The sequence below is a fragment of the Panicum virgatum genome, chromosome 4N, assembly GCF_016808335.1.
Source record: "Panicum virgatum strain AP13 chromosome 4N, P.virgatum_v5, whole genome shotgun sequence".
NCBI lineage: Eukaryota > Viridiplantae > Streptophyta > Magnoliopsida > Poales > Poaceae > Panicum > Panicum virgatum.
In genome coordinates, this window is record NC_053148.1 from 3,416,336 (window position 1) to 3,484,704 (window position 68,369).

General features: G+C 47.4%; 10 protein-coding genes and 2 pseudogenes across 14 annotated transcripts; 3 read left to right on the forward strand and 9 right to left on the reverse strand.

Annotated features, from left to right (window-relative positions):
* Positions 1 to 8,147: 8,147 nt before the first annotated feature.
* Positions 8,148 to 10,494, reverse strand: LOC120669846. The gene is made up of 2 exons (XM_039949708.1): positions 10,156 to 10,494; positions 8,148 to 9,526 (listed from the first exon to the last, which is right to left on the reverse strand). The coding sequence occupies exon 2, from the start codon at positions 9,229 to 9,231 to the stop codon at positions 8,359 to 8,361; it is 873 nt and encodes a 290-aa protein (XP_039805642.1). The 5' UTR covers positions 9,232 to 9,526; positions 10,156 to 10,494; the 3' UTR covers positions 8,148 to 8,358.
* A 523-nt stretch (positions 10,495 to 11,017) lies between these two features.
* LOC120669844 lies at positions 11,018 to 13,397 on the reverse strand. Its single transcript, XM_039949707.1, has 2 exons — positions 13,119 to 13,397; positions 11,018 to 12,405 (listed from the first exon to the last, which is right to left on the reverse strand). Exon 2 carries the CDS (start codon positions 12,390 to 12,392, stop codon positions 11,238 to 11,240), a length of 1,155 nt encoding a protein of 384 aa, XP_039805641.1. The 5' UTR covers positions 12,393 to 12,405; positions 13,119 to 13,397; the 3' UTR covers positions 11,018 to 11,237.
* Positions 13,398 to 14,628: 1,231 nt separating this feature from the next.
* On the reverse strand, positions 14,629 to 16,224 carry LOC120668875. Its single transcript, XM_039948672.1, has 3 exons — positions 16,091 to 16,224; positions 15,765 to 15,993; positions 14,629 to 14,923 (listed from the first exon to the last, which is right to left on the reverse strand). Exons 1-3 carry the CDS (start codon positions 16,178 to 16,180, stop codon positions 14,763 to 14,765), a joined length of 480 nt encoding a protein of 159 aa, XP_039804606.1. The 5' UTR covers positions 16,181 to 16,224; the 3' UTR covers positions 14,629 to 14,762.
* Positions 16,225 to 24,612: 8,388 nt separating this feature from the next.
* On the reverse strand, positions 24,613 to 31,994 carry LOC120670452 (carboxypeptidase SOL1-like). Its single transcript, XM_039950550.1, has 13 exons — positions 31,788 to 31,994; positions 31,133 to 31,190; positions 30,917 to 31,012; positions 30,351 to 30,381; positions 30,213 to 30,269; positions 29,498 to 29,593; positions 29,037 to 29,159; positions 28,824 to 28,928; positions 28,695 to 28,741; positions 27,813 to 27,870; positions 25,550 to 25,633; positions 25,396 to 25,459; positions 24,613 to 25,044 (listed from the first exon to the last, which is right to left on the reverse strand). The coding sequence occupies exons 1-13, from the start codon at positions 31,888 to 31,890 to the stop codon at positions 24,749 to 24,751; spliced, it is 1,218 nt and encodes a 405-aa protein (XP_039806484.1). The 5' UTR covers positions 31,891 to 31,994; the 3' UTR covers positions 24,613 to 24,748.
* A 167-nt stretch (positions 31,995 to 32,161) lies between these two features.
* Positions 32,162 to 37,767, reverse strand: LOC120669900 (translation factor GUF1 homolog, mitochondrial-like). Of its 5 annotated transcripts, none has more exons than XM_039949791.1 (13): positions 37,384 to 37,767; positions 36,474 to 36,852; positions 36,114 to 36,311; positions 35,783 to 35,939; positions 35,621 to 35,675; positions 35,123 to 35,190; positions 34,948 to 35,052; positions 34,775 to 34,846; positions 34,559 to 34,672; positions 33,983 to 34,123; positions 33,630 to 33,689; positions 32,708 to 32,963; positions 32,162 to 32,617 (listed from the first exon to the last, which is right to left on the reverse strand). In XM_039949791.1, exons 1-12 carry the CDS (start codon positions 37,693 to 37,695, stop codon positions 32,789 to 32,791), a joined length of 1,836 nt encoding a protein of 611 aa, XP_039805725.1. In that variant the 5' UTR covers positions 37,696 to 37,767; the 3' UTR covers positions 32,162 to 32,617; positions 32,708 to 32,788. The 5 variants fall into 5 exon arrangements, with proteins under 5 accessions (XP_039805725.1, XP_039805724.1, XP_039805722.1 ...); XM_039949790.1 differs by having other exon boundaries at positions 36,114 to 36,715; positions 36,797 to 36,852; positions 37,384 to 37,732; XM_039949788.1 differs by having other exon boundaries at positions 36,114 to 36,852.
* Positions 37,768 to 40,513: 2,746 nt separating this feature from the next.
* LOC120670517 (pectate lyase-like) lies at positions 40,514 to 42,100 on the reverse strand. The gene has a single exon (XM_039950636.1). It carries the CDS (start codon positions 41,972 to 41,974, stop codon positions 40,661 to 40,663), a length of 1,314 nt encoding a protein of 437 aa, XP_039806570.1. The 5' UTR covers positions 41,975 to 42,100; the 3' UTR covers positions 40,514 to 40,660.
* A 1,117-nt stretch (positions 42,101 to 43,217) lies between these two features.
* On the reverse strand, positions 43,218 to 44,438 carry LOC120670154 (BTB/POZ and MATH domain-containing protein 1-like). The gene has a single exon (XM_039950213.1). It carries the CDS (start codon positions 44,377 to 44,379, stop codon positions 43,429 to 43,431), a length of 951 nt encoding a protein of 316 aa, XP_039806147.1. The 5' UTR covers positions 44,380 to 44,438; the 3' UTR covers positions 43,218 to 43,428.
* Positions 44,439 to 44,954: 516 nt separating this feature from the next.
* On the forward strand, positions 44,955 to 45,440 carry LOC120670454 (E3 ubiquitin-protein ligase Os06g0535400-like). The gene is made up of 2 exons (XM_039950552.1): positions 44,955 to 45,179; positions 45,279 to 45,440. The coding sequence occupies exons 1-2, from the start codon at positions 44,955 to 44,957 to the stop codon at positions 45,438 to 45,440; spliced, it is 387 nt and encodes a 128-aa protein (XP_039806486.1).
* Positions 45,441 to 46,140: 700 nt separating this feature from the next.
* Positions 46,141 to 48,342, forward strand: LOC120671037 (anthocyanin 5-aromatic acyltransferase-like). The gene is made up of 2 exons (XM_039951264.1): positions 46,141 to 46,983; positions 47,341 to 48,342. Exons 1-2 carry the CDS (start codon positions 46,249 to 46,251, stop codon positions 48,046 to 48,048), a joined length of 1,443 nt encoding a protein of 480 aa, XP_039807198.1. The 5' UTR covers positions 46,141 to 46,248; the 3' UTR covers positions 48,049 to 48,342.
* Positions 48,343 to 48,465: 123 nt separating this feature from the next.
* LOC120670455 lies at positions 48,466 to 49,810 on the forward strand (annotated as a pseudogene).
* Positions 49,788 to 51,537, reverse strand: LOC120671038 (anthocyanidin 3-O-glucoside 6''-O-acyltransferase-like). Its single transcript, XM_039951265.1, has 2 exons — positions 50,675 to 51,537; positions 49,788 to 50,585 (listed from the first exon to the last, which is right to left on the reverse strand). Exons 1-2 carry the CDS (start codon positions 51,413 to 51,415, stop codon positions 49,896 to 49,898), a joined length of 1,431 nt encoding a protein of 476 aa, XP_039807199.1. The 5' UTR covers positions 51,416 to 51,537; the 3' UTR covers positions 49,788 to 49,895.
* A 7,829-nt stretch (positions 51,538 to 59,366) lies between these two features.
* LOC120668448 overlaps positions 59,367 to 68,369 on the reverse strand; it is an 11,632-nt pseudogene continuing 2,629 nt past the window's right edge.

The following is a 68,369-nucleotide window of genomic DNA, read 5'->3' on the forward strand; positions in this document are numbered from 1 at the left end:
TTTGTCCTGAAATATAAAGTATTTTAATTTAGTTTGTTCTAAGTCAAATGCTTCTAGTTAAGTTTGATCAAATATATAGAAAATATTAGTAATTTGAATGTTAAATGAGAATAATTAGATCTATTATAACATATATTTTCATTATCTAAAAAAATATTTTTATAATTTACTTATTTGATATGTCAGATGTTATTTTTTCTTAAAAAAATTGGTCAAACTTAGACTACTTTAATTTTAATTTAGGAAAAATTAAAATAATTTATATTTCAGGACGGAGGGAGTACTGCCCACCTTTTCCAATCCTTAGACTTTTAGATTGGATTGGCGGGTACTCGGTACATGCAACTCAATACTTTCAAAGTTCCAATAAAGTGGATTACTAGCTATGTCATCAAAAGTAGTTTGAAATAATATGGTCATCACACATCTTAGCTTTGTCCTGAAATATAAGATATTTTAATTTGGTTTGTTCTAAGTCAAACTGTTCTAATTAGTTTGATCAAATTTATAGAAAAACTAATAATTTAAATTGTAAATGAGAATAACTAGATCTATTATAACATATATTTTCATAATTTACTTATTTGATATATCAGATGTTATTATTTTTCTTAAAAAATTGGTCAAACTTAGACTATTTTAATTTTAATTTAGAAAAACTAAAAATAACTTATATTTCAGGACAGAGGAGTACTCTTCCCACTTAGAATTTAAAATGGAGGATCACTCTTGCACCACTCGTGGTGATTCCGTGATTGCAGGCCTTCCTTTAGTTTTCACCCTCCCAGGCATGCTCTCTGAACCACCCTTTCTCAGTTTACCGCTGCCCCTGGACCACTCCATCGCCGGCCCACATCTCTCCGATCCATTCCTCAGCCACGCATGCACAGATCATATTAGCTCGTTCTCGGATCTCGACTACTCCTGTCTTCCATGATGGACACCTTCATGTCAGCGTACCGTTCCATCCGTCGATCCATTCCTTTTGCTCCAATAATCAAATGCAAGATGAAAAAGGTCGTCGTCGTCGTCGTTGAAACTGAACAAAAGTTCTGGTGCGGTTATCGCCCCGGCCACTACGGACGAGCGAGGTCAACGACGGCGCCAGCTTGTGATGGACGCAGGTTTTCATCAGTAGGTTTGGGTTTGGTCACTGCACACTGAGCCGGCCAGCAGCTCAAATGATTGGAGCCACTCATCATCATCAGACGCAATGACCAACAAGTGTGCAGTGAGTGATCTGATCGATCACCATTCAGGATCTACCTCAGGCTGATATCTGATCCATCGACCGTGGCATGCTGCGTTGGAGTAGTATAGTCTATAGTGTATAGATGGCCATATAATCAGCGTGCTCGTCCCCCTCTTAATGAAAAATGTGCCCAGGCACGGTCGCGAAAAAAACTGGCGTGCTCGTGATGCATGCATGTGCTGCTCCATCATCTCTCAAACAGATTAAACCAACCTCGATCATCATGCATCGTCCAATTCGTTTGCGTCTGAATATTGTTGATGATATATATACATATACATGATTGGCTAGCTGTTCCAGGTTAAAAGGAATAATGTGTGCATGCATGATGTGTACGAGATCGATCGATCGATCGATGCTCATCAGCTTAGCTATCAAGGGTCACGGGTGATGCATCGGTTTCTTTGGGGAATACGGTTCTCTCGTGCCAGGCTAAGCTACGGAGGACAATGCATGATCCCCGGCCAGGCCCCTCACTGACAGAACAGATGCACAAGGCTAGGCGACGTCCATGTATCACGGGTCTTGATCCGTGCAGATTGCTTGTGCTGCCTGCATTGTGCGCATGCTCTTTAGTTTTTCTTATTCTCTGAACGAGCGCATGCATGCCTGCATGCAGCATAGCTAGCTAGCTAGCACTCAATAGCATGTGGTGTATGCTATTCCTTTCGTTACATGACAAGTAACAGCAACTGATGACGGATCTTGATGTACGCGTATCAATCGATCATCGTCTTTCATTATTCCAAGTCTGATCTTCTACCAGCTGCATGCTGAAAGAATCCACCACCTGACGGAGTGGATGTGGATGAATATAACACACGTGTTAGGCACGAGCATGCAACTCTTACTACTGCTATAGACCGATCGATCAATATCCATGCATGGCTAGCTGCCCGGATCCCTTGACTTCTGAAGATCGGTAGATCTTGGAGCGAGATAGGACCTAGGTACCGGCGGGCCGGTAGAAAAGGAGAGGCCAAACGCGCTGACACATGGGCGCGCGCGACCAAAGGATCGGAGCAACACCGGCCGGTAGTGATCGACGGAGTTCGATCCACTCGATCGATGTGACAGCCACCGGCTGGCGCCGGCGACCAATGGCCGCCGAATGGGGAATCTCCTTTACTGTTTCGACCAAATCCTCTTCTTTTTCGGGAGAAGCGGCGAGTGGTAGGCGATCGACGCGAGCGGCCTCGACAGCTCTCCTCAGAGTATATTATTCGTGAGGAACGAGAGTACTCTATCCTGTCTATAATGAGTGAATTGTCAACCGTGCGGTGTGATCGTGCGCTTGGTCTTTGGATTGCAGGTAGACGGGCGTCGAGTGTCGACGGGGAGCTGACGTGGAGGTGGTGTGGCCGTTGGACCGTGCGGTGGACGGCGGTGAAGGGCAGCCGGGACCGGAGCTCGGACCGGGCGACAGCTGTGGCGTCCACTCCTGGATCGAGGGCGCAAGCGGCGACGAAAGTCGGGTTTCTTGGTTTGCGCCATAAAACCAAGCAGGCGGACGGCGGTTGAAGACGCCAAGTCGTGGAGGCACGGGCGTCGGTCTCGGGACTGACGGAGGCGACGGGCGTCGACGGCGTCTAGGGCCTCGCTGCGGGCGAGGAGGTGACGGGCGTCGGGCGGCGTTTAGGGCCGTCAGAAGGCCGAGGCAGGAACGACGTCTAGGGCCACGGCGTGGAGGCGGGAATCTTCTCGCGTATGGAGTTTTGGCGGTTTTTCTCAAAACCGGCCACCTACCCGGGTTTCGCGGACACTCCAAAACCGCGGACCGGTACTTCGTCGATGTGGCGGCATCGCATCAAAGACTTCGAGTCGAAGAAAGGAGCTCTGCCGTCGATCGAGTCTGTACAGCGGGCTGCTGCAGACCCGACCGGTCTGACCGGTCTGGCCGCAGCAGCCGGGTATAAAAGCCCCCCTTCTCCAGGTGGAGGGCTTCGAGTCTCTTGAGTCCTTTTCGGTTTTTCCTATCTCTTCCCCCTGCTCAGGTTAGGGCCAAGGTCTCCAATGCAAAGAGAGTTTAGATTATAGCTTTTCTCTCCAATCTAGAGGGTGGATGATGGGCAGATGGCTCTAGCTTTTTGTATAGGTGAATTCCTCTGAGACTAATGAATGAAATTTGTTTGAGATTCACTTGTGTGTGCTGAGCATCTCGTCCTCCCCTTCTCTCTTGCGTTTTGGGTTCAATTCTCCTCTTTTGGTGTGTTTCTTGTTTGGAGGAGACCAACCCTTGATTTTGTGGTTTGATGAACTCTTTGGAACGATTCCTATGCATTTAGCCTAGTGCCAAACCCCCTGGAATTATGAGTTCTCACGAATTGGCGATTTTGTGTTCTTGAGAAAACCCCAATCCTCTTTGATCTTTCCTCGATTTCTCTCGATCCGTGAATCTTTTGGGTGAGATCTTTTGGGGATTTGTTCACGGGGTAGTTACGAAGCTTTCCTCAAAGTTTGGTTGGATTTGGACTTCGTTTACTCGAGATTCGTGGTTTGAAGGTTTGTTTGCGGGTTTTCTGGACGACACCGGTCAGACCGGTGGGCGAGACCGGTCAGTCTGGGTTTGAACTGCCCGACCGGTCAGACCGGTCCAGTGCACCGATCAGACCGGTCTGTGTGTGCTGCGCTGCGGTTTGAAAAGTTTCTCTCGCCTTTGCTTCCGCGCTGCGACCTGGGTCTTCTGCTTCGAGATAGCTTGTCCATAGCTATTCTCGCTGACCTAGGTTCGAGGGCTTGCGGTGATTTTGGGACATAGGCCGACGTTTCAAATTTCGAAAAAAAAATTGATCGGCTCTCATTCACCCCCCTCTGGTTGCCAGTTTCGGTCCCTCGATTCGATCGGCCAGGTCGTGGAGGCGTACATGTCTCTGCCAATTATATTTTTATTCTTCTCCGCTGGCTCCTGCACTAGCTACCTATAGCTTTCTCCTCCCGCTCATGTTCCATGGTCCTCTCAACACCCCAGCGCCGGCGTCTAACCTAAGCATAGCGTAAAGCTCCGTCGTTTTGGAAGAAGGGGACAACTCTTAGACTGCATATCATTGGCGATCGATGTGCTGAATCTGTTCCCCTTTGCGCTAATGCGAGAGATAAAAAATCTAGCATTTGCTTTTCGAGGAGAGACTCAATTTAGTTGTGTAAAGCACAATTATTTTTTTATGAAACATAATACTGACGTAGATGCTCACATACTTACTCTTATCGATACAGACACAACCTTGCCTCTACGGGTACTTTTGAGAGACTGAACCAATAAATTCTCAAAAACAACTAAATCACCACAGGCACCTGAAAGAATAGAGCCAGTTAAATTTTGTAATAAATCTAGAAAAATACAAGCAACTCTCCCGGTGCACTATAGTGCATTGTAGAGGGGAGCTGGTTTCCTACTCTTCATTTGCAAATATTCAGACTCAACATACATATGAAAAGTAATATGCAAATAATGTTTTGAAATTTTTGAATCAAATGTCACTCATTTTTTATGATGAGCACTAATAAGGTGCGAAGCAATACATTTGTATTCAGTTTAATTTTTTATATTAATAAATGATGGTATTTAGAAGGATGAGTATCGATTATTTTAATAACAAAAATAATAATAAGGCAAGTAATTTAATAAAAAAACATGTATTGATTTGTATTGGACGCAAGTTAGATAATTTTTGGATCATTGGATCGACCCAAAAAGTTGATAAAATGAACTAGAATGCATTATGCGTAAATAATTTGGGAGGAGAAATGAACTAGTGTGGCATGCCATTGTAATTAATTAGCTGACCAAAAAGTATTGTTATAAATCTGGTCGTCTGCCACCTGTTGGGTCTTCAAAATGAGTATCACTCTTTCTACGTTTGGGCGACCAAAAGAATTTAGTGATGGTACACTCCATGGAATATTTCTTCTTCCGCCAATTTTCAAACTCCCACAGATTTGTTAATGAAAAGAGATCTACGACTAGCGCCTGCTTGTTAAAGCACATATAGCCTTCGCATCGGTTCTGATCGAGCAGTTCGAGATCGTCATCACTCATCAGGCCAGTCGAGTCAAAGGAACGAAAAAGAGCCACTCCAACGAATAATCATTCGCATGGAACTGCAAAGTTTTTGTCCCTCCTTGTATGCGTAATAAAGAAAAGGTTTCATCTTGCATTGACCTTATGCTCTGTGCTTTTATATACACAAGAAGACTGTGTATCTACTCAGCTTTATTTGCCTTTGTTGCTACTAGCTAGTAGCTAGAGAGGTACTTTGCCCGGGTGGATATTCTTGGTAGATCCTCTTTTGTATGGTATAGCTTACGGTTTCACTCGCTGCTAAGGAAAAAAAAAATTTCGGAGCACTCGTGTATGTGCATAATCATTAGCCGACCAATTTGGACGGCTCCGGTTGAGAGAGAACATATGCGCGCGCTGTGAACAAAAATAAAAAGTAAAGTCTCATGATTTCATCATGTTTTCTTCCGATCGACACTGAAAACTTGGCAATTGTAAATAGACTCCATATACATATAGTGCAATGATGCAGCCAATGCAGGCCAAGATATTTATCTCCACAGGAGTTGGATGAACTACTACTATTGTGTTTTGCACTAACGAACACGTACAGCTCCTTTTATCAAAACGAACACAACTCAAAAGGTCGGCCGGGCGAGGTCGTCGATCTCTCTGTCTCAGGCCGATCGCGTCCGATGAGATCGGCGAGGCCGCCGGCGGCCGGTCTCCGTGCCGGCCAGCGGCCACGCGCCCTCGCTGCTGGCCTAGGCGCCGAGGCGGCCGGGGTACGTGCACGGCGCACTAGTTCGTGCTGGGCCCCCGGCGGCCGAACCCGCCCCCAGCCTGGGAGAGGACACGCGCCGCTTCCTTATTAGCTCCGTGCCTCTGCCATGCGGGGCCGAAACCCCACGGGCAGCACAGCACTCGTCAGTGGCCGTCTTCCACTAGGCCGGCCGGCCTCCCGCCTCGGCTTTTCGGCGGGCGCCGGACTGTGCGCGTGGAGTCAACGGCAGGCAGGCGGAGGCGGGCAGCTCCGATCCAATCCCCGGCCGGCCGGCCGGCGTTAGCGCGTACGAGGAGGCGGCGGCGGCGCCGACGAGGACCCGGCCGCGAGTTACACATGCGCGCGGGAGACGCTATACGCGTAGTGCGCGGCGTGCGTGAGCACCGATCGAGAGCATCAGGCATCAGCCCGAGGGTGGTGCGCGCGGTGACTGGCCGGGCCGGCGCGTGAAGACGACTGAAGAGCACAGGGACGCGGGGCACGGGGGACGGGGCCCGACGGCGAGTCGCGTCGAGTCCAGGGCTCGTCAACGAGGGAGGGCCGGGGCGTGCGTGTTTTGCGTTGCACCGTGGTGAAGTGCGCGCGCGCGCGCGAGGGGCCGGCGGCCGGTCTCATTCTGTCGTCGTTCAGCTCAGCTGGTTGGCTCGCCGACGCCGGAAAGCGCGGCCGGCGGCGGCTAACAACGGCTATCAATGGCGTCGGCACGCACCACCGCCGCCGCCGCTGGGGCTCCCCGATAGATCCATCTTCTCCTGAATCTGCCCATCTGCGTGCGTCCTGCTGCCCCGGCTGCCATGCCATGCCATGCCATGCCAGCTGATCATCATCATCAAGCCGGCGAGCGAGCGGATATTCCGGGCATAATCCGCGCACTTGCTCCGACACCGCATCATGGCTCGTCGCGCCCCCGACCCCGATTGACCCCTCCCTCCGCTTTGCCGATCCGAACCGTGTGCCCTTTTTGCCTTTGCTTGGTCGTCTCGCCTCGCCCCGGGCCGTTCCTTCACTCCGGCCACGAGCCGCGCCGGCCGTCCACTTATGCGCCGCCTGACGATCGACGAGCTGCTGCTGCTGCTGCTGCTACAACTAGCAAGCAATGCTACACTAGCTTGGACTCTTCATTTTGTGCTTGACTGGCATTGTGTTAGTGCCAACCTGATCAAAAAAGTGGTGCGTGGTAAATGGACACGGCGCTATAATGGCCGTTGGTTTGGTTTAATTTCTCTCCCCCAGCTATCATTGCATTGCAAGCGTCATCACAACTCACAGCAAGCAAGCATCACTTGATGCATTACGATCAGCATCTCATTGTTTTATTTGCTGATCCTCGGTGGTCAGACACTCGCCTATGAGCCCCTTTGTCCGGGGGCATCTCCTTCATGCTAGAGTAGTAAATGGCACTGCATCGTTGCTACTCTACACTGTTCTGTTGCGTGGTAGCAAGAAGCCGGAAAGTAAATTGAGATCTAAAATAAACTAGAAAGAGGTGAAGCCGGGCGGTCAGCGGAGCCATTTTTTTTCTCGAAAACGTGGGAGAACCGCGTTTCATTGTATTAAGAAGATGAAAAACAGAATTTTTTACAACGATGTGGAGCGACTAGCACTCACGCAACATACTAGAGCACGCGGTTGTGATTTACACCAAACATAAGGCAACCTAAGAGTCGGAGCTTTTTTTTTTTCAGGCTCTGCCATGCGCCACAGTACCACTACACTACAGTATCCGGAGCTGAAGCCGGCGGAGCCTGCCCAAACGGGGTCACAGCTTAGCTAGTAGCTACACGTACGGCGCCTCTCGATGTCCTCGTGCTTCACCGCAGCAAAGAGCTCGATAACGCAGCAGGTTGTTTTCGGAGACGCCATTGCCAATGGCTCCGCCACTGGATATCGACAGTGACAGTACGTGCGCGACCAGCAGATGATCAGATCAGGGTGCGGCTCTGCATGCTCAAGCTGCTACTAGAACTCCATGCATGCAGATATTTTGCAACAGGGATCGACGATGTATATATTTTGCACTAGACTAGTCACCTGCAGGGCCCAAGATCAGTAGCGTTGTGCGGCCAGTACTCCTGCTAATGGGGCGGGGTTTGACGGGTTCCAAAGCTTGCATGTCAAATAAAAAGTGTGGCATAAACAGATGAAAGCTGAATTCACAAGAACCCAGACTTGCTTATTCAAATCTATCCTAAGCAGAAGCTAGGCAATACTTGTCTTCTTGACAATCTAGGCAGGGGTACACACAAGCAGAATCCAGCCTCCAATACTGAACTACATATATAAGAACCCGACAAACAGATCAAGAACGTCATGCTGGAATGTGGATTACATGGCATGAGAAGGGAAAAACCATGTCGGGCACCCCTTGCAAAGAGGCTGCACCGCTGTGGTATCTGGTAACAACGGCGTGATCGTCCCATTTCTCATGTTGAACACACCGGAGTCCCGAAGAGGATCAGGAGTAGGATAATCTCTGGCATAGTCACATATGAAGTAGATGCAGTCTTCCTGAGGTAAACCACATTCAGTAGCAGGACGAGACTTGGAGTATGTGCTGATAAAGAGCGCTTGGCCTGCCAAGGAGCTTATTCTTCTCCATTTATGACACGAATTGGCGATCAAGTCTTCCTCAAAGACCTCGAACCAAATGGTGTGTGGACCGTGTTCTGGCAGAGGGGACCAGACCCTGACCTGCCGCACAACAAGCAACAGTCTACCGCCAGATTCAACTAGATAATACCAATCTCCGAAGAGATAACTCTCATTAGAGGATCGATCTGCAATATCTGGAAACTTGATAGGGTCAATTACGGATTTGATGGATGAGATTTTTGGCTTAATTTTGTGATTATCAGCAATCTCAACAAGGAATAGCCCCCTGGAAACGAAAGCATACAGCTTTCCATTAAAGAACACAACATCACAAGTATGGTGATCATGATTAAACTTTCTCAATGCGTCGTTGGGAACCAGGGGCGGGCAAATACCAAGTTTGATGTTAAAACCATCGTCCATGATCAGCACAGCAGCAAGGGAATCTGGTGAGAAGTCCTGGGACGAGGGCATGACCAACTTATAGAGAAATGGATTGCCGGTGTAGCCATTCCTCATTTGGTGCGAAATGTTGGCTGGCTTAGGAAGCTGCAGCATAGTTTTGGAGAAAGGGTTCACCAAAGAGAACCTGCCATCATTTTGCATGAGTAAGAGCCAGTTGTCAATAGAGCCATGGTAACGAGAGCATCATCAGGAATAGGCATGCGGTGGATTTCACCACCCGGGATGCTGAGGAAGGTCCCATCAAGGAGGGCAAGCCATGGGAGCGGAGGGGGCAGGGGCTGCAGTCGGGCATTGCAGCGCCATGTCTGGCAGACTGCTCGCAGTCGAACACGGTCAGCAAGGGAAGGGAGCTGCCTGAGGACAAGGCCCAGAAGTTCTGGCTGGAGGTCAGGCCAAGATGTCGGTTGTATAGCAGCCATCGTGCAGGATCACAGGCCTAACAAGAACATGTGTTAAAACAAAGAAAACAGCAAACTTAACGATGCATATTCTCCTTGAAATTTGATGAGCGGAAGTATTAAGCACATCATAAACAATTCCGCAAGGCATCTGCAGCTGTTAATTCGGGATGAAACTAAAATGAAATGTCTAAACAGAAATATGATAGGGACTGAGCCTATCACAACTGTGCGAGACACCCCCTCCTCTCAAACCAGTATCAGCAGGACTATATATATATATATTTTATTTTTGAAAAGTTACAGCAGGACTAGATTAAAGGTAGAGTGAGATGCACAGTGTCCTTAAAATTTTTTCCCGATTCTCACCTAGGTCCATAAACTATCAAAGCGAGTCGTAACTCGTAACAAGTAGTGGCATAGCGACCTAGAGCAACCCGATATTCAGAGACCATACGCGATTTATTTGTTCCAAGAAAAATGCTGAAAGAGCAACCAGATGCTAATTGGCACTAAGATCATAGCTTCTTTAGTCTACGCCAAGCACAAGTGGTCCCCTATATACTAAACCAATTAAACAATCTCCATAAGACCAGAAGGCACAAAATTGGTTGGTAAGGTAGCAATTTGCTCAGGAGGGGCGGGGACTAGTTGTGGGGGCACTTACTCGAACGAGAAGGGAGCGAGGTGACGGGAAGGCAGGGGCAACCGACTCCTCGCAGAGACTAGCAGCGAACCGAACCCAACTGCCAGGCCGCGGGGAAAAGCGCCGCCACTCGCGGATCGGAGCAGTGCGCGAATGGGTCTGGGCGGTCGCGGAGGGGATGCTGCGGCAGTTTGGAACCTCGAAGCAAGTAAGGCGCGCGGGTGGCCGGTGGAGGAGCACAGCGCCGGATCTTGGGTTTTCGCCGGCGAGGCTCTACATCGCCGTCGCCTCGTCGGCCATCACAGAGGGCTCCTCCGATTGGAAGGGGTAGACAGGTGGCATCGAGAGAAAGGGGAGAAGGGAAGAGGAAGATGAAGAGCCGACTTATGGGCCTTCGTATCGGGCCGGGCCGGGCCGTCAGCCCGTCATTGGCACTGGCTGTGAGCCTGTGACAAGTGTTGGTCCATTTCGGCTACTTTTTCTGTGAGGATTGATTTCCTTCACCGATTAGGATTGCAGAGTAGTGAGTGTAGCTGAAAAAAAAAATCTCAAACAAATCTGACGGAAAACTCACGTTGTATTCCCCAGCAGTATATAGAACGAACTTCCCCATGATTTGACAGAAGGCAACAAAGGCTCCAGAAAAATACCAGCAGAATTCTTACTATATGAGCTCATCAAGAAAAGAAAACCAGAGTCCAGTCTGTTAAGGTTGGTGATCTGGGGGCAGCAATTCCCCCAATTCGATGGCCGCTACATCAGGCATATATGTGCATTACATGATGAAACAGGGAATGCATCAGGATTCAAATTTGCAGGATACAGCCACATGCACAAAACAAAGGCATAACAGGAGAGTGAAAGGAAAACCACTACAGCCAGGTCAAACCATTCAACGCACATTTTGTGAAATGAAATGCTCCTTTCGCTACTGTATCACCACAAGTACTTAAACATATTCGAAATATACCCGGTACAAAGAAAAGCTAGCTCAGTAATAATACTGCATGCAGAAAACACTGAAGCCATAGCCAACAAGTACGGTTCAGAAACAAATCATCAAGACATAATCCGAAAACAATAAGCAAGCTAATCTGAGTCGATTACATCGCGTCAGCAGGGAACAGCCAAGTTGGACGCCACTGACCACCATGATGCTTCGGCACAGCTGCGGTCTCTAATAGCAAGGGTGTGATGATCCCGGTTCTCATGTTGTACACACCAGAATCATGAAGAGGATCAACAGCATCGTTACGATAGTCACACATGAAATATATGCAGTCCTCTTGAAATCCAGTGCTCTCTCCTGCAGGAAACGACTTGGAGTGATGCTTCCCAACAAAGAGCACTTGGCCACCCAACGTAGTGAGGCATCTCCATTGGCCTGGTTTGGTGCTCAAATCTGCCTCAAAGACCTCAAATGCCGCGGTGCGATCACAATCCAAGGGATGCTCGCAAGTTGTATCGGTAAACTCAATATGTCGCTTCACCATCAATAGACTACCACAGCATTCAACTAAATATTTCTTCGTCATGTATGTACTGTACAGGGGTTTCGGCAAGATAACACTTACAGTGGGGTACTTAGTTATGCATTTGACGCATGATATCCTTGGTTTACTATCAGCGCCAAAGTTAAGCTCAAATGTCATGAGCACGTCGTGAATACCAAGACCATAAAACTTTCCCTTGAAGAAGGTAATATCCGAAACATAGTCAAACGATCTCTGGTTCCTCCGTGTGGGCAAGTAGGTTGCCATTGGTGGTCGATACATACAAATAGTCCCACCATTTTCCAAGATCAGCGCAGCAACAAGGGAACCTGGTGATGATTCCAGGGGCAAGGGAACCACCATCTTCTGCAAAAGGGAACCAAACCTGGGGATTGCCTCGAACCACTTGATGGATAGCTTGGGAAGGTCCAGTGTGGCCTTGGAGAAAGGGTTCACGAGTGAGCACCCACCATCACTGTGCACAAAGAATAGCCAGCTGTCAATGGAACCAAAGCAGAAAGCATCATCCGGCGCTGGCATTCTGATAATTTTCCCATCGGGGATGCTGAGGAAGGTCCCATTGAGGAGGGTGAGCCACGGAAGTGGAGAAGGCAGGGGCTGCAGCCGAGCATTGGAGCGCCATGGTCGGCACACTGCCCTTAGTCGGACACGGTCCGCAAGGGAGGGAAGCCGCAGGAGGACAAGTCCCAAGAGTTCTGGCTGGACGTCTGGCCAGAACGAAGATCGTGCCTCCTTCTTCATCATTGAAACTGCAAGCCTAACAAGAAACAGCACTAGGCTTAAAGTTAACAAACGACAGGCTTTATTATTAACGATGTGCAATAAACATGAGCACTTGTGCAGTGAATCGATAATTGTATACTATTATTCCACAAGGCAGCATGCAGTTTCAGATAGCAGAATTCTAGATAACTGGAGTGCAGGAATTTTGCTAGATTCTTGCAGTAATTCTATTGTTCCATGCAGTACTTGCAGAATTCCATCGAAATTCTTACACCCCAAATGGGCCCTCCTTAATGCGTACTACTCCTCACATCCTAAATTATTTGTCGTTTTGGCTTTTCTAGATGTATAGATTTTGCTATGTATCTAAACATAATATATATTTACATGCGTAGATCTAAAAAAATCAAAACGACTAATAATTTGAGAAGCAGCGAGTAGTAGTGATCGAGACCCCAAGTTACTGTAACTAAGCCCCACGATCAGAAGCAATATCCAGTTATCCACCCATCACCCATCTGATTTGTTATCCTGAAACATCTGTATCTAGCATCAAACTTCCTTTAGGCTTAGGGACCTGGTTACCCTACGCCCAGCAACAGCACATGATACCAACCGATTTGAACTTTCTTTTTCGAAAGAATGCCGGATCAACGAGAATTATCGTCATATGTCAATGAAACCCCACACCTAATTAATCAGGAAATTTGCTGAGGAAGGAGAGGGAGTAGGGCTCGGGAGACTTACTGGGCCTAATGGCTTCCGGCCACCGGGCAACGAGAAGACAGGGATGTCGGGCGGGAACCGACTCGTGGAGACTGGCGGGCGGCCGCGCGATCGTGGCGCGGCTGTGCAGCCGCCTAGAGAGAGAGCCTTCAAGGGACGCGGGGCGCAGATTGATACGGCCGTCGAGGAGGGGCAGGGTGCCGGATCAGAGGTCGATGCCTTGCCCGGCTAGGGTTACATCGCCGAGACGCGTCGCGCCGTGGGTGGCGAGGGCTCGCGTCGCGTCGGGTGGGGATGGGGAGGAGACTGGAAATCAGGGAGAGGAGGAGGAGCGAAGGTATCAATGGGCCGGGCCGTCGTTGAAAGGTTACAGGCTTACAGCCCAGTTAGGTGTAAGGATTGACCGAATTTCGTGTGACGTTTTTGCCTTTTTTTCTCTCTCTTAACTTACATTGATTAAACAAGAAAAGAAAAGAAACAACTTGGTTGGTTGTAGTTCCACCTCTGCAAGGATCTCCCAAAGATGAAGATAGTTCACGATAGCATCCCTTGAATGTCTTGAATCCATGCTGGTTGACTACGGCTTCAACAGCAGCACGGTCGTTTCTTTCCTTGTTTTCTTTTTCTTTTTTCTGATCGAATGGGCAAGATTGCGCCTGTTTTTTTTAGAGAAAAAAGATTGCGCCAGTTTCATCGACAAAGAAGGGAACGTCGTTTCCGGGATCAATGCAAACATGAAGTACTGCAGGATCATCTGTCCTTACAACAAACTCACTAAGCAAGCTGCCAACACTGAAAATGTATACAGTTTACTACAATTTAGGATCATCACTGCCTTCTATTACATTCACACATTCAGATTTTAGTCAGGATACAGCAGGAAAAAAAAACAAGGGATGTTTTTTTTCTGAATCTGAATGAAATAAGCAGCATCCATCGCAGGAAGAAAGCAAGCCATTCAGGTACAAGTATTGATGCAAGCGTATCTCAGGGAAAAAATAGCTACAACAAGCTACAGAATTATATTATGTACCAGTAAAATAGAGTACCAATAGAATTAATGCATCCAGGAAGAAAGCACTTAAACTAAATAAAAATGGATCTTGCATTTCAACACTATGGGTGTGTTTAGTTGGTGAAAAAGTTTGGATTTTGGTACTGTAGCATATTTTGTTGTTACTTGACAAATAATGTCCAATTATAAACTAATTAAGCTTAAAAGATTCAGCTCGAGCTAATCAGTTAAATTGTGTAATTAGTTATTTTTTCAACTGTATTTAATGCTCCATGCATGTGTTCGAAAATTCGATGTGACGGATACTGTGTAAAAATTTTTGGTAACTAAACATGGCCTATGTCAACCAAGCACCCATGTCCGTAGAAGTAATTGATATCGATTATTGCGCTCAAAACTTTCCAGATTAATAGTGCCATATGATGAGCAAGCACAATGACAGTCAGGTGAAATTTCAGTCTGATGAACTTGCTCTGTTTCTCTCCCACTAAACTGTAATATAACACCCCCCCCCCCCCCCCCACCCCTGTCATCCCTATCCTTTTGATTGTGGTTGCCCAAAAATTTCACGGAATCTAACATTCATGTTTATGCAGTGCAAACTAATTTGTTGGCCAATTGCCACACTGTGTAAGGCCAATCGCATTAAACTAAAATGTGCTGTAGTATGGCATTCTAGTAGAATTATGACCACCAATGAACTGATCCCCTGTTGGGTGTTTAATGCGATCGCTGCAGGCATGACAGCGGTCGTAATCCATCTTATTCCTTATTGATTTCTTAATATCCAGTCTTATCAGGTGGCACCCACCTACAAAAACACCACAATTTCCAAATATTAGCCAAAATAACAATCCACACATAGAAAGCCAAGCCCCTACAACCATACATTGAAACCAGTGAAACTTAGCTTGTCTCTATTTGACATGTGGCATTAATGTTTCTAACTATAACTTGATGAAACAAGAATTTTGATGGACAACAAATTGAACATCTACAGGAAGATAAGAGTATATAGGGTTTATTTCTTTATTGTAATTTAGAAGAAGAATGAAAGACATATAGACAACTAATCAGCCTTTCAAAAAGAAAAGGTGCAAGAGATTCTATGTATACATCAAACAATATTCCCTAATTGCACAGCAATTTTAGTTCATATTTGTGCACATACTTACATTAAGTTTAGAATTTAACTGGGTGCATTAAGTTGTCAACCACCCAGGCCTACTGGCCAAATAAAATATCTTAGCTGCTTAAATATTAGATCAATTGCACTTTAGTTGTCCTAAAGCAACTCCAGCAGCAACACAGCCACACTATCACCGGGCAATTCAAGATATAGAGAAAGAATTAAAAATCTACAAATCAAAAATCTATAAATATGACCAAAGTATATACATTATGAATATCCATCAAAGCCAACATTACAAATCCAATGAACCATACATAATGCAGGGATGTCATATGAAGCCAGCAGTATAAATCTAATGGATCATATGGAATGCAGGGACTCCATATATGAAAAAAAAGGGAAATTTCTAACAAACTGCAACTGGCATTTAATTCAAGGCTACTAAGCAAAAAAAACAATGGCCCTCTATAATGCAATTGACAATTTAAACAAAGTATAAAGGTGTTAAGCAACTACATACCATAACAAGAACCATCTATGGTGCATACATGGACAACACGCATAGGCTCAGCAGTCTCATCCATCTGCAGTTCTGGAACCAGCATGAGCTCAGCGAAAAATAACCTCTTGGCTGCAAGTGACGTGACCTGACCCTTTGGAGCCGCTGTGAAGTTGACATGGCCATACGTCACTCCATCATGCTCAGTGAAACACTTGGATAGAAGCACAGTTGCCATCTCAAACTTATGCTGCAATATTTGAGGAATATTTAGTGAGTGAAACATGTAATATAAGATGGCACAGCTGGAAATGGCAAAAAGTCGAGAAAGTTTTGCAAAAATGTACCACTCTCTTGGAGTTGTAGTTCTTGAGGGCAAGCGTGGCGAAGTGTCGTGCCTGAGGGCAAATCTCACGCCCAGCAAGGCATTCTTCCATCTGCTCAGCGCTCAAGTCTTCTTCACTGCAAGTGAAAGGGGTATGATCAGTTAGTTTAATTGGTACCACAGGAACAAACAGTAACAACAAAGCCCTACAGTTCATGAGATTGAGACAACTAAATTGATGAATCGTCACTGGCAAAATGGATTTGAATTATAGTTCACCTTCACAGAGAGATTTTAGTTTTTTAAACCTAATTAGTGACTCTCCATCTTTGATCCTAGTTCATGCACCTTTTATATTTTTTTCTCGAACACGCAGGAGAGCTGCGTATCTTTGTATTAAGAGGAAAAGCGTTTAGTCTCAATTTACAATCCAGCACCTCTCCTTGGACCAGGGGAAGGGCTGTAGAACCCGATAAAAGAAATTGTTACAAAAAAACTGAATCTTAGGACCTGACCAAACAGCGTCTACCGCCGTCTACACTTGACGCCATGACCACACCATTTCTCTAGAATGTGACACTAGACTAAATTATTCTCTTCTCCTTCCCCTTGCATCCTTCCTCCCCTTATCTATATTTTGGCACCACCTCTCTTTCCAGCAAACCAGCGGTGACAAGAATGTTCGACTGACCAGATGCAGCCAGCCACCTCCATGAGATCATCTCTGCTCCTTGCTGCAGGCTGCTTCGGTCACTCCTCACACACGTCACACGGCCAAGACTGCCACCTTTGCCTAGCCAACCCATGGTTGCAGCAGTTCATATTCTCCACGAGAAGGCCTCTCATGGCAGCCCCCTCTGCACATCACCTACTTGAGCAGAGTGCCAATAGCCCACTATCTATGGCATTGCTGAGCTTAAGAGCATGCGCCGCTACCTCCACTAATGCGCTGTTGAGCTCCAGCCCTCGCACCATCATGAACCCAAAGTGGTTGTGGCCTTCACCTTTCACGAGCATGGCATGGCCTCCCAAAAACAGCTGCAGTGGGCAGTCTGAAAGCACCACCCTCACCTCCAGCAGAGAAAGTGGCAGTAACCATGGGTTGAGGAGGAGCAGGTATCAATTATCATCGGGCCGGGCCGTCGTTGAAAAGATGACAGCCCAGATTTTCTCCAGCCCAGTTAGGTGTAAGGGTTAACCGAATTTCGTGTGATGTTTTTTTTTCTCTCTCTCTCTCTTGAACTTGCATTAAAGAAGAAAGGAAAAGGAACAAAACTTTCCGCAAAAAAATGAAAGAGAAAAGGAACAACTTGGTTGGTTCATTGGTTGTAGTCCAGCCGTGCAAGGATCTCCCCTTTCCCAAAGACGAAGATAGTTCAAGGTAGCGTCCCTTGAATGTCTTGAATCCATGCTGGTTGACTATGGCTTCAACAGCAGCACGGTCGTTTCATTCCTTGTTTTTTTTCCTATTTGAACGAATGAGCACGAGATTGTGCTAATTTCATCATCGATAAAAAGAAGGGAACGGTCTTTTCTGGGATCAATGCAAACAGCAGAGGAGCAATCGATTTCTTGGATACTCTGCCCAAGCCGGCATCTGTCCTTCCAGAACATCGTGTTGGCCCCGTCACCAGTCTCTGTGGAGAACTGCCATGGAGAAGATTGACCAAGGCCTATTCAGCTCGGTCTTTTGCAACCCTCGCTCACTTTCTCAACCAAAGAAAATAACACGCATGCAATGAAGAAAAGCAATAGGATAGGATTACAAGAATGCATGCATGATTGATACCACAGCCAGCCACTCACCAATACCAGGAGTTGTGAATCGTTCTTTACGTACAGCCACATGCAAAAAGATCTTATTTTACTAGGTAATCTCCTTGAGTCTATTGTACATAGGATAGCAGCATTTGGCTGGAAAATTTTGGTCTAATTGTCTTCTTTCAAGGTTTAAGAACTTTTGTAGCTAATCTAGTCTAATTCTAGCACGAGCCCCAAACCCAACCTCCAAAAATCTCCTACGCATAAACTAAATAAGATAAGAGGGGGAAGCACAGATCGAGCAGCTGTTGAGCTCACGCCTCGGTAACCAGTATTCTTTCTTCATGCAGTGCGTTTCCATTTTGTTCCTGATTTCCTGTGCATCCAATAAAGGTACCAACCTTCTCACCAACAATAGCCTTTGCAATGTTTCCAGGCTTTTGCAAGTTAAACACAACAACTGTAAAATGATGTGTCAGATTAAAAAATTCAAAACAGATAATAAAATGCAACGCAAAGTAGAGGCTGGGATTTTACTATTCCGTTATCACAAAAAAAAAAATCAAAACTGATAGCGTCCATACCGGGAATGTTGTTTTCTTGGCATAGTGTAATGGCAGTCATGTCCATTACTGAGAGATCTCTTGTAGTCACTTCATTATAGCTCACTGTCTCAAGAAGGCGGGCATTTGGGTTCTGCCTTGGGTCTGCATCGTACACTCCATCAACATTTGTTGCTTTAAGCACTACCTCTGCATTGACTGTTTGCATAATAACAGGGATAAAAATGTCAGTACAAAATATACTGTTAAGTTAAACAACTTCTACTTAATGAAACAATTATTTCCATCTGAGAAGCCAGTCTAGGAAAGGTAAGTTCAAGCTCACACAATGATAGCATGTTTCTACAGGCAAACTATACCTTGGGATCATGATTGCTTATGCAAATATGCAAGAGTTAGTGAAAATACCAACACAAGTTTTGTACAAGTCCCAGCACTGTGGCAGAAAACCAGCTTTAAGATAGGTGCAGAATATTATCTAACCTAACAGTTACATCCACAGTTTCCATTTTGACTCAATCTGCAACTGGATGTTCTGACAAACTATGAGAAGTGAGGTAAGTAGGTAACTCATAAAGTGCTGCTATGAGAGTCCTTGTGAGTCAACTGTTACCTTATGGAGAAAAGCATTCTTACCATCCATCTGAGAGATAGTCCAAGAACAAGAAGCAGCCACTGCAATTAGAGTGCGAACAGTGGTCATGTGAGCAACTGGAGCAAATGTCTCATCATAATCAACACCTTGAGTTTGCTGAAAACCCCTGGCAACCAAGCGAGCTTTATATCTCTCAATAGAACCATCTGATTTGGTTTTAATTTTGAATACCCATTTGCATGTGATAGGTACTGCATGAGATGGCAATGGAACAAGATCCCAAGTACATGTGCGCTCAAGTGCAGCAAGTTCCTCAGTCATAGTAGCTTGCCACTCTGGAATATTGGCAGCTTCATGGTAACTGGATGGCTCACCAATAACAGCACCAACACGTGGGAACCCCAACTTGTCAGGTGGCTCAATTGTGGTACGATCACGTAGATTGTAGTGCTGACCAACCTGTGGCTCATCAGAAGCATCATGTGACTCAGAAAGAGTATTAGAATCATTAAAAATATCGGGAGTGACCGAGGAAGGAGTAGATGGAGGTTCGGTGGGTGCTTTGGGACGACGGGTGTAAACTTTGGTGATAGGTGGTTTAGAGGGTGGAGGAGGTGGCAGTAGTGGCGATGGAGGCTCAACAGGAATAGGTGTGATGGAAGGAGCCGGATCGGGAATAAGGGTATCAGGTGGCGGCGGTGGTGGTGGTGTGGCAGTATCACTTGATGAAATAGGAGGAAGAAAGAGAAACAATGTGGACTCTGTGGGAGAATCTGAGGGCTGAGTAGAAGGGTTATAAAAGAATGGACGATTCTCAACAAATGTCACATCACGAGAGATACGCATGCGACGTGAGGAAGGATCATAACAACGGTAACCCTTATGCTCAGGACTGTAACCTAGAAAAACACATTCGACAGACTGTGCAGTCAACTTAGTTCTCTCACGAGGTGCAAGCAAGATATAGCATGTGCACCCAAAAACTCGGAGGTGATCATAGTTAGGAGATATCCCAAAAAGAATCTCACCAGGACATTTTCCAGCAAGTTTAGAAGAAGGTTGTCGATTGATTAGATATACAGCTGTAGCTGTAGAAACGGCTTCTCCCCAAAAATGAGAGGGCACAAAAGATGCAATGAGAAGTGTCCGAGCAGTCTCAATGAGATGACGATGTTTGCGTTCAGCGACACCATTCTGAGCATGAGCACCTGAACATGAGAGCTGAGGAAGAGTGCCCTCAGAGGTGAGAAACTGACGAAAAGCTGAAGATAAATATTCTCCTCCAGAATCAGAACGAAAGATTTTAATAGCAGTAGAAAATTGGGTGTGGACCATGCGAGCAAAAGATTGATAAATAGAACACAACTGGGAGCGATGCTTCATGAAATAGATCCAAGTATATCGAGAATAGTCATCAATAAAAATGACATAGTAACTATGACCACCCTTGGATGCAAAAGGCGAAGGGCCCCAAACATCCGAGTGAATAAGATCAAAAGGTCTAGCAGAATGAGAAGTACTACTAGAATATGGGAGTTGTACCTGTTTGCCAAGTTTACAACCCTTACGGTGGAAGCTAGAGTCAATAGGAATGTGTCCGAGGCGTCCCTCATGAATCAAGGTGGACAATCGAGACCCACAAAGATGGCCAAGACGATGATGCCACTTCGCAAAAGATGAAGCTGATGATGACACTGCTGATGATACACGAGCAGTGGAAGAAGGAAGACGTAGGGTATCCATAACATAGAGATTAGAAGAATCTCTACGGCGATGACCAGTCCCAATCACTTTCCCATTTCGACGGTCCTGAATGAAGCAAGATGACTCATCAAATCCAACAAAGCAGTTCATATCAGCTATCTGACCAACTGATAGAAGATTCATAGATAATTGAGGTACACACGAGACATCAGGTATATAAAAATGAGGAGAGTGTAGGGATCCTTGATGAGTAATGTGACAAGATGTACCATCAGCCGTGTGGATAGAAGTACCATCAGTGATAGGCTTACAGGCAACCAACTTAGACTTGTCAGACGTCACATGAAAAGAAGCCCCTGAATCTAAAACCCAATACGGAGTAGTGACATGTGAGGCAGCAGCAATAGACACAGATCCACTAGTACAGATCTCGCCATCAAGCTCAATATCACTGGCTATAGCATTGGATTGCATCATATTGAAGAATGCTAATACTTGTACTCAAAACAGAGAACACTGGTTATATGAAGAATCTGTGCTGCACAACTGTCCAGCCACAACTGACCTCTGGAGCAGCAGAGAAGCAGAATACCAGTAGCAACCAATCAGAGGAGTAGAACAGCAGCAGAGTGATGTAATAGCGCTGCTCCAATCTTGAGCAGCAGGACAGACAGCAGAACAGCAGCACGTCCAGCACGAGGACGACTAGAAGAACTGAGGTAGGCGCTGCCCCTCCTTTCCTTTCTGCAGACCACGAGCAGAACAGAGCAGAGGCGCACAGCACAGCACCAGCACCAGCAGAGCAGCAGCACAGAACCAGCACGGGCTGCTCCCTCTGGCTACTGAAACAGAGGACGGGGCGGAGGCCTGCAACGGGCGCACGGGCAGCTGCAGACGAGGCAGGGGCGGCGACGGCCGCGGACAGGCGGAGGCACACGCGGACAGAGGCGCGCAGAGAGGAGGAGCTGCAGCGGCTGTGGCCCGTCGCAGGAGGCGGCGGACGGCGGCCAGGCGGCGCAGACGGCGCGGACGGGCGCGGACGCGACGGGCAGCGCGATGAAGATGGCCGGCGGAGGAGGCAGGGACGAGCAGCGACGGGGATGAGACGGGGCGGCGACGGGCCACCCCCGCACGCGAGCCGCGACGGGCGGCTGCAAAACGGGCAGATGGCGGCCCGCAGCTCTCGGATCCGCGACGGCGGATGGCGGACGGCCGCCGGAACAGTGGATCTCGGGTGGGATGAGGTATCCCTAACCCAACCTGCTCTGTACCATGTTACCTTACGGAGAGGATGAAGAGAGAAAATGAACAAGAGTAAGAGACAGTAGTCTTGTTGTGTGTATATAAGCATAGTGGGCCTCTTGGGCCTTAACATCAACTAACCTGCAACTGACTACAGCATGACACTAAAGCAAGAACTCATTTTAGGACTGAGACATAAACACATTTCTGCAAGCATCTTTGTCTAGATTTTTTGTATTAAAACAGTTCATTTGTGAAGAATAAAGGATGAACTCACTTTCTGCACAACGGAGAGCAGCAGCTGTATCAGTTGTAAAGAATGGGTTCCCTGTCCCGGCAGCGAATATAACAACCCTTCCTTTCTCTAAATGCCTGACAGCTCTTCTGCGTATGTATGGCTCTGCAACCTCTGACATACGGAAGGCAGTTTGGACACGGGTTGGTATTCCAATGCTCTCCATTGTTGCTTGAAGAAATATAGCATTCATCACAGTGGCCAACATGCTGAATTATGAAACACGATCAGACATAACTATTTTTTATAGTAAGAAACCCTACTATTTCTTGTCACAATAGACAGCAGAGCCACAAAATATTATAGACAGAGAACAAGTAATAAATTACAGGTGATTTTGAACTTTCATGAATTGCAAGTTTCTTAAATGTATTGTTCATATTTTCCACTCAGTAAACTATTTTGAATGTGGCTTGTATCTTAGGCAGGATCAGCCTGGTAACAAATGCTGAACTCCAAAGTTAATATACAACATATGATGCATACAACTACCAAAATGAGTCCATACTGGGCTCAGATTTCGCTTCATTACCTGCTTTGACTATATCACACTTTATCGTGATTCATCTTATTTTAAAGGCCACATAAAAGCCGAGCATAGGATGAGCGAATGAAAATACATCAAGCATTGGACATATTTACCCGATGTAATCCGCAGATGAGCGATCAAGCCCACTACATCCAGCCCAAGAGGCCCCACGGAAAATATTGCCCCCACCAACAACAATAGCAACCTGCAAGGGAACATTCTCAATACACAGCATAATATTATACTAGATAAGACGAGAAAATACGAGACACTTGACTCCAAGGCAATGGGATCAAACCATTGAACTATCAAGCATAATGATGTGTATTTTACTATTCTAAATATTGAAACAAGTATATGAAATTAAGAAATAATGAAAGGCGGTAGAGAGGGCACACCTCTACACCTAGCTTGGTGACAGAAGCGACCTCTCTTGCAATTGCCATTGTAATCTGCAACACACAACATGGTTACATTAAATTACATTTTTCTTAGAAATGGGAATAATCCGGCCTCACACATTCACAAGCGAATGGTTACAGCCCAAATTACATCATGAAACTGCAGCAACATACACTGCGACCTCCACCGAAGGTGGGAATGAAGTTCAGACTTAACATCCACACAAAAGGATTTAACACTAAACAACCAGAACAAAGTTTAGACCTTTCCAAGGAAACAAATATCTAAAATGGTAAACGAGATGGCTTCAGCACACATTAATTGTTTACTGCTTAGATTCAAAGATGTTCCAGCCCCACCATAAGAAGACTCACCTTTGGGTCAATGTTTTCTGTGTGATCTCCAGCAAGAGCTTCCCCACTTACTTTAAGCAATACCCGTTGCCATCTATATGGCTTTTTGGACCTAGAGGAACCTTCATCAAGTGTAAAGTTGAACGGAGGCAACAGTGATGCCTGATTCCTGACAAACGAAAGAGGCATGAGATGCATTAGAAAAGGTAATCCAGAATTGTTACATTAGGTCTTCAACATAAAAAATAAGTACAACAAAATTGGCTGCATATATGATGAAATGAATTGGCTGTATATTATATCCACCAGATAGATATAGAGGCCGGTTTATCCTTTATTAAAAAAAATATGATGAAATGAAACTGATAGGCAAGCTGCTGATTACGAAGAATCCAACCACAATTCCGCACTTGAGGACATCTACCATGCATATTTTCTAGCGCGAAAATCGCTGTTTTCTGTCACATAACTAAGATTGCTAGATGCCGGATGCCTCCTACCAATCAGTAGAGGCGCGCGAGACGGAGACCCAATCCAATTTGTAGCCCTCCGATTGTGCAATTATCATCTAACGATCTAGTGAACAAGAGATTATAGAGGCATTCGTCGACCACGTGAAGGTGTTCGTACCCGAAGTTGGAGAAGCCGGAGGCGGCGGCGGCGGCGGCACAGACGACGCGGTCGCGCGGCTTTGCGCGGAGTGAGAGGAGAGCGTCGCTGCGAAGGGCTCTCGGTCGCGAGGCGTGCGGAGGAGACGGGGACGGTGGCGAGGAGAGAGCCGCCGGCACCAGGGCGGCGGTGGCGGCCATGGTTGGAGTGGGAGAGAAGCGGGGGCGTATAAAGAGGAGACGATGAGGTGGGCCCGCGACTGGGCTCAGCCGAAATATCAACGAGCTGAGCTCGACTGAGCCTGAGATCTGGCCCAGACTACAGCCAGGCAGGCTCGAGCTCGACTACCACAAACACTTTGTCGATGCACTGCTTGTCTGCACTTGAATCCACCAAACAAGCAGACAAGCTATAAGTTACAAGCAGTGCCTGACAATCTCTGTCTGTTATAAGCATCACCATGATTTTTGAGAAGCGTCTGACACATAATATGCCTTACAATTTGTGATATTCTTCCATGATACAAAATTTTCCATTGATGCAAAAACATCCTTCAGCATATACAACAGACCATTTGGGTGAGAACCTATAAGTTACAAAACTGTCCTAGAGTGTAAAAAACTCCTGTTACACAGCAACAGGCCGTCTGGGTGAGTATCTGTATGCCAGCAGCCTTGATGCGGTTTTCCTCTTGAAGACCAAATAGAGGGTCAGTAGAACACACAGTACAAGAAGGTACAGCCAGATGTGAGCTTCTTGAACATGGAACATCATGGTATTGCCGCAGTGGCAACCGTAGTCACTATGGAGCTTCAACTGCCCATCAGCTCCGTCCGGGTCCAGGATGAAATCAAGGTTGACAGCTTCCTGCTCCAGCACAATGCGCGTGGATTTTGGTCGGAAGCCTTCCATGGATGCCATAACTGCAAGAAACATGGACAGAGATGTCACATAGTTTGTATGGATACACACAGACACAGATCATTTATTTTTTGGACCATGGGTTTGGTCAGTCCATATATATACAATGGGTGATCAACTTGGTCTTAGTAACTAACACGGCAATAGTTTGGGAAATATGTTGTTTGATACAGATTGTAAAACTTGGTTGGTTGATGCCAAAAAGAAATTGTTACCTCCGATTGATAGCCATTAAGAATATCAAAGAAAAAATTGGAAAACCATGTCAAAGGAAGGAGCATGCCGGTCTGAGGATTCCCAATCTCTTTCGTAATTGCAGGTGATACATAAGTGCTGAGGGGTAAGTGGTGTACCTTCATATTTCTCACCAGGCACAATAATTCGATGGTAATCTCCAAAAGTCCTGCTTGCTCTTACCTAAAAGCAAGAAAAAGTTAGGGACCCATGCTCATTTATCAGTTCGTGCATTCTAACATAACTGAACTAATTCTACCGAAACAAACTAACCTTGGAATCAATGCCCTTTATCATCACTGAGCCAGGTACAGGCCTGCCAGTATCTGCTGCAAATATCCTTCCATGAACCCCTGACTAAAACTAGAGTTAATATGACAGAACAGACTTGTTAGAGTATATTAGGCAACTCCAGATATGGTAGTTTAGGATTGATGTAATCCCGTGATAGCCTTCCTTATCTCTAGGTGAGGTGTCTTACCCTCCAAGCCTTGTACTCCTATATATACCGCCCAAGAGGCTCATTGCAATACTATCGACCACATTATACGCATCCTACCTTTCTTACATGGCATCAGACGCTTAGGTTATGAGATCCTAACCCTAGCCGCGCCGCCGCTTCCGCTGCACCCGCGCGCCCCCGGGGAGATCGAGATTGATCTCCGCCGGGGGCAGCGCCCTCCTAGGATGCGCCGCGGATCCCTCTTATCCGCGCTGCCATCATCGTCCACAAGCAGCAGGAGGGCTGACCTCTACCATCGCCGTGGCCGCGTCGCTCGTCGGCATCGCCAAGGCCCCGCCTTGGGCCGCCGCCGCCTCTGCGTCGTCATCCCCGGCCCCGCTCACGGCTTCCCCGCCCCTTCCGCGCCTCAGGCCAGCCCCCCCTCCCAGCGCCGCCGCCGCCGCACGATAGCACGCGTGCGCGGCTGCCGAGGGGGAGGAGCCCCTCCTAGTGCCACCACAAGGCCTGCGCACCGCGTGCGTGCGCGGCTGGAGGGGAGGAGCCAAGACCACGCCGCCGGTCGACGTCGCTGTCAGGCCGCCGCGTCGTGGGCTCCGCCCCACCGCCCTTCCCTCGCCGGCTACCGCCCCTGCGCCATCGGCCGCCACCCTTCCTCCCCCAGCGCCGCCTCTGCTTCTCGAGAAGACGCGGCTGCGGGGGGGGATCTTGGCCTGACGATCGGAGGAGAGCCGCTCGGGTTTTCCAATCTCCTCTGTTTTCCCTGTCCCGTGTTGACCACGCGGGGAAGAGACAAGAAGGAGAGAGAAATTCGCTACAGCACCCGAAATTGTACCCGGAGGTCACCCTGCTGCTGCTGTGTGTTTTTCTTAGGTTTTTTCCCGATTCGTTATCGGGTTTGCGTCGCCCTGCCGTTTGTCGCCGTTCATCATCGACCCTCCCGAATGACGAGGTTGTTGCTGCGCCCTCCAGGTTGCAGCAACGACGTTCGTGATCAAGCCACCCTACCGGTGTCGTCGCCTTTTCAGGCGGTGGCGCCACTCGCCGCCGGTCTTCGTCAAGCAGGCGCTCGATCCGCCTCCGCGCCTCCAGCCTTTCTCGCGCGGACATCGCCGCCGATGTTCCTGAATGAAGACATCGTCGCCACCCCTGATCTGAGCGCGACACTTGCTGCAACCTGCGCCGTCACCACCCCTGTCCTGAGCGTGACCTAAGTCGCAAACCGCGCCGTCTACCATCGTCATCCGCCGCACCGTCCTGCTGCTATCTTCGGCAAGAAGCTGCTGAGTTTGTGTACTCGAGCACCTCGACGACGCTTCGACCCGCGCCCCCTCCACGGCTTCGACCACGTCCACCTCGACTTCGGCTACTACGGCACTAAAGGGCTATCATCTGCGTGAGTCTCCAGTCAAAGCTTTCGCACCGGCGTTCCGACTGCAGGGGGATACGTCTCCATTGTTCTCCAGTCTGACCGTTCGTGTTGCTACCGCTACGACTGCGGGGGATGTTAGAGTATATTAGGCAACTCCAGATATGGTTGTTTAGGATTGATGTAATTCCGTGATAGCCTTCCTTTTCTCTAGGTGAGGTGTCTTGCCCTCCAAGCCTTGTACTCCTATATATACCGCCCAAGAGGCTCATTGCAATGCTATCGACCACATTATACGCATCCTACATTTCCTACAAGACTGATGAACTCTGGTAACTCTTACAGATAGAACAAAAAAGACTGAGCTCCCAAAAGCAGATAGGGTAACCATGAGATTTCTCGTCATATGGAAAGGTGTTTCATGTGGCTAAGAATGAAGAGAAATCGGTGTTCTTGCCACCAGCAGGGTACACCTTTTGGTTGAGATTGATCATATCACAATAAACCCTGCCTAAGTGGCCTTCAAAGGGTCACAACTTTTTTTGTTGGTATGAAATCCTCTCTCTTTTTTTGTTGGTGGGGGTGGGGGAGGGTGTTAAAGACATGAAAACATTTGATAAACTCTGTTTTACCAAATAAGAGGAAACACATCCCACAAATCCTGACTAAATAGACTAGGCATTCAAGAAAATCTTTGGGTAAAGAACCACAAAATTATACTGATTAGAGCCAGAGATGGTGATGGCAACAACAACATTGTCCCAACTAGACAGTAATCCATTGCAAACAGTGAAAGGTTTGTTGGAAAGGAAAAAGGATAAGCTTCGTAGTGCTCATGCCATTGTCGTGACAGTGAACACAAATTCTGATAAAAATCGGTTGAGCTTGCTCAGAACTCAGACCAACTAGCCAAATGTGCCATTGTATTGTCTGTTTAACCCCAATACAAAATTTCAAGTCGTTTCACTCACCAAATTATTAGTCCAGTTCAACCCAATTTTTTTTTCTCCTCATAAACATTGTGTTTTAGGTTTCAAGCTTTGTGGATGGTAGCTGCCAGCAAACCCTATGTTACAAAAGTATAATAGATTTTTTGTGATTGTTTTCATAGGTTGGAACCCTCTGATACTAGATTAACCATCAATATCTGAACATTTTTTTTTAAAAAAAAGGTGGAAATACACGAAAATTATCAGGAAAATTTATTAAAGTTTTTTTCTAACATAGGTTATGATGCCATCTACATATGGTAAAGATTGAACTTAAAACTTAACTTGAACGAGGAGAAACAGAGTAGAAAATATTCATTAGGGGGTGAATTGTTTGGGGTAGTAAAATGAACTTCGTCCTACAAAGAATAAAAAAAACACAACCAAAAGCTGCAACATTGCATTATAACAGATTAAGGTCCCTATATGTGATAGAAACTTTAAACAAACCATTTGCAGAGATAAAAAATATAGTAAAAGCATTAAAAATGAGGCAACCACAAAATACATTGTACATCACTACATCCTCTGAACTATACACTACCACACTAGCAACACTATTGGCTGACATACTTGAAACTGAATCTAAGTAGGACTCACCCTGTATCTCTAGTTCCATCCCATGGATAATTAGCAACAAGAGCACCCTGAAAAAAATATCAAGAGGATAGTATAGGATCTCATTTCAACAAGTAATATTACATAACTGCGGGTAGATGAGAATATTACCCCGTGTAAACTAGCAGAAGCCGTGAAGTGTTCTTGCTTTACCCAGTTCATAATTGCTCTAGTCTCAGGTTGTCTGTAGTTAATATCGTTGTTAACGGAGAAGAACTGTCAAATTCAGTTAGTGTCAATTGAATGGCTTCAAGAAGAAAAAAAGGACAAACGGGCCAGTAGAAACTCGAAAGGACAAGAAGTGCAATGTAGAGAAGTACTCACTTGGTCAGGAAAATCTCGGTTGAGATCAATATTGTTTGCATTACCACGCCATCTAAGAGCAAATCCATCTGGGTTCATTGTCGGAAGTATATGAAGGTGCATATTCTCCACAATGAGAGTTGCCTACAGAAATCAGATTCAAATGCTGAGTTTACCATATATTGGCTACAGTTTTCATAGATTAATTTAAATATACTGTGCACAGGAACATGGTAAAATAGCATGCTTTAGAATTTAATTTAATTTAATTTCATATTTCATGTTTCTATGATGTTTCATGGATTATAGTATCTTCTTTTACCATTTTTTACATAATAATAGCTTCCTTTCAAAATTACGATATCATCCGAACAACTCAAAAATACTTAATGTAGTTATCAAAAAGCTACACCACAAGAGGTTGGCCATTGGTAAACTGCACAGTGACAAGGAAAAGTAGCAACAGATGAGTGTTTGCTTACCAATGGATCCTTCAGATAATTATTACACAGCCAATTCGCAAGATGCATAAGAACCTCTCTTCCAACAGGCTCATCACCATGAACATTTCCGATGAACTGCATGTGTAGCACAAATTTATATCACTGATAAATTCATGGTGCCTTTAACACTGGCACTAGAATAAAGAACCTCTGTTAGTTCTTCATCAATTGATAGTTGAATAAGAATATAACTATGAGGTAATTAACTCGAGCAACAGAGCAAGCCAGCAGAAAAATTGTCCACATGGCACTTTGTCACAAGAAAACCATGTGAGTGGGTGTGGACCTAGTATAGGGGAGTGACCTGAGTAATTGACAATATGGCATTAAATGGTGGCATGTTCACTGCTACAGAAAACATGCGCTAAGTGTGAGCCTACTACAGCTTACTTTATGTGCTCAAGGTTTGGGGAAAATAAAGAAGGAAAAAGGAAAGCATGGATACGGGATCATGGAAATCAAATTTAAAAATTAAAATTGACGAAATGGAATTGCATCATCACTTAACATATCCCACATGTGTGAATATGATTCTGGCACAGCTATCCTTTTGGATCACTAGGGTTAGATGAATAAAATAACAAGATGAGATGAGCATTACAGAAAATTTTCAGCCCAATTTTTATTTACATTCTCCAAATTTTGGAAAAGAACAGCCCCACTTAAGAGTCATTAAGAAAATGGTACCACAAACCTTAAATGCTGGTTCAGCTTCTCTTTGCCTGGGCTTGTCCGATATTTCAATCACCCACTACAATTAGCACAGTTCCCCAGTGTATAAATTTGGCACTAAGCAAAGCATACAAAATGTACTGCCGTTGAAGTTACGTACCAACGGAAAGTCATTCACACTCTTTCCAATGCTGATAGAATGTTTGTGTTATCCCTCAAAGAGAGAAGAAATAATAGGTAAGTGAAGTGTGAACATATGGGAATAGTGGACGGAGGCAAATAAAGAAAGAAAGAAAAATACAATAAAAACTGATATAATCAAAGACAACATCAGAGTTCTACAACAAACAAACAGGAAAACAGATTCACACCAAAATATTATGTTATTTAGACAATACTCAAGAAAAGCTGGATATGGAACAATTTAACAATCTAAAGTAAGATACTAAGATAGAATTATACAAGAATGTTATGAACGTCATATTTAGAGAAGTGGTATTTCATGATTGAATTTCTTTTGAAAGCTACATGTTTCATTGTAACCATTTGGTATTTGATTCTCTCATGATTGGCAAAACCTTTGCACTATACAGTATGCCATAAATGAGACAGAGTATCCACAAATCTGCATGGCTTAAAAGAACTGATAGTCTTAAAGTTGTTTTAGAAGCTCCAAATATAACGGTCACAAAGAAGTTATGTATTATGCATCATGTACGGATGTACCTGTATATCCTGGAGATATTTGAACGACGACTTCCAAAGGCATGTACAGCAATCTCAAGCTCAGCATTGCTCATATATCCACGAGCCATTTCTTCCCTGAATTTAGTTCAAAATCATACACTACATGGTCAACCAATAATGTCATGCGACAAAGACACACATTGTTTTATCTTCTTTTTTTTTGGAAATAGGTAAAAATTCTTATTTTAAGCATACGTGATATGAGGCTTATCTTGAAGCAGGTTGCGTGAAACTGGCCCATTGTCTCCATAATCCGTATATGGTTGACAAATAAAAATAGTAGATGTGTCAGTAACAGGATAATAGAAATGGGTACCTGTATGCTGAAAGATACTACATCAAACTTGACGTGGACATGTATAGTCAAACAGGTAGACGCAGGGGTAGTCAAGATAAGAATACATTGACTAGAAAACTAGATGAGAGAAGGGCATGGGTGTCGATATGTATTGGATGGGACGTGAACACATTCATCACGTATTCATCCTTTTCAAAAAAAAAATTCATCACGTATTCAAGAGCATGCAAATGTTTTGTAATTCCAGTTCGTGCTCGCCATCATTGTGCACGCGCACTGTTCATCACTTCATTCCCAATCACAAACCATTCTAATACCAAAAGCCCAAAACGAATTAGATGGAATCCTAGGCACCGTATCATTCAATCAAAGAACACGGAAATTAAACGTGCTACCGGATCTGGAGTCTCCGAAGATCACCAGCTGAAACGAATCCCACCGCCTCCATGCGAATGGGAAACGCTCCTAAGGATTCAAACGGCACCAGTGCCTCATCGAAACACACACCCAACCCAGACATCTCACCGAAGGGAAGAGAAGGGAGGAAAAGACCTGACAGATCGTGGCCGCCTCTAGCTGAAGCCTGCGTGGGAAGCAACGCGAAGGCGCGGAGCAGGAGCAGGAGGAAGAGGGGGTGGATGCGCGAGATCGCCATGGGCGCGCGAGGACGCCACCCACGGGAGAGGAGGTGAGCACTGGGCAGTGGTAATGGCGAGGGAGGGTCCTGGGTTTGACTCGCTCGGCCCAACCGTGGCCGGGCCCGGGCCCGGGGGAGGCCAAGCAGGGAACATGATCCGCTTCCGACAAGATTAATATCCATAGAAATATAAAGCCTAGAAAATATCACAACTGCGCATCTTCTTACGTTTTCAACCATTTCGTTTTGTAGGGAACGTGATACGCCAACCAGACACGATGACACGACATTCTTCAAAAACATGAGAAACTTTTATTCAATTCACTTCCTTTCACATGTATACCACATTGTTTCCGGGAACAATTGTAGCGTTATGACCCATTGCTTCTGCTCAAATTATCTCAACAAAATGTGAGTGTAGTGTGACACGGCAGATGCTGGTATCAAGTCAGAACAAGGCTGCACCAAAAACTGGGTTCAGCAGGCAACCCAAGGATGGCTCTCCATCAATCAGCAAATGCAAGGATGACAGCTCAACGCGGTGCTTCACGAACTAGTCTGAAGCCAGCTAATAAGCCGTGTGTATATCACCACAGAAAGAACTTGCGAGCACAAAGGCTCAGCACTTCTCAACTGTCAGCTCAGCAAAACAAGGCTCTGCAGCGCTTGCATTCCTGAGAAAAAAATTAGCAGGCGCCATCATTATGTACTCAGTGACTGGAATTTGGAATAATTGTGTCAGGACCTGTGACAGGGGATAACACATGAGGCTCAACTCTAGAAAATACAAACATGTTAGCATAATGATCTGCGCAACATTAAAATAAAAACTCACCTTTCAGAAGACTAGAAGTGGCTGCCAGTCATCACCACACAGCTTGGACAGCTACAGAAACTACAATTGCTGTGCACCCATCTATTTTGAGTTGGAGACTTTCAGTAGCTCATGGAATGCTTCCTGAGGAATGTCAACAGAACCCACGCGTTTCATGCGCTTCTTGCCTTCCTTTTGCTTCTCTAGCAACTTCTTTTTCCTAGTAATGTCACCGCCATAGCACTTGGCCAGAACATTCTTCCTCATTGCTGACAGGCTGGAAATGGTGAAAGAGAGCATATAAGCAAAAACCCATATGACAGCAATGCCATATTCAACTATTTACCTCCTAACTAGTACATGGCTTTTCAGATATACAGTTAGCTAACCTGATAATGAACAATATGTTTGGTTATTTACTGTGCAGAAGAACGATACTGCTAAAACTAAGGCAGTCTCCTACTGGTTAAAACCAGAACCTTTGAGATATGCTGCAGCCAGATAACCAAGATTGCAAGCCCAAGGCTGACTGGTTCATTTAATATTAACTATACAAGTAGAACTTTTTGGCCAACAGAAAGGTTTAGTTGGAAACTTTTTGAAAGTCACTCCAGTTCTTTTTAGTTGCTAGAAATTTGCACTACTTGCTTACAGAAAATGCTAAACATTATGACTAATGTTCTGGATCAATGCATAGCAATGCTGTCGTAAACATGGAGAAATGCACATAATAACTTCAAAAAGTTCTGATAGAGAAAAAATCTTCAATTAAATCAAACAGTAAAGAGAAATGCACTGGGTTCCTTAAACTTTTCCTTTATTCTCACCTAGGACCATAAACTCTCAGGCTCTGCACTCTGAGGGTAGGGCCTAGGTGACAATTCAGGAATAGTTCAAGGACCGCGCTGCATCTCAAAACTAATAGCAGCTTCGAATATCTTACGTTTCCCTTGCGATAACCTTTGAACCAATTGCTGCTTGTATGGTGATCTCAAACATTTGCCTGCATTACCAGAGACAAAAGCATGAAATGAATTATGTAAGGCAGCAGAAATGCAAATCATGCCGCTACTCAACATGAGACCATGGTAAAATTCTGTTCTAAGCGTTGCAAAAGCCACCAAGAAGAAAACTGTCCTAATATTTCATTCTCACTTCTGTTATTCCCCTTCCAGCTAATTACACAATTTTGAGGTGTAATTTATACATTGATCCAAAAGTAATGTGCTCAGAAAGAGATATTCTCATGTCTGAGCCGCACAGTTCACATGTCCCACAAATGAGGTTGATAAATACCTTTCTATAAATTTCTTGAGCTTCTCCACTAATTCCCTTCCAACCCTCTGAGCCTTCTGATTATGCACTATAGTTGCCATAGCATCGACAGGTTTGCCATTGAGAAGGATGTCCATCTTCACTAGATCAGATTGTTGGTATCTGCCAAGGAGAAAAGGGGAAGCCATGAATGAATAAAGTACACAAAATTATGGTACTTTTTTTCTTCCTTTTATCACCCATTTTACTATTTCAAACATCGGTGGTGCTTGCTCTTAATAAGTCAAACAACCGCAGATCTGTTCAAAAGAATGTTCCAAAACCTTGTATACGTAAGACGAGCATTTTCTGTTTGTAAATTGTAATCACTAATCATATGCTAGATTTGAAAAAAGAAAGTCCACTCGACGATTATACCAATCAGAAAGGTGTGCTAATACCTTCAGAATATAACGGAGTAGAAATGAAGCATAATAACAATCAAAGCATACGAGGAAGTGAAATAAACAGTGTGATGTTTTTCTAATCTGAAAATTCCAAAAGGAAAAACGGTGTAACAAGACCATGCCTTGTTACTGCATTCACAATGGGACTTACTCTGAATCTTCATAGTCAAAAGTAGCATAGCCAGAGGTGATGCCTTTCAACTCATTGTAGAAGTCGACAATTATCTCCTTCAATGGTAGTCGGTACTTCAACAGAGCCCTTTGGCTGCATCAAAAATAGCCACGAAAAGCAAAGAATAGAATAACACATAATAAAACAAAGAGTTTTTTTTGGAGGGGGGGGGAGGGGAGGGGAGGGGAGGTTTACGCATCAATAAATGTATATTCTAGCTGTTCGCCCCTCCTTTCTGAGCAAAGCATAATGACAGGCCCAACATACCTGAAAAGGTGATTAAGGATGATAGTAAATTTCTAGTTGTGATGCTAAAATATCCAAAGAAAAAAAGCAGAAAGAAAGTGAAAAAAGGAAGCAGATCTTACTCACTAGGGATAATGATTGTTGCAATAACTGTGGGCTCCCAACAGGCTACCACACGCTTTCCAGGATTCGAAGCCAAAGCAGCCGGGTTCTCAACTTGTACCTTGCTGGGAAGAAAATCTAAGTTCAGTTTCCTAGCAGAAAACAATTATATCAAATACAATTGTGAATGCACACCTTCCATCACCATATTCAAAAATATAAGGTACGGTTGGTATGGTCGATATGACTTGAGCTCCATATTCCTAAATAAACCCAGTGACAGAATCAGAATCTCAAGGCAGTTATAGGTCATACAACTTATTTACGCTATATCACAATTTCCTCTTCTTCACATTATATTCCAATTCTTTCCTATTTATAAGTGTCAAATGAACGGAAGAGTTTGTAGGTTGAAACAGGTATTCAATGCACTTAGAAAGAGTAGTCATGGACATAGTACCATTAACCTGATGACGAAACATGTTCTTAGTTTTTTTTCTGATAAATATTTCATCCTTCTAAAGGCAGCATCTCAAAGTTACAAATTTCCTTCAGATACTAGCATAATAGTTAGGAATGAAGCTCTATAAAATTAATTTTTCAACATCAATTGATGTATCGTGTATCTTGAGTAGTATTGCGGGACTAACTGTAAGAAAAATCAATGAATCAAAATTATGAGGAAAACTATACTTGCTCAAGCCGTTGATGGAATACATCCATGTGCAGCAATCCTAGGAACCCACATCTGTACAGCATACGGTAATAAGAAAATCAGCAATAGATTAAAGTAAAACCCACACTCAGTGTAACGAAAACCATAGAGAACTAATTCACATACAGAAAATCTGGTACCTGAATCCCATGCCAAGTGCATTGCTTGTCTCTTTTGTAACAGAGACACTTGCATCATTACATGTTAGTTTTTCAATCGCATAGCTAAGAGCTTCGAAGTCAGAACCATCAGCAGGATAGAGACCAGAGAAGACCATGTGTTTCGCAGGCTTGAAACCTGAAAGGCTATTCTGTATGATGTCGCATGCGACCAAAACTAAAGAAAGAGAATACAAAACATGGCTATGGAACTGCAATACATCATGCATGTTCTTTTCAGGCTAAATCGGACTAAAAGAAAAGTGAAATACAGATGAGGACATAAAAATGTTTCAAGAATGGGATTCCATACCAGGAAGTGGCTCAACAGTGCTTTTTGCCTGGTGAAGGGTATCACCAATGCGTGCTTCTTTAGTTGAGCGCATTCCACTAATAACATACCCAACTTGTCCAGTGTAGAGCACTCCAGTAGGTGTAAGCTCAGGGTGCATAATGCCAACATCCAGAACTTCATATGCACGGCCAGTTGCAGCTGACGCAATCTTATCACCTTTACACAGAGCACCATCAACAACAGCAACATGGCAAATCACTCCTTTGTATTCATCATAGTAGGAATCCAGAAGCAACATCCGTACAGGAGAATCACATTTCCCAGGTGGAGAAGGTATGCGTTCAATAACAGCAGGTAATACATGTTCAAGGCCTTTACCAGTCTTTGCAGAAGTGAGCAGAGCTTCACTTGGATCAATGTCAAATAACCGCTTCAATTGATCCTTTACATTATCTGGATCAGCAGTTGGCTGATCAATCTTGTTAATCACAGGAATGATGCTCAAATTTGACTCAAATGCAAGGTAAAAATTGGCAATTGTTTGAGCTTGTACACCTTGTGCTGCATCAACCACTAAAAGAGCACCCTGGCAAGCTGCAAGGGACCTGGATACCTCATAGCTGAAATCCACATGGCCCGGTGTATCGATCAAATTAAGCAAATATCTTGGCGCATCCGAGTCCTGGGATGCAGTAGTGTACCTATAGAACATAGTTGCCGTTTGTGCTTTGACTGTAATTCCCCTTTCTCTCTCAACCTGGTCACAACATAAATGAACGTTACAACAGAAGACATGCAGTATCAAACTACATATGAAGGCCTGATACAATGTAAAAAGCATTTTTCTGAAAGTAAACTCCAAAACAGAGTAAAGGAAAAGGGAGTTGAGGTTGTGGAGATAAACACCCTTAGCTAAATGAAGTTGAATCACATAATATGACAATCTAAAACGGTGCACTATCTCATATTCTGGAATTAAAGATCAATCCAGTAACGCTGTTTGCGTTTCTATAGAATGGATAAACCTTTTCAGTATGGGATTTGATAACCCTTACTCGCAGTGCAATCTCAAAATCTGAAAGGCCAACAGGTAACAACTATTTCTAAAAAAATAATGCAGTGATCAATACATTTCCAGAATCTAATCGTTAAAACAGTAAAGAATGCTGGCCTAACTGAATTGATCACCAATCACCATCCAATAATTGAGCGGTAAATGGCCAAAATGTTGCTAAATTGTATAAGTTATCAAAAACCGGAGAGTGAGGGGGGAGGATTGGCGCCGCACTTGCAACTTGTCGAGGTACTGGGGCTGGCCATGGCCCTTCTGGATGGTGCCGGTGAGCTCCAGCAGCCGGTCCGCGAGCGTCGACTTTCCGTGGTCGACATGCGCGATGATCGAGAAGTTCCGGACCCGCTCCGGCGGGTACAGAGCCAGCTCGGACCCGGACACCGCGCCGCGGGGCCCGTGCTCCGGCGACGCCTGCGACGAGAGGAGCCGCCCGGGCTGCTGGAGCGCGCTCCGGGACAGGGAGGGAGCGGCGGCGGCATACCGCGCGATCCGGCGAGCGGATCGCTGGATCGCGGCGGCGCCGGCCATCCGGAGCCGCGGGCCGGGGTGGGGCGGCCGGCGGCCGGCGGCGGGAGCTAGGGTTCTGGAAGGGGATTTGGCTGAACAGGAAGATGGGTTGCGTGGAAGCGGTCTATGGACTAGAGAGCCTGAGAGGCGCATCCGATTGTGACGTGGCAACTTGAGTTCGTTCGTGTACATCAGCCCTGTTTGGTTCATTCTATTAGAATATTTAACAAGAAAAATCTTATATACATGAATTTACCATCTTTCGTTGTAAAATAGATATTTCACTGTAAGGTGCCTAGAGGTAAAATTGATATTTCACTATAAGATACAATTCTATCGTAGCATGCCAACTCAGTATAAGGACGAAAATAATTTTTTTTGTGTAGTTTAGAGATTAAATTGATCTTTGATGAAATTAAACCGAGTTCGATAGTTGGGAACTATTTTAGCTATTTTGCCTTCCCGAACCTCCCCACCCGGCTACTCCTGCCTGTTGCTGTTCAATCCGTGCAAGCGTCCACGTCCATCCATGCGCGCGCGCGCGCAAGCGGCAACAACCGCACGACGAGCCCATCCCCATGCCCCTCGATCGGCCTCCCAGCCGCCGCTTTCCCTGCCAAACCCGGCGCGCGCGGCCGCGGATCACGGCGGGACGCACGGCGTCCTCCTCCCCCGCGGCAGCGCGCTGCTATAAGACCACGCCCGGGAGCCACCACGACCGCCAGACCGCGCCGGCTCTCCCTTCTCCCCACCTCGTTGACGCCCGTTCACCCGGGAGGGCTCGGCATCCTTGGGAAGAACTAGCACGTTCTTCCCGAGACCTGCAGAGCCCCGCCCCCGCGGTGACCCGCCGACCGAGACGGCGCGCGGCGCACGTCGCCTCCGATCCCCCGGGGCTCACCGTACCGCTCGCCGCCGAGCCCCGACCCGTTAATTAACTACTAGCTAGCTAGAATCGATCGCCAATGGCGGTCGTGGTGAGGAGCCTCCTGTCCATGTCCGCCCTCCTCTGCGTCCTCGCCACCGCCGCGGCCGCGCCGACCGAAGCCGCCATGGGCGAGGCGTACGCGCGCCTGGTCAACGTCACCGGGAACCAGCAGCTCTGGGCGGAGCGCGCGGAGGTCAGCGAGCCCGTCGCCGTCATGGACCGCTTCGAAGACGGCGCGCGCAGCAGGGCCGCGGAGGCGCCGGCGCCGGGGTCCCCCCGGTCCCTGGCGCGCAAGCTCCGTGCCGGTGCCGCGGCGGCTGGGCCAGCTGCTGGCGCGCCATCGCCTTCGGCCGCAATGCCGCCCGCGGGCTCGCCGGCGGTATCCACGTGGTGATCGACGACCCCCTCAACCTGGGCGCCCACAAGGAGGACCACCGCATCGGTGTCCGCAGCGCGAGCGACGGCGACGGCATCTCCGCCCTCGTCGGCTCCAGCAGCATCTGGATCGTCCACGTCGATCCCCCACACACAGCTGGGCTGCGCCGACGGGCGCATCGACGTCGTGATGCTCTTCGGCGCCAGCGACGACGACAGCCCCAAGGACGAGACGACAGCAACTTTAACACACCGAGTGCAAGGACTGGGTGTGGAAGTCGCAGGACGAATTGTTCCTAAACGAGGCCTTCGTCAACCAGTCCGGCGGCAAGCACGAGCGCCGAGAGTCGACGACCAAGTTCGCCGGCGCGCTCAAATGCTGCGTCGGCAACTTATCGAGTTGGCATTTGCAAAGGTTGTGTAACGAACTCTTGCATTCGGCTTCGTGGTCCTTGCGACGCATACGCTTGGTTTTCGTGGTGTGTGTGTGGTGGTAACGGAGGAGGATATATATGAAGGGTGTGGCAGTGCTTTGCTCGATCGACCAAAATGATGTGCCCATCCATCTTAGATCATGACATGGGATTGTGCTCCAGGTAAGAGCCTGTTTGGAAACTGGCGATTGACATCTTTTTAGTGAGGACTGAGGACTCTTTGAAAAGTCTAATTTACAATGTGGAACTCTCAAAAAAATCTGGTTTTCAACCTTCAATTATAAAATCGGATAACGAGAGCTATTCAATTTGTCGAAACCGAACGAACTTCGGCTCATAAGGTGATTTAAATATTTTATTAAAAATAAAATTATATCTAAAAAATCACACTAATTTATTTTAAATAAAAAAATGAAATGGGTACTGATTTTTTTTCTAAAACTGTAGCCTACTATCATTGAGAAGAAAAGCACATTCATTTGGGGAACCTGGAACTAGACGTGTTAATGGGCCAAAAAAAAAAAGAACTACCATGGGGTTTTAATGATTGTCCCTCTCCTAACTTGCTCTCTCTTATTCACACCCTCCTCCTAACTAGTTCATGCCCCGCCAACACAGATGTGAAATCCCATTGAGTCCTACTATTGCCACCTGATCCATTTCCATAATGCCATCTATGTTACCGATCCATCCTTCTTTCTCATCTCTAGTGTCACCTTGCCATTGTTGCGAAGCCCCCAATGCTTCGTCACTCACCCACCATCTCTTTTTTTTCCCGAATACGCAGGAGAGCTCACCCACCACCTCGCCGCATTGTTGGACCTTGACGGAGATTGGCTGAGCATGAATTTGCATTTAGAATAGTTGAGGCGCTACTTATTATTAACTTCAGTTAGTAGTTGCAACTCTGCTAGAGATCTCTCACACTTGCCAGCTCCCTTGACGATCAGCAAAGGATTGGCAGCTGTGGTTAACCATCCAAAAAATTGGCATCTTCATTCACCCTAAAACACTCGTGCACAGTTTAGCTGTTCCATTGTTCTTGGGTTTTGAAGGAGCTGAAGCAGGGCATAGACGTACTCAGGGGCGATTGAAGCACACATACATAATTTCGAGAGACGGCCATATATAATAAAATGATGATCACTACATGTCGTTCATCCAGAAACTATGTATGGTTGTTTGGTTTCTCTTGGATCTGTGTCCTCGACGATCACGGCCAGAAATGGATCGCCGGAGGAGGCGCTAGCTAGCACGGCTGGCCGACGCGGCACGTGAGCGCGCCGGCGAACCTGGTGAGCTGGCCGACGTAGCTCCCGTGCTTGGCCGGGATGAAGTCGAGGCGGTCGTACTTGCGCTCGTTCTGGCCGCCGGACTCGTTGAAGAAGGCCCCGTTCATCATGACGTCCCCCTGCGACTTCCACACCCAGTCCTTGTACTCGGCGTAGGGCGTGTACTCCCTCTTGGTCACCTCCTTGGCGTTGGGGTCGTCGGGGGCGATGAACCGGTTGCCCTGGCTGATGATGGTGGGGTTCTTGTTCCCGCCGATGGCGTACATCTGCCAGTGCGTGTAGTCGTTGTTCACCACGTGGAAGAAGCCGTAGCGGCACCGCGGCATCCGCTGCACGAGCCCCTTGCCGAAGTGGTTGAAGGCGACGGTGACCTGCATCGCCGCGTCCTGCGGGTTGTCGTTGCTGGCGCCGAACAGCATCACGTGGTCGTGCTTGGTGAAGTGGCTGTTGGAGACGGTGATCCCCGTGGACCCGTTCACCACGTCGACGAGCCCGTCGGCGCACCGGTACATGGACACGTGGTCGATCCAGACGTTGCTGGACGAGAGCACGGAGATGCCGTCGCCGTCGCTCCGGGACCGCAGCCCGTGGTGGCGCTTCGAGTCGCGGATCGTCCCGCCCGAGTGCGGCGCCGCGTGGTGGATGTGGACGCCGTGGATGATCACGTGCTCCACGCTCTGCACCGTGATCTGCGCGCCGACGATGTGCACCTGCGCGCCGCGGCCGTCGATGGTCTTGTTGCGGTTCACGATCAGCTCCTGCCGGAGCCGCACCACCATGTCGCGCGCGAACACGATCCACAGCGGCCGGTCCTGGATCGCGCCGTACCGGAGCGTGCCCTTGCGCGGGACCACCATCTCGTCGTCGCTCGCGTCCGTCACCACGTAGATCTTCCCGCCCGCGCCGCCGGCGGTGCGGTGCCCGAACCCGCGCGCGCACCGCGCCAGCCGCCGCCGGTCCGCCGCCCAGTCGGCGCGGCACCGCCAGCAGCGGTCGATGGGGTTGGTCGCCATGCACGGGCCCCGGTACCGCGCCAGCGACCGCCGCGACGTGGCCCGGAGCGTCTCCGCGTTGAAGCGGTTCATGGCGGCGACGGGGTCGCTGACGTAGGCGGCGCGGATGCTGGCGCGGGCCGCCTCCGCGCGCGCCGCCCAGTACTCCTCGTCGGAGGTGACATTGCTCGCCGCCGCCGCCGCCGCCGCGACGGCCGTGGTGGCGAGGACGCAGAAGAGAGCAACGGGCAGGGGGCTCCTTATTATTAACCCCGCCATCGTGGGTGGACGCCGGCGCGGCGCCCCACCGCGGGGAAGGGGCTCAGGAGATGTGTGTGTGTGGCGTCGAGGGTTCCTGAGCCCTCCCCGGCGGGTGAACGGCGTGCGGCACCGGGACGGAGGTGCGCACGGTGCGGCGGGGTGCGGTGGCTCCAGGTGCAGGGTATATATAGCGGCCGCCGGCGCGACCCCCCGCGGGCCCTGGCTGGACGTCGTTGCCGCTCTGTTTGGAGCCTGGGGCGCGAGGAGAATGGCCGGCCGCAGGTTCTGTTCTGCTCCGTCCTGGCATCCTGGCATTACGGAGCCGTCGAGTCTTGCCATGTAGAGGAGTCAAGGTCAATGCTCTGTCCCGATCGGAAATGGAAACTCTTGATCTGCTACCATTCCCGTGATTGGAAAGCTGGCAACATTCGTGCAATCAGTGGCGAGCGAGCAGACCTTCTTTAATTTTCCGGCTGCTGACATGACAGCCGTGTCATCGTCTTCACCAACGCTGGCGAGCTTTTCTTTTCCTTTTTTTTGAACAAGGGCATGAAAGGATGCGAGGCTTGGAGAAATGACTGTGGGCCGAGACTTAATAGGCCGTAGTGAACTACGCTCACATACGGTCCAGCCCAACAACCAGACTTGAACGGCCCCGAGCTTTATTTTTTCTCAAACACACACAAGAGTTGTCTGTCATTGTATACTTCCTCCGTCAAAAAAAAATGCAATTATGGGATTCATGCCGATCAAACTAGTTCGAATTTGACCAAACTTATATTTAAAAGTATTAATATTTATATCTTCAAATAAATTTACTATGAAAATATAATCTATAACTAATGTAATGGTACTTATTTTGTATTTTGAATGTTATTACTTTTTCTAGAAATTTAATCAAAGTTTAAACTATTTGACTCCTCGAAAAGTGAGAATTGCATTCTTTTGTGGACGGAGGGAGTAGAAAAAAGTTTGGATCTGTTCATTCTCAAGATTTCTTCCAAAAGAAAAAAAGTTCATCCTTAGCGCTGGAAGCTGGTCGGCAGCTACCCAAATGGACTAATTTCATCCATACGAGAAGAGAGCGAAATGGTGCGGCGCATTAAGCTCGTGCAACTGGCAAAGAGAACTAAACATTCTGCGGTGTGGAGGTTTAGTATGCCGGTGGAATAATGTACTGAACATTTATCTTGAGTAATAATGCTCGCTCTTTCTTGTCGCAAAAAATAAATCAAGTGTTAGTAAAAAGTTTTATTATACTTTGCACACACACGTGAGGGTACAAAAAGGATAAAACGGTAGAGAGTTGGCATCATGATTTTTAAGTGTCCCCTCTGAAACTTGATTGAAATCATTGCCCATGGTCACCCAAAGATCAAATCAAAACGGTAGCAAGCTTGGCCAGTAGCTCCTTGCGAAGGGCAGGGCAGGTCTCGGTTAGCACCTCGAAGCCATCCGTTTGGGTGAACGAGTCAAGGTTGGTACTCGAGGAGACGAGAGGAAATCGAAGCACGCCTCCTTAGCTTGAGCCCAGGGCAATGGTGTCGGTCAGCTAAAGCCAGCATCCCGGCGACGGAGCTTGCGTGCACGTGGTTGCACAGCTTCTCTTGGCAGATGAGCTTCATCCTCTCGAGGCCGTACCTGTCAGCGTCGGCAAGCAGATGCTGGTACCGCACCATCGCTCCGTCGTCGTCCTTGTCCTGGTCTTGCTCCTCGTCGGCCTCCGGCAGGGAGCCGGTGTAGATGTAGCTAAGCAGAGCGCGGAACACCGGTGCCTCCATGTCGCCGATTTCTATGGCGCCGCCGCCTGCGGCTGCGGTCTGCTTGCTCTCCTTCATTTGGCCGAAGAGCTGCGCTCTGAACACCGGGGACCGTGCCGCGAGCACGGCCCGGTGCGCCGAGAACGTCTCGCCTCCGGCGACCTGGAAGGTCACGTCCGCGCCCTCCTCGCACGCCAGCAGATCCCCCAGATGCCGGTGGAGGTCAGACGGGGGCACCGTGACGAACGCGTCGGCGGCCTTCGCCGGCGCGGAGGGCGGCGCGAGAGCGATGTCGCACCTGACTCTGAAGCGACCGTCCTTGAGGTACTCGGGTCGCTCCAGGTCCTCCATGGTGATGAAGTCGGCGCAGGCCCGCTCCCACCTCCGGTCGGTTGACCAGTTCCGGAACGAGATGGCTCGAGTCCTGGAAGGCACCGGCCGGCCTTCCCGGTCGAGAAGGCTAAACTTCAGCCGTGCGTTAAGGGGCTCAGAGTGAATGTTGCCGCCGGCAGGAAGAACGAGGCTGAAGGACACCGTATCACTAGTGCGGAAGTCACATTGCCAGTCAGAGCCTCCTATGCGGGAAGTCCATGAAGTGGCAAACGCGAAGTTCCTCTGGAGCTGGTTGGCCGGAATCTCGAACAGGTGGTGCTCACTCGCCATAGTGCCGAGGCTCGAGTGCTCGACGGTGAATGTGGACTCGACGAGGTTGGATGGTTGGATGCAGCTGCTGCTTGGAAGAAGGAAACAACACACACACACACACACACACACACACACACACACACACACACACACACACACACACACACACACACACACACACACACACACACATATATATATATATAATTTCTTTTACAATAGTATGCCACTATTTCTGAATGCATGCAAGTTCTCATCAACCCCAGCAAAAAACTACTTATGTTTTACTGTCTGCACAAACTAGGGCCGAAACTTAATAGGCCGTAGCGAACTACGCTCACATACGGTCCAGCCCAACAACTGGACTTGAACGGCCCGAGCTCCCGACTCCCCTCGAGTCCGAACTGACCATTCACAAATCACAACCAGCAACGGATTCTGATCCTACCCCGACATGGACTCACCTTCATCTCCCCTCCCTCCCATAAAACAAAGGCCATCCCCACGCACGGATGTGATGTGCCAACCCCAGAACACGAGAATCACCCAACCTTTTCGTTCCTACACGCCGTCGATCAATGCCGCTGTTGGGCATGGAGGGCGGTGGACAATTCCTCGACCAGCAACCGGACCAAGATGACATCGACAGGGAGCTCGTAATGTTCGCGGTCCGCAGCTTCGCGCACGGCGGCTTCCACTCGCCCGCCGCCGCGGCCGCCCCGGCGGCCATGTCCACGGAGTACTACTACGCCTTGGGCCTTGCCGGCGGGCAAGCGTCGTCCGTCAGGGCCGCGGACCACCGCCCCTTCCCCGTCCAGGCGCCGCCGCCGCCGGCCGTGGCGGCGTCGGAGGCGGCGATCGCGGCGCTGGTGGCGGCCGAGGCGCCGGCCGACGACTGCTGCGCGGTGTGCCTGCAGGACGGGGCGGCGCCGGCCGCGTGGAGCCGGGTGGCGCCGTGCGGGCACCGGTTCCACGCCGCGTGCGTGGAGAAGTGGCTGCGGGTGAAGCCCAGCTGCCCCGTGTGCCGCCGCCCTGCCGCTCCCTCTCCTCCGGCCGCGGTGCCAGGAGCAATGAACTAGTGGCTGATCATCGTCATCGAAGATGAACTAGTTGATAATCAAATAGGGCTAAATTGGCATGTTATTCTTCGACGCCACCATTCTTCGACGGTGCAGTCACGACCTCAGGCTGAGGTCCAACCGCTGCAAGTCCCCAGTTGCTTGTTTTTGTATTGATGATTGGATAAACTTTCTTTGTAACTTGGTGTAATTTGTTGCAACCTCTCTTCTCTAGTGGCCCTCGGGCCGTAGTAGTTGCCTTTTGTGGTTGTGCAACCTGTAACCTCTCTCTGATCCCTCTTCTTCAAAGACCCCCTGTACGCTTCCTAACTCCTTTTAATATATGTTCAAGCTAATCCAAGGGTTCGCCATAGTTTTGACGAAATTTTTTTGGCATGTTATTGTTGTAATATAAGATTTCTGCAAAAAAAATTTGGATAAAAATATTCCTGCAAATTCAGTCACTCCAATTGTAGCATAACTCCATTTGATCCTTTGTCATCCTCTTAGTGTCGATTCAGTGTGTCAGGCTGACAAAATCATGTCAAGATGGCGAACAAATCGACTAATTCATATGCTAGGAGGCAGGAATTAAGGAGCCATGCACTTGCTTGGGACACCACACTTCAACACCTAATCCAGTACCATTCATCACTTGTCAAAGCTGGACTGACCGCCTCAACGCAGTTCACCTAATACACAATACGTCAGTACCAGACAATTAGTCCCTTCCCTTGTCGAAAGCTCGAAACACAAGTCCAAGACTCTACTCCAACTAGAACACCACACGCACGCTAGCAAACACGTACACTGCTTCGGCACCGCCGCCATGGGCTCCCGCGTCCGAGCTCTCAGCGTCACCCATGTCCGACCCGCCGAAACCTCCAACCCGCCGCCGCCAGGCGCCGACCACGCCACGATCGAGCTCTCCCTCTTCGACACCATCTTCATCGCCCTGACGCCGATCCAGCGCCTCTTCTTCTACGAGGGCGACGACCTCCCGCCGTTCCCCGACCTGGTCCGCGCGCTGCGGTCCTCCCTCGCGGCCACGCTCGCCGTCTTCACCCCGCTCGCCGGCCAGGTCGCGGTCTCCCCGTCGGGGCTCGGCGTCGCCATCGACTGCTCCCCCGGCACCGTCTCCCGCGGCGGCGTCAGGTTCGTCGAGGCCGAGTACGCCGGCAGCGCCGCCGACGTGCGCCGCCTGGCCGGCGCCGCGGAGCACGACGCCGAGGCGTACGCGCAGCTCGCGCCCGCGCTCGCGGTGGGCGCGCTCCCGGCGCCCGCGCTCGCCGTGCAGGTCACGAGGCCCGCGCGCGGCGCGGGCGGCGGCGGCGGCGGCGGGATCGGGGCCGTGGTGGTCGGGGTGTCCATGAACCACGTCGTGGCCGATGGCCAGGCGCTGTGGGAGTTCATCCGGGCGTGGGCCGCCGCGGCGCGGGGCAGCTCGACGGCCGGGACGGGCCTCGTGCCGCCGACGTTCGACCGCGCGGCGATCAACCGGCACCCCAAGGCGGAGGAGGTGGCGCGCAAGTTCGTGCGCGTCTTCGCGCCGGCGTTGCCGACGGTGAGAGCCTCCATCGTGTCAGCCGTCGTAGTAGTTAAGTTTGATATACGCGCTAACATGTGAAAAAAAAATTACATTTCCTGATTTCCCAGCACGAAAATTTTGACTAGCTAGTTTTCTTTTATGATCGAACGAATAGGGTCGATTGCTGTCACTATGGAAAACTTCGAAATTGGACAAAGTTTTCTTCATCAATGTGGTCACAAAAGTCAGCTAGTGAAGACAATAGAGTTCAGTTGTACTCCACTTTATGCAGTCAAATTTGGTTGCCTTGGATTTTTCAATTCAATTCCATTTGCTTAAGAATTCGAAAACCTGCCTAGAATTTGCATTGCAATCACATCAGCGTCTGAACAGGTGAACACATTCCCCGAACCTGACAACGCCCTCCAGGGCCGAAGAACCTACCTGCTCAGCGCCAACCAAATCCGGTCGCTGAAGCATTGCATTTCACTGCACAGCAAGGGCGCCGATGGCGACACCGCACCGGCGGCCGCCGCCGTGACGCCCCCGACCACCTACGCCGCCGTCGCGTCCCTGGTCTGGACGTCCGGCGTGCGCGCCAAGAACGCCCTCGACGACGCCGCCGCCGACGCCTACCTCATGCTCGCCGCGGACTGCCGCGCGCGCCTGCGCCCGCCGCTGCCGGCGGCGTTCTTCGGCAACTGCGCCAAGTCGTGCTACGCGAGGGCGACGGTGGGCGGGCTCCGCGACGCCCGAGGCGGCGATGCCCTCGCGCGCGCCGCGGCGGCGGTGCGGGAGGCGGTCCGGGAGCAGCTGGTGGACCCGCTGGGCGACGCCGAGCGGTGGCTGGAGCGCCACCGGGCGCTGCCGCCGGGCAGGGTCGTGCAGGTCGGGGCGTCCAACCGGTTCGCCGCGTACGAGACGGACTTCGGGTGGGGCAGGCCGGCGCGGGTGGAGCTCGCGTCGGTGTTCATGAGGGAGTTCGTGGCGGTGGTCGGGGCGCCGGACGGCGCCGTGCAGGTGTCCGTGGCGCTTGACCGGGACCGCATGGACGGCTTCGAGGCCAACTTCTTGTCCTTGTTGCAGGATTCTCCTCCGTGACACGTGTCATACTCGCATTGTGTGTGTCGAGACTGAATTCTTGGCCCGTTAATTCATACTCGCATCTTGTTTGACTGAGATGATTTGGCTGGGCTTAAGCGGCTGCTGACACTGTTTTCTATTGTTGCTACAGTATTTTAAGGGGAAGAAGCCAAGCTGGCTTTCCAGCCCAGCCGAACAGGCGTTTTTTTTATTTGGAGAAAAATACCAATATGTGGATCATGATTTGCTGTATTATAGATTTCAATAATAATTCAATAAAGCATGCTAGGAGGCGTCTTCTTGGAATCATAATTCCAATGAGTCCAACCAATGGTGCCAGATGGAAGCATTATTCCAATCTGCTCAGGGCACAACTTATGATTATAAAATGTTTGCAGCTCATAAGCGGCACTGCAGCAGGCAGTGATCACTGATCAACAAAGAGCGAAACTACCAGCGCCATGGGATCCCGGGTGCGAGTTCTCAACGTTTCCCATGTGCTCCCAGCCCCAGATCAAGCCGCCGTCTGCTCACCGGAAGCCCTCCCAGTCGACGGCGGCCATGTCAAGCTCTCGTTCATGGACGCCTTGTTCGTCGACAGGGTGCCGATGCAGCGGCTCTTCTTCTACGAGGGCCCCGGCGTCCCGCCGTTCCCGTCCCTCGTCCGCTCCCTGAAGTCCTCCCTCGCCGCCGTGCTCGCTGTCTTCCACCCCCTCGCCGGCAACCTCACCTACCGCGCGTCGACCGGCGACGTCGTCGTGGACTGCACGCCGGCCGCGGTCTCGCCCGGCGTCAGGTTCGTGGAGGCGGAGTACGCCGGCAACATCGACGACATGCGGCGCCTCGCGGTCGGCGACGAGCACCACACGGAGACGCTGATGCTGCTCGGGCCGGAGCTGAACGCGGGGCGTCTCCCGGCCCCGGTGCTCGCCGTGCAGGTCACAAGGCCGGCCGTCGGGGCTGGGCGCGCCGTGGTGGTCGGGGTGTCCATCCACCACGCCGTGGCCGACGGCCACTCCGTCTGGCAGTTCATGAGCGCCTGGTCTGCCGTGTCGCGGTCGCCGGAGGCTGCGTCGGGCCTCGCGCCGCCGACGTTTGACCGCACGGCGATCCGGTACCCCAAAGCCGACGAGGTGGCGCGAAAGTTCGTGCGCACGATTGCGCCGAGGACATCAAGTCGGTGAAGCAGCGCATCCTGGCAGAGACCAAGTCCATCGGCGAACAGATGGACACGCACCCGAGCACCTACGTCGCGGTAGCGTCGCTGGTGTGGACGTCCATCGTGCGCGCCAAGTGCTTGGCCCCCGCCGCCGACGCCTACTTCCTGGTGCCAGCGGACCTCCGCCGCCGCCTCGGCCCGGCGGTGGACGAGCGCTACTTCGGGAACTGCGTCGCGCTGTGCTTCGCCAGTGCCGCCGCGCGCGACCTGCGCGACGGCGGCGCGGGGCTCGCGCGCGCCGCCGCGGCCATCGGCGCCGCCGTCCGCGCGCGGCTCGGGGACCCGCTGGGCAGCGCGGAGCGGTGGCTGGAGCGCTTCCTCGCGGCGCCCAGGGAGAGGTTCACCCACACGGGGTCGTCGAACCGGTTCATGGCGTACGAGACGGACTTCGGGTGGGGCGCGCCCAGCCGGGTGGAGCTCGTGTCGCTCTTCACCGGGGAGCTGGTGCTGCTGCTCGGCGCAGAGGACGGCGGCGTGCAGGTCACCGTGGCGCTGAATCACGCGCACATGGACGGCTTCGCTGCCAACTCGCTGATGGTTTCAGGGCAAGAGAGGAGCTAATAATAGGCATAGATCATGATGCACAACCTCTCGCGCACAGATCAGTTCGCACGGCATCCACGACTGTAGAAGCAACAAGATCAGCTCAACATTCCTCGTTCCCTCCTGAAAACCGCACGAGGTTGGACGCGAACGCCTCCATGTGCTCGGGGCAGAGCGTGGCGGTGAGCTGCACGCCGCCGCCCTCCGCGGCGCCCAGCAGCAGCACCAGCTCGGTGGCGAAGAGCGACACGAGCTCCACCCGGGACGGCGCGCCCCACCCGAAATCCGTCTCGTACGCCATGAACCGGTTCGACGACCCCGTGAAGGTGAACCCCTCCCTCGGGACCGTGCGCAGGGACTCGAGCCAGGCCTCCATGGCGCGCACCGGGCAGTCGGGCTGCGCGCGGATGGCGTCGCGGATGGCCGCGGCCGCGCGCGCCAGCCCGGCGCCGCCGCCGTCGCGCAGGTCGCGCGCGGCGGCCCTGGCGACGCACGGCACGACGCAGTCCCCGAAGTAGCGCTCGTCGATGGGAGGGCCCAGGCGGCGGCGGTAATCCACGGCAACCAGGAAGTAGGCGTCGCCGCCGGCGAGGCCCCGGGACTTGGCGCGCGCGATGGACGTCCACACCAGGGACGACACCGCGAGGTAGGTGCTTGGGGGCGTGCCCGGCTGCTCGCCAGTGGTCTGGCTATGTGCCCGTATGTGCTGCTTCACCGACTGGATCTCGTCGGCGTGGATCAGAAAGGTTCTCCTCCAGCGGTCCGGTGGGAGGCACGAATACGGCGACCTGATCTGTTCGGTTGTTCACTCAAATTTGCAATCTTGCTTCGGAAAAAAATTGTTGAGGATTCGTGTGCAGCAGAGAGAGTGATTACGATTACCACAGGCAGCGCCGGCGCAATCACGCGCAGGATCTTGCGGGCAAGCTCCTCGGCTTCGGGGTACCGTATCGGCGTCCGGCCAAACGCCGGCGGCGCGAGGTCCGCCACGGTCTTCGACTGCTGCGAGACCTCCATCCGCGTCAGGGCCGTCCACGCCTTCATGAACTGCCACATGGAGTGGCCATCGGCCACGGCGTGGTGGACGGCCACCCCGACAACCACCGCGCTCCCGTCACCGCCGACGGCCGGCCTCGTCACCTGCACGGCGAGCACGGGTGCCGGCAGCTCGCTTGCGTCGAGCTCGGGCCCGAGCTCCACCAACGCCTCCCTATCTCCCTCGTCGCTGCCGCAGGCCACCCGCCGCATGTCGCCGATGCAGCCGTCGTACTCGGCCTCGACGAATCTGACGCCCGGAGAGGATGCCGCGGCCGGCGAGCAGTCCACGACGACGTCGCCGGCCGACGGGCGGTGGGCGAGCTTCCCCGACAGGGGAGGGAAGACCGCGAGCGCGGCGGCGAGGGAGCACCGCAGGGAGCGGGCGAGGCGCCGGAAGGGCGGGACGCCGGGGCCCTCGTAGAAGAAGAGGCGCCGCATCGGCATCGCCCTGTCGACGAACAGGGCGTCCATGAACGAGAGCTCGACGAGGCCGTCGTCGGGGAGCGGCCGCGGCGAGTAGGCGGCGGCTCGGTCCTGGTCCGGGAGGACGTGGGTGACGCCGAGGATTCGCAGCCGTGGACTCATGGCGCGTAGACGGTCGACGATATCTTTGGTTCTTGACTTGGCTGACGATCTGTGCAAGAAGAAACAGCAAGTTTTAACTTTTAAGCAAGCTCGCTAATGGCGTAGCTGACGTTTGTAGGGTGCAGGCCTGCAGGGTGAGTGGCCTAGCCATCGACATCTCAAATTATTGGACTATAATCTGACACGTCCTAATAACACTGTAAACAGTCAAGCAGCAGTGCTTTTTTCTCATACTTAATCAGTATTAACTACTAATAATATTTTTCTCTTACAACATATTAATATCAACTACCAACTACAACCAGCCGAACGATGGCATGGAGTACTGCTCAAGGGATGGTCAGATGGACGAGGGCTGGGGATCGGATAATGCTATATTGCTACCGTATTGGAAATAAATTTATGTTAAGATATGATCTTCACGGTTAAAGCAAATAAAATATTAAGAAAAATATTTAATCGCCTAAACGTGATTAGGAAATTTAATGATAAAAATTAATGTGTTGTGATCAGCAAGTCCATTAGTTTGTTTTCAAACAGAGGCTGGCCCCTAGTCCCACAGTGGCTAAATAAATATGAGGTCATAGCTTAGCAACAATAATCACGTTTCTAAACTCTAGCCATCTGTCTGACTTCTAAGGCCAGTCTCAATGGGAGTTTCATAGAAGGTTTCATGATATTAAATATATTTATTTTTACTGACATGGCAAGAAGAGAGAATGATAGAGTTTTATGAGATGTGAGAAGAGTTTCATCACCATAAAATCCATCTGACACAGTTACCTAGTTCTTAGTATAGATAATTATGCCCATAAAACTCTCTTGAACTAAAGGTACTAGATGGGTGTGAAAGACCAAACACTCGTGGTGCCATTGGCAATCGGAGGGGCGTCCCTACCCTTTTGCATCTACACCAACACGTACTGACTACTTCATTTACAGTTGAGACACCCATGGCTGTTACTGACCTGCTACCACTGGTATAATGATGTACCAATCTATTCCACATTTGATTGATCTGTCATGACCTACTTCCTCCGTCCCAAAATAAATACAATTCTTTGACTTTTAGAAATTATGTTTGACTGCTCGTCTTATTCAAAATTTTTATGTAAATTATAAGACAAATAAAATATTATTAAAATATCATTAGTGATGTAATAAGTCATAACAAAAGTGATAATAATTGTAAAAGAAAGTTGAATAAGACGAGCAGTCAAACACAGCTTCTAAGAGTCAAAAAATTGCGTTTATTTTGGGACGAAGGGAGCAGCTTACATAAGAGTGGGTTAATGGTTCCGCTGGTACCCGGCTGGGAATACTGATGCGATGGCGGTGGATCCCACTGCATTTAATGTGCAGGGAAATGGGGCAGCCAATGGCAAGCTTGTGTATGCAGGCGGCACGGGCCTGTTCGCTGGGCTGGTGTTAGAGGCTGTTGCTGGAGTGGTTGAGAGAAAAACACTGTTGACTAACTGGTGGCTGGAGGCTGCTGCTGGAGTGGTGTGAGAGGAAAACACTGCTGGCTGACTAGAGGCTGCTGGAGCAGAACATGATCAAATAGAAGCAGGTAGAGAGTTTATTCGCCTGCTCCGACGAACGTTTCGCGAGTCGCCGGCGTGGTTCTCTCTCCTACTTTCTCTTCCCTCCACCTAGGATTTCGTCGGCTCCCAACTCATTGTAATACTTGCTCTTAGGGCGTATTTAGTTCGCAAATTTTTTAGGTTCTGCTACTATAGCACTTTCGTTTTTATTTAGTAATTAGTATCCAATCATAGTCTAATTACGCTCAAAAGATCCATCTCATCATTTCCAGCTAAACTGTACATTTGATTATTTTTTTAAAACTATATTTAATACTCCATATATGTGTCCAAAAATTTAATGTAACGGAGAATCTTAAAAATTTTTGGAACTAAACATGGCCTAAAAATCCTATGTTATGTGTCGCCGTCCGCGAGAAGCTCGGGGACCCATGGCCATTGGGCAGCGCCAAGCGGTGGCTGGAGCGCTTCCTTGCAGCGCCGAGGGAGAGGCTCACCAACGCGGCGTCCTCTAGCCGGTTCATGGCGTACGAGATGGACTTCTGGTGGGGCGCACCGAGCCGGGTGGAGCCAGAGCTGTCCAAGCAAAAATTAGGGGTCCTGTATCAATCTCTAAAATGAGACCCTGCGATATAGTAGAAGACAATTTTTTAAAGAGAAATGGTAGAAGGCGAGTAGCAGGACATCAATAGCTTCAGTTAGTTAGAAGAATTGTTAACAAAACTCTGTATATGTAATAATTGCATTGAGAAAGCAATCATATTGTTTTAAAAATGCAGAATTTTAACAAGACCTATTTTTCTTTTGGAATGCAATCTCTTAAAGAAATCTCAGATCTTCGCTCTTGTTGAAGGGCAGCCTCAATATTATTACAAGAAGATGAAAAGAATAAAGTTAAGAGAACAAATATGTTGTCTAATTCATCTGAATTTTGAAGGACTTAGAGGTCAAGAAAAAATCAAAAAGATTAAAATAAACTACATATACGGATGTAGTGGCTATAGTGATGTACTTTACGTCGAGCGTGCAGCGGCAATGCATGGACCGTGTACAATGACGGACCCAGCTTTTGGTCAAGACTAGGATCAAAATTCAGCGGTAAAAAATCAGTGGCTAAAAATACCGCATATATGACATGATAACGAACTATAAAGTAATGGCAAGTCTGCAGTAAAGGTTCCAAATTGAGAAATTTCTATAATAGTATGATACAAAAGTTAAGAACAAAAGGGAACATACAAAATAAATACCTAGTCATGATTTGGTGCATTCACAGTCACATCTTGCATTTCCTCATTAGGAACACCTAGACAAGGATAAGATGGAAATGTAAATAAAAATGTGACAAAACAAAATATGTAAGATTTCTTAGATAATTTGAATGTAACAGACCATAAGAACTTGTACTGGACAGTTTAGGCAACTTCTTTAGACGAGATTTCAATTCTTGAAGATACTGTAAGATGTCATCATTTGTTATGCTAGCAAATACATCTCGTTCAATATAACATGTCATCCTATAAGTCAACCACTCATTTCCCATCTTATTCCGCATATCAGTCTTGATAATTTTCATAGCTGAGAATGCCCTTTCCACTGTGGCAGTTGCAACCAGTAAAATCAAAGCCAACTTAGTGGGATGATAAACCATTGCAAAGGTTGTATGTCTATTAGTTTGAAACATCTTCATAGCAAGAATACCAAGGTCCACACAATTTCCAAAATAAGTATCAGCTCTCACATCCGCAATGAAATTACCAAGTTGGGTCTGAAGTCTAGCACGCTCATAGTGGGAGAAGTCAGCATCATAAATCTCAACAAGTTCAATTAGTTTCTCACGGTCATAATTGACAAAGGAATTCTTTGGATCTAGACAAGCAATACATCTCATAATTGTGTAGACCTTTCAGGAAAATGGTTGTTTAATTCGACAATCACTTGGTCATGCACCACATTAAAGATTTCATTTTTGAAATGATGCTAGTAGGTTACTTGCTGCCCTCCACGCCCCCTTGAACGACCCTTGATTGTCAATTTTTCCTCCATATTTGGGATATTGATGTAATGGACCACACATAATTCCTTCACCTCCTCAAATAGCTCCTCCCAACCATGTTGTTTTACATCATTAATTTTCTCCAATGTGATCCCAATCAACCCTACAGCCCGTACAATGTTTTGATCTTTCTTTGCAAGCATTGCGACAAATCATTAGTTACTCCCAATAATTTGATCATAAGATGTAATATAAGCACAATCTCAAAATTCTCCATTTGTAACAACTAACAACAAACCAGAAGCTGTAGTTCTCTTTTCTCCAACACCATCTTCAGCAATATTCTCTAGAACCTCTAAGACTGCATTCCGCATGTGTTCAAGACGACATAAGGTTTTGTGATGTGAGCCCCATCGTGTATCCCCTGCCCTTGCAAGATTAGTTTCTTGATTTTTTTCTTCTTCCACTAAAAAAATTACCAATGCCCAATGGACTGACAATGTCCTCATGGTGTTGTTGGGCCAATTGATCTCTTCTCTTACAAGATGCATTGACAGTGGTGACAATCAAAGTGGTGATGTTAAAGAAATCAAATAACGAAGAACAACAACTTAGCAACCGAGACCACCACTAATTGCAATTGATGTGCAAAGCAATGTATATAAAAAGCATATGGATTCTCATCCAATATCTTCCTTTGCACAAATCTTTTTGAATTTTATGTGATGTCATTGTACCATTCTTACCCGCAGTACCAAGCAACTGTGTAGCATTTTCATTCTTCTCCTTGTACCATTCTAGCATCTCTAGAAAGTTTCCCTTGTTGCTCGAGCTAGAGGACTCATCATGTTCGCGAAAAGCATGTGCTTGCAGCAAAAGAAACATTACAATTCCCAAAATAATGATCATACGACCTCTATATTCTTCTTCTCCCTTCTTGGTACCCTTAACTAGTACACGTCTCACACTTTGTCTATGATTTTTGTAGGATTCATAATCTTGTCTTGCCTTATTGTGAGCAATGGAATCAGCATGATCATCAAGTAACTTTGGTCCATCCTTCCAATTAGTAAACCCATTTGTCGTGAAGGATTCAACACCAAAGTTCTCGACTCTTTTAGGCTTAAAGAGATAACAATAGAAGCAAAAGGCAGCATCCTTAGAAATACTATATTCCAGCCAAGCACGATCTCTGTACCAATTATCATGAAAACTCCTATTGCGGCCATATATTTTCCTTTTTGGATACTTATGACCTTTTGGCTGACATAGTCCTAACAAGACATACTCCCTTTTAGCATCATCCCTAATGTTTGGATGCATTTCCTTAATTGGTTTTCGAAGACCAGGATCTACAATAATATCTTCAGGATCAAGCACATGATTGGAATCTTCATTCCCAAAACTAGCATTCTAGTTGCTAGCTTCAATTCCTACAGTTGCTTGTCCTACAACAACCACACTAGTTCTGGTTCTTATTGTTTCTTCTTGTGCAAGGGGATTGAATTAATTCAATTGTGTTTGTGCAGCACTAATTCTAGTCCCAATTGTTCCTTGTTCTGTACCTTGAGATGGTGGTGGAGAGTGAGATGGATCTGTTGCTTGTTTAGGCACTGAAGGTGCAGGGGGCTCGTCGACTTCATTCAGTTGTGTGATAGAAACACAAGGGAAATAAGATGCCAAAGTTCTACTCCTCTTCATCTTTCAATCTAATATTCCAATTAACGAAATTGAATAGAAATTAGAAAGGGTGAAGAACTGAAGTCTGAAGATAAACACCTAAAAAATCAGAATTCAGTGATGGCACCTGATGGGTGATGGCAGGCTAATGACGGGCGAGCAACGAGTGTGAGTCGGCGTGAGCTCCACGGCCGGCGGTGGCTTGCGCTCCTGCGCAGTCCGCGGCGCCGCGGCGGTGCCTGGGCAGCGGGCCGCATCGCCGCGAGCAGATGCGCCGGCGGCCGGCCGCCAGCAGCTTGGCACCCTGGCCGGCTGGCCCCCTCGCGGCCTCGCCCCCTCGGCCGGTCAGCCCTCACCCCAGGACTGCCTCACGGCTCATGCAGTGCCACAATGGTGCTGAGCACGAAGCGCTCACGAGTCGCGACAAGCAAGTCGCTGCGCCGTGCCGGCACTGCCGGTCGCTAGTGCGCCGGCCGCCGCTACTGGCCGCTAGAGCGCCGAGGCACCGCTGCCCGCCGCTAGTGCGCCTCCCGGCCGCCGCCGCGAGTCGCTGCAGATGCGCTCGCGAGCTGGTTTGTCTGTTGGGGCCTGGGATTGGCTTGCATTTTGCCCTAGTGGGCCACTTGCTCCTCATTTGGACCTATAATGCAAGATTGTAGTGGGTTTTTTGCTGGGCCATGACTAGGGCCACGACCTGGGTGGCCTGGGTCGTAGGTCTGCCCCCGTGTATGCACGACCAGTAACGGCCGGCGCTCCAGTAGACACCAAGCGTGTATGTACCACCGTCCTGGTGCCAACAATGAGTGATTAATGCACAGTCTAAGAAGCCTCGATGAGATTGCGATCGTGAGACGAAGCACAGTAAACAGTTAAGAAAAATGATGATAGAAACTTTGTTGTCTTGGATTTTCTCTTTGGTGTACATATAAATTTAGCTCATAGGATAGTGATACAATGGATTGAAGTGCTCAAATTGGGATCCCTTGAAATTGGGGGCCCTGTGTGGTCCGGTCCTACCACGCTCCTGCACTCCCTAGGGACGGCCTGGGTGGAACTCGTGTCGCTCTTCACCAGCGAGTTGGTGCTGCTGCTGGACGCCGAGACGCCGGCGGCGTGCAGGTCACCGTGACGCTGGATCACGCGCACATGGACGTCTTGGTGGCCAACTTGCTGATGGTTTCAGAGGGCAAGGGAGGAGCTAATCTGCATAGATGATGGTAGAACCACAACCTATCTGTCACAGATCAGTGAAGGGTACAACATTGAATCGATGGACCATAGAACGAAGCAACAATATTCTAGATGTGGCTCAGCATCAGTTTTCTGTGGTGGCGAATTTTCTACTCGCAAGAACTGGCGGCCGAGCTTCGATGCTGCAGATTGCAGCATATTGACCTCTACCCCTATTTTTCTCTCTTTCTATAACAAACATGGCCCAATTAGGTTATTTCGTATGATTTTGGTGATTGAATGACAACGCAATCAATGGGACTAACTAGTTTAAGAGATCATATTTATAGAATTTTTTAGGTCTCATGGATGAAACCCAAAATGTTCAATTCGCTGTTGAGACGACCATCAGTTAAACCGATGACCCTGCGCTGATTTAACCGACTCCTTAGCACCGATGCAATCCACTATGCGTTTGGAAGTGAGGTGAAGAAAACTTAGTACCACCGGTTGAACCGATGGTGGCGTCGGAGCATTCACCGTACTATTGTCCAGAGAGCTTGTCAAGTGTGCGAGGAGCAAGACCTTCAGCACCGGTTGAACCGATGATGTGCATCATATCGGTTTAACCGATGGTTGCTACGTTAGCAGTAGGTGCATGTCAGGCAATGACTATATGCTGGGTTAGGGCAACCGGTTGAACCGATACCCCTAGGCATAGACATCGGTTCAACCGATGCTATGCTGGATTTCACTAGCAGTTGGGAGAATGGCTCTATAGACTTTGTGGCCTATATATATGTCTCACCCCGGTCATTTAAAGCTTGCTAGAGTTCTGGGTGACTCCATACACATTGAAGAACACCTCCAAGCCATCCAAATACAAAGTGATCACACTTTTAGTCCTTAGCACACCTTTGTGAGTGTTAGTGCTAGGTTAGCTCTTGAGAGAGTGTGAAAGCAAGGTGTTGAGCCTTGTGTGCTATGCTTGAGAGCTACTCAAGCTTGTATCTTGGTACGCCGGCCCCTTGGAGCTTTGGTGGCTCGCCGGCAAGTCTACGACCCTCCAGCTTGATGTGGAGCAGCGTGAACAGCTTTGTGCGTGGGACGTGGAGACCCCATGCTTCGTGGAGAAGGTTCGTAGTGTAAAGTAGGATCAAAGTGACCGTGGTGACTTGGCAAGCCTTGGTGGCGAGTCAAGAAGAGTCATAAAAGAGACTTGGTGGCCGAAAATCAATACTCTCCATAGAGTGCTTCAACAACGTAGACTATTGGTGGCTTAGTGCCTACCAATACTATGAGATAAATCTTGGTGTCGAGAGTTTGCTTTCTCTCATCTCCTCTTTACGTTTCCATATTTTATACTTGCAACTTTGTATGCCTTTACATCTTAGTGTAGATCAAGCTAGGATTGGTTATAGGTTGCAAAACTCTTTTGAAATAAGAGTTTCACACTAGATGAACCGTAGTTGCACACTTTATTGAAGCAACAAGTACTGTGAAACATCAAGTAGTGCCATAATATTTATAAGTGCAAACAGCAAGTGATCGACACATGTCCAGTTCAAAAGGGTTGCACAATGATAGTATATAATATATCCTTGAGATCAAACATTATAACACAAGGCAATTTATTCTACGGATGAGAAAAGATAAAGCCGGGTGGAGTATATATACAGATGCTAATAGGATTCAGGACAGGGATAGAATTTCCTCTTGAATCTCTCGTCATTGGTCTGTCCTCCATCCTCCCTGCTCTCTTCGCTCCGTCGTAATAAGCTCCCCCTCGAAAGGGATGCCAGCATGCTTCTTGATGAACTTGTACATCTCTTTTACAGTCTTCTCCCACTCGAAAGTGATCTACAACCAAGAGAACCGACTCAACACGAGAATCAAGACCATCTTGTAAGCTGAGCACAATCCACTAACAAGTAGTTAGGTCCAGCTGATGGGAGTTCTAAAGAGAAAAGTTTAAAGGCTATGATTGTATATCTTGTCTACTGCAGATATGTGGCCTCTTTAGTATATAAGAAGACTTGACTTTATTATTAAACTTGCTCTTATTAACTATGAGGGGCGCACAGCTGTTTTTCTAATGGATGTTCGATTACTTGCACCACTAAATAGTAAACTGTATTTGAACTTTCGAGACTGATAAGTACTGCATGCCTAAACCAGTGCTTAATCTCTGTGATATAAGTTGAAATGGTTAGAAGCTAGCAGGGCTAGCTGCAAAATATGGGAATCTTGTTAACCAACAAGAGCCACATTTATGTTGCACCTAAGACAAACATTTCAGTACTAGCTTAATAAACTAGTTTGGACACAAAAGGGCATAATGATAGAATTGCTAAGAATAGTGCGATTAATGCCTAACATTAACAGATACGTGATACATTGCGAAACTGACAAGCGGTTGATAGAATAATAACTTACAGGCTCAGAGCTTTTCTTCCCTGCAGGATAAAAGAGGATCGTGGGGTATCCATGCGACTGCAGCAGGAAGTAAGAGTCAGTTCTGTGTCCAGCGAAGTCTATGCGGTAGTAAATTTGAACATATGCAAATGGGCAAGCAGAATATCACAATTTCATGAAATTCAATAACCCAACCAAAAATATCATATCAAGGCAGGGCTACAAGAGATCCATGTTCAAGCTTCAGCATTTATGGAGAGGGTACATCGGGTAACAGGACATAATTTCTAGTATCATGGTACCATGAGTTTTTTTTAGTAAAGCCATGCATAAGATTATCTGGCAAGCATTGAACCGAAAATCAAAGGGCACAAGCTTCCACAGGCACTGCTTTTAAGTTACCAAAAGTCCAAAACAATGAAGTGGTATTTCACACATTGTTCCATGATTTTCCCCCCATATAACAACAATAGGAAGTAAATATAGTTTTACATGCTAGGGATGTAAACTATACAGGCATGAACATATCTGTACTCTTGTGCATTAGAAAACAGAAACGCTTTGACATAAAAGTAAAGGTAGATGTAAATTTAAAAAACTCGGTCTGCGAGACGCAAGCCGCCCCCGAGCATTATAAGTAAGAAAATGGTCTTCTCAGAGGGGATGCAAGCTGCAAGTTGGAGATTGGACTGATCCACACGAAAATATTCCACGAGCAAGGATGAGGGGAAAGAGCAACAGGGAACTTAGGATCCCCGGCTCCCATGTTTACAACTGTCCAGCTGTGCAGCAGTAGGACCGTGGATGTATGACACGTGGTGGTGGAGAGGTGTGGTCCCTGGTCAAGGCCGTCGACGAGGGCGGGCGAGCTGGGCAGCCGCACAGGGCCCCCTAAAATGTGGGGCCTCCAAATTAAATACTGTTGTGTATGCTACCATGCTAGTTTTATCGGAGAGAAAAAAATCTTATGCCTGCTCCTTGGTCCGCCTAGAGAGTCACCCAGTCCGCTCGTCGCTGGAGCTTCTGTGCCGCGTCAATCATAACTCCTGAGTTCCGTCTAGCCTAATTTATGTTAATCTGCTCCTCTCTCTTTTTTATCCACTCCTCGTCTTCTATTGATTCCTAGGGCTCAAGGCATCACGCAATACACACACCATTACTGATTCATGGTAAGTTTACTTAAAAAAATTCATGGTTAAGTGAGTTGATACTTGATCGATTAATCAATGACACAATTCAGCAATTGTTTTAGCACATGATTAGTTTCTATAATTGCCCCTGTAGTTCATCTAACTATTGTCAGCATTTAGAAATATCCTATAGACCAATTTGCGGAATTTCCAATGATATAAATTGCTCCAAGATTTACTATGTGAATGATGCCTTTTAGTAGAATATGAGATCGATACAATGTTTATTTCTTTTAACTTTAATATTTATAAATATTGGATGCAACAATATAAATTGAAGCCCTATTTAGGGCCCCCATTTTAATTTCGCCCCGGGGCCCCAAATTTCTGGAGACGGCCCTGTCACTGGTTAGTCCTTACAGCTCAGGGTGGGCATAATTAACCGACAACCAAAAACCAAACTGAAATAACCGAATCCGAAACCAAAATAACCAAAACCAAAAAAATTGGTTCCCTATTCAATTCCAGAAACCATGGAACCGAAATAACCGAAAAAATTCGGTTCCTACTCTCAGTTATCTGAATTAATCGGAAGAACTGAATTACATAAACCTTGCATGAGTATATTTAGTTTATTTGTGATGTGTCACAATTGCTTTGTATTTCTTTTACTATATCTATTGTTCTCTTCTCAATTATTATTCTCTAAAATAGAGGAAGTATTGTCTAAATTTGTTATAGGGCATGTATGTTTTTCTTGTTATCTTAGCTTCTGTTAACAAATTTTTGTTAGTTTAGTTAGAACCGAAATCGAACCAAAATAACCGAGAAACGAAGTACTCGGTTCCTAAAATTTCTTGGAACCGATCGGTCCCTATTTTTTTGGAACCAAATTTCTTTAAAAAACCAAGAAACCAAACCGAACCGAACCGAATAATCACATGCCCACCCTAACTTAAAGCAGAGAGACAAAAGGTGAAGAAACCAAGCCGAGGAGGCTTGTCGGCAGATGTGTAATTATAACTACTCGGTACAGTACTAGCATACATATAGTTTAATATTTATTCAACGATAAGAATGCACATAGGCACAGGATAAATAAATAAATTCACAGTGATGCATATTTGGAACACGAGCTGCACTTATAATTGTACATAACAAAACCTTAAAAATATTATTGTTCAAGATGCACATATATTTGCACTACCTGATTCAATGCTCTATGAATAATAATTAACATAAATATGTTTTTGCATATAACAAAAATAATTCAACAGATGAGATATACACACTTTTGTGTAGATAAAAAATCATCAAACTTATTGAAATATGAGATGCACATATTTGTAAGCACACAAAAATGTCCAACAAAAATATTAAAAATATCCAAGCTGCGATGAACATTCTTTTAAAAACTAAAAAATTGTTGTGTGCACATGAACCTACCAAATAAGGTAAAATGACTTGTATTTTGGAACAAATTTTGTATCATATAATGATGTATTTTTTTGGAATGGACGGAGTAGTGTAATATACTAAAATGCACATTATTTGCACATAAATATTATGAATGTGCATACTTAAAATATGTGAGATAAATTGTCTAGTGGCGCACACAGCTTTGGTCATTACCAAAAGGGGTGAACATTCTAAAAATCAAATTTTCAGTGGAAGTTTTGTTGACTTGACATGCAGAAGTGTGCATGCAACATATGCATGATGGAGAACTGGAGAAAAGAATATGGCTTCTAGATAGTTAAATGAAATGTCATTTTCTCTTTCTCTCTCCTCTTAAAATATTCCTAAAACATGTGTGGGCCAGTGGTTGGGCACCACTGCATGCAGCAGACTAGCAGAGCTTCTAGGCTCCTGCAGTCTGAGACAGATAACGATGTGTCACCAGTCACTCTGTCAGACCCATCAGATCGAGCGATTACGAGATGGGAGCCGGGGAACCTGAGTTCCCCAGTTGATTTGGAAGTCCTAGCTGACTGTGCTGTGGCGCGGGTATGTTGTTGCATGGCTACCTATGCGTTGGGTCTAGAGAGTTTCTCTGCATCCTGGATGATCGCTTTTTTCTTTTGCTCAGGAAATAAAAAAGAAAAATATGGAACAATTTGATTTACTGCTGTAGACGAAACCGAACAAGTGAGAAGAATACTAGGATTAAACGAAGCTGACGGTAAACAGCATGCAAAACTAAGCAACACATGACGTAAAATGGACCTGGGCACGTGGATGCTCGTTGGTGGAGCCGTCCATTTTTGCTATTACAAGGGATTCGATGCCTAGCTAGTTTGTTGTAAGTAGGCTCCAGCGCCCGACAGTCCCAAGACCATGGTTCATATATCTGCAGTTCGAAGTGACTTGTCACGCTATGGGCAAAAAAATAAGTCCTATGTCTACAAACATCTACCAAATACATACCTCCAGAAGAACATCTTTTGATTCATCCAAAACTATTTGTTTTAGATTCTCGCCGACAACAATTTTGACATCCCCGTCGTTCTGTATGGGAACACAACGATGAATGAACCAACCAAATACAACAAATAAACAAAGGGGACACCAGACAAGTATTGGGACTCACAGATTCTGGTACCGGCGAAGTCATCTTGTAGAGATTATCCTCCAAGAGATCTTGAGCAAATTTCTGTGATTGGTCCAGAAAATAAAGATGTTAAGTCGAAGTGTTCTCGAACGGATATCGCTAGCAGCTATTCCTGCCTCTCAAACACTAACAGGTTTCACTTTAACAGTAGCAAAGTACTGAAATGTGGTCAGTATATTGATTTTAGAAAATATCTTCTACATACAGTGAAGTGCTAATTCTGATGAAAGAAGCAAACTATAATTTGTGTAAGGGAGTATCTGCCACATCAATCAAGTGACAGTAGCATAACGAACATTCTCTTGAAACTTTGGCTACAATCATTTGATCTGGTTTACTCTTCTAACAGCAAATCGCATAGTGTCTGGGTATTTAAACAAACACAAGAAAAGTCTGTTTTGACCCCTGAACTTGTCACTGAATCTGGATTAGTACGCCCTCCAACTTTAAAATACTGGATAAATTACCCACACTGACCATTTCAAAGTGGTTTTTATGGTGGTTTTGCTAACGTGGTAATGGACCCAACATGTTAGAATTTTTAGGGCTTGATTTCTCACCCAACCGAATCCTACCCACTTCCTACTGCTTTGACTGACAAGTGGGATCCACGGCTTGACTACACAAGCCGTGGCCATGGACATGGATGGCCGCGGATGAAGGGTGGAGGGATGGCCAGCTATGAGGTTGTGGTGTCGGTGCCGGTAGTGCATGAGGAGCAAAGGGGGACCCCCCTGTCTCACTCCTCCGCCGGGCTGCCCTTAGGGACTGCATGGCCGCCACATAAGCAAAAACCACTATAGAAATCTGTTTTGAAATGGTCAAGATTGTCTGGTTTTGATAGTTGAGGTATGCAAGATTTCTAGTTTAGAAATCTGTTTTGAAATGGTCAAGATTGTCTGGTTTTGATAGTTGAGGTATGCAAGATTTCTAGTTTTTTGTGTTCGGAGTTGTTTTTCAGATTTGGTGACAAGTTTATTAGGAGGGTAAAACATACTTTTCTCTTTTTAACACTAACCTTAATGGTGTCCTGTGATATCTCACCCGAAAGGGAAAACGTCCATTCACTTTTATACGAAGCAAGAACCTGCAGAACCAACATAGAGTTGGGATTTAAGTTCATACCATAAACACATTAAGTAAATTCAATTCATATTTGACTACATTTTTATCAATCCAAAGCAAGATGAGATCTGTTAAAGATGAACACAACAAGAGGCACCAATAAAAAGGATAAAAGTTAAACAAGGTAATAGCAATAAAAGTTAAGGGTATCAATAGTCTATGTCAAGGTTCTGGCATATAGATTGCCGATTTCAGTATGTTCTTATCACAGGATTCCATTATCATTCTTTAATATGAAATCAAAGTCAATGATTGATACTGTTTCTATTGAACAAACTAATAGGCAAGCAAAGATGACAAAAAACATCAGAGGCATTACCGTAGTCTCTTCTCCACATATATTAAAGTATTTGACAGCACTGATAATATCTTGATTGCCTCGATCCGCAAACACAAATAAAAGCTGCACAAGATCGTAACACAGTCACTAGTGATAGTAAATGAACAAAACAGCAGCTAGCTAGTATAAGGATCACTGTTGAATTAGATTAGATTTGGCTTTTTTAGCTGCAGTTGGATTTGAATTTGAATATAGCACAAGGAACAAGACAAGGAATTGAAAGAAGGTTAACACAAAGAATTACATTTCCCGTGAACGACTTTGCTGCTTCCTTAAAGATGGGCAGAAATTTTGATGACTCGTCTCCAGCCGCAAATAGAAAAATCTGATTTGAAAAAATTATGCAAAGTGGCTCAGTAAAGGCATAAGTACATAGTAGTATCTGCGTCCTGAGATATATGGGGTTCCGGCTGTGCCCCTAGACAAGTATTTGTCGATCTACAATTCTACATGGCCAAAATCCTTTATATTTCTAAACATATATGTAGTATGTGGACCAAAGAAAAAGATGTTAGAGAATGCATAAAAGAGATGAAATTGTAGACAATGTGACATGCCTTCTTCTTGAATAATGGAGCGACCAAGATAGAAGCCCAATTTTCCCGTGTTAATGTGGTGACCAAAGGACGATTGTTCAGAAACACAAAATCGGCGATGGTGTACTTGCTGAATTCCCCATCTACACATTAGACAGATTTCATTATATACATATGCATGATTAAATTTTCTGTAAGCGATTGGAGAACGGTACAATCCCTTATACATCATCTGAAATTTTGTGTTCCCTTGAATGCGGTTAATTAAAGTTATTAGAACATTCCAACTGACACTGATTAACTAATAAGATGCAAGAAGACTGTTATGCCCCATAATCCTTTGATTGAGAAGCATGACACCAACAAGCAGAACGCCTGCTATGCCCTGTACACTAGAAGGGGCAAGCTGCGCGATCAAACAGCCCCCCCCCCCCCCCCCCCAAAAAAAAGGGACTCCAAATTTTGCTTAAGTGCATGCTTAAGCACAGGTATAATATGTAATATTAAGGAGGAGAAAAAAACAGAGCAGTCAACAACAGTTACTCTTCTAATTCAAGACTACACAATACAATTTCCTTTCCACCTCTTCCTCTTCTTTTTTTTTGGTTCCCCATGACTCTTTGCTTTACTACTACTCCCGTACCAATTCTCCTCGAATCCACCTGCATATTTCTCCTCCAATCATTATGAGAAAATGATACATAATTTGTGTTGACACCCAAAATTGGCACAAATCGAGCGAGGTTAGCTGAGTAATCTGGGCGAACGGGTCAGACCGGTCCTAGAGCAGACCGTCCGGCCTACACCGCGGACTGTCTGCGAGTTAGGATGTTCGGACATCCGAACATCCTGGCTTGGTTCTAGTAGAGTAAAGTTCGGACCTCCGAACGTGCGGACCGTCCGGTTTCTACACGCGAATAGCCCGCCAGATGGACGTTCGGATGAACATTCTGGCCTGGTCCTAGCAAAGTAAAGTTCGGACCTCCGAACCACGTTCAGACATCCAAATGTTCTGGCCTGGTCCTAGCAGAGTAAAGTTCAGACCTCCAAACGCGCGGACCGTCCAGCCAACTGGTTCGTAAGTGCGTTCGGACCGATCAGACCGGTCCATGGGCGATCAGACCAGTCGGTAGAATGGTCAAACCGGTTTAAACAGGCTGGTCTGAGCTAGGAGTCGTATTTTGACACGGGATATGTGAGGGTTTTGACTCCTAATGGGTACAAAACTTCCCACCCTATAAATATAAGGCCGATTGACACACATCCAATCGAATCAATCTACTATGCATATATTTTTTACCCTAATTCTCTTCCAACCTCCCCTTGTTGTTCATCCCTGATCTCCACGACATTGATGGCGTTCAAGGCTTGCTGGTCAACCTAGGGCACATCTGGCAGCGTTCAAGACATGACGGGGTCCCTCCCGGGCGAGAGCTTCGACGGCCTTTGCTAGTTTGCTTGTAAACTAGTCGTTCTTTGTCACGTAAGCGCGTTGGTTATCTTTTTGCTGGTTTGCTTGTAAACCTCACCGTCCTTCACCATGTAAGTGTGATAGTTATCCCTCGAGACGACCGATTCTGGCGAAACCCTAGAAACCGGTCTAACTGGTTTGTTCAACTGGCCTGATCCGTCGGCGTGGCCTTGCTGCCCTTCGTTCCGTTTGGGACTCGCACGCTTGAGTGCTCTCGTGTGTTGATCGAGATTTGTGTCAACACATTTTTGACGACTCTGCTGGGGATGATAATTCTGGTTATTGAAGCGACCGAATTTCTCTGCCCTAGCCTTGTATTAATTGATTTACTATCTTGATTCGCCATCAATACTGCATCTCGTCTTCAAGCCGATTGCATCTATACTTGTGTTATTGCATCAGGCTGCTCAAGCCGATTGCATTCTACTTTGCTTGCTACTGCATATTGAAGATCAAAGAAAAAGCAAAGGCACATGGTGGGCTATCCATATGTTACATGTCATATTACTACACACCTGAGGTACAACATACAAATACATCATATGTTTATGTTATTGTGCTAGTACCATAAATTTTCATGTTGATATTGCTAGATATAATGATAGTGTGCATATTGCATCGGCTAGTAATTATTTAGATAATGGTTTTAATTATGCATCATAATTATGAAAATTAACATGCAAAGGCACATGTCATCGGCTAGTAATTATTTAGATAATGATTTCAATTACCCCTGAACGATTGGATCCGGATTCAGATTATCCGTATCTTATCTGAATTCAGATCTGTAATTTATCCGTACCACTTTCACCCCTATCAGCCGGAACCGGTTCCTCTGCAGTACTGCAGAGGGACTCGGTGCCACTGACCTGCGGGCCCCATGGTTCAGGGGGCCACAGGTCAGTGGGAGAGTCTCCCTGCAGTACTGCAGAGGAG

Coding starts and splice junctions, on each gene's coding strand:
- LOC120669846 (XM_039949708.1), bottom strand. CDS start 9,231: ATGCAAAATGATGGCAGGTTCTCTTTGGTGAACCCTTTCTCCAAAACT.
- LOC120670454 (XM_039950552.1), top strand. CDS start 44,955: ATGGAGGGCGGTGGACAATTCCTCGACCAGCAACCGGACCAAGATGAC. Junction 45,180..45,278: donor ACCGCCCCTTCCCCGTCCAG/GCGCCGCCGCCG, acceptor GTGTGCCTGCAG/GACGGGGCGGCGCCGGCCGC.
- LOC120670154 (XM_039950213.1), bottom strand. CDS start 44,379: ATGGCGAGTGAGCACCACCTGTTCGAGATTCCGGCCAACCAGCTCCAG.
- LOC120670517 (XM_039950636.1), bottom strand. CDS start 41,974: ATGGCGGGGTTAATAATAAGGAGCCCCCTGCCCGTTGCTCTCTTCTGC.
- LOC120670452 (XM_039950550.1), bottom strand. CDS start 31,890: ATGGCGATCTCGCGCATCCACCCCCTCTTCCTCCTGCTCCTGCTCCGC. Junction 30,382..30,916: donor AATATCTCCAGGATATACAG/GTACATCCGTAC, acceptor ACATTCTATCAG/CATTGGAAAGAGTGTGAATG. Junction 29,160..29,497: donor ATTATCTGAAGGATCCATTG/GTAAGCAAACAC, acceptor TGATTTCTGTAG/GCAACTCTCATTGTGGAGAA.
- LOC120668875 (XM_039948672.1), bottom strand. CDS start 16,180: ATGGAAGAATGCCTTGCTGGGCGTGAGATTTGCCCTCAGGCACGACAC. Junction 15,994..16,090: donor ACTACAACTCCAAGAGAGTG/GTACATTTTTGC, acceptor CAAATATTGCAG/CATAAGTTTGAGATGGCAAC. Junction 14,924..15,764: donor CATAGATGGTTCTTGTTATG/GTATGTAGTTGC, acceptor GTGTTTTTGTAG/GTGGGTGCCACCTGATAAGA.
- LOC120671038 (XM_039951265.1), bottom strand. CDS start 51,415: ATGAGTCCACGGCTGCGAATCCTCGGCGTCACCCACGTCCTCCCGGAC. Junction 50,586..50,674: donor TTGCGCCGGCGCTGCCTGTG/GTAATCGTAATC, acceptor ACAACCGAACAG/ATCAGGTCGCCGTATTCGTG.
- LOC120671037 (XM_039951264.1), top strand. CDS start 46,249: ATGGGCTCCCGCGTCCGAGCTCTCAGCGTCACCCATGTCCGACCCGCC. Junction 46,984..47,340: donor TCGCGCCGGCGTTGCCGACG/GTGAGAGCCTCC, acceptor GCGTCTGAACAG/GTGAACACATTCCCCGAACC.
- LOC120669844 (XM_039949707.1), bottom strand. CDS start 12,392: ATGATGAAGAAGGAGGCACGATCTTCGTTCTGGCCAGACGTCCAGCCA.
- LOC120669900 (XM_039949788.1), bottom strand. CDS start 37,695: ATGGCCGGCGCCGCCGCGATCCAGCGATCCGCTCGCCGGATCGCGCGG. Junction 35,191..35,620: donor TCCATCAACGGCTTGAGCAA/GTATAGTTTTCC, acceptor GGGTTTATTTAG/GAATATGGAGCTCAAGTCAT. Junction 35,053..35,122: donor TTTGAATATGGTGATGGAAG/GTGTGCATTCAC, acceptor TTTTCTTCCCAG/CAAGGTACAAGTTGAGAACC.